Here is a 72,089-nt window from a genome sequence, read left to right on the forward strand (position 1 = left end):
CTTGAAGTTCTTGGAGGCTTTAGAGCTTGATTCCGGCAGAGCTTCTGGACTTCTGAGTGCTTCAAATGGTTTGGTCCCCTCTCTAAATCTCTTGATCTCTTTGATCTACTCAGCCCTCCTCAAATGCCTTAGGAAGGCTTCTATTTATAGGAGTTTAAGAGTAGGTAAGCGACACGTGGCGGAGTTTGATTGGTGACATGTGGCAGAGCTTGATTGGTGACATGTGGCAGAGCTTGATTAGTCCGCTTATGTCATCACTTACACGTGCGAGGCTGATTGTGTCATCGCTTACACGTGCGAAGCTGATTATGTCATCACTTACACGTGCGATGATGTGTGATTGGTTTTTTGCATGACACTTGGCAAATTTCTGTTGGTTTCTGAGTAATGATAGCAAAACCTAGCAGCAATATGCGATGCTTTGTAATTGGCCATATTTTGTGGACTTAGTAGTGTGTCGTGTCAGCTTGTGATAGGTCGGAAATTTTCCCTGTCTACACCAGGTATGAAGATTATAAGCTCTTCTATTAACAATTTTAGCAAAGAAAATAGAATGCTTGAAGCTAAAGAATTACCTGCAACAACATTTGATGGATAGGCACAGAATTGGCAACATGAAGTTCTTGAACTTTAGGAAACTGTTGAGTAGAGCAGGAACCAATTAAGGTCAGAAGTTGCTGATATTGGTCATGAGCGAAGGCTGGAGCTTGAGACACAGACATGGATGGAACAAAATCAATGACTCCAGTAGAGGTGTTGCCTTGAATTAGTTCAAGATTTGTTGAAACTTGATGAGCAGTGGCATTTTTACTGTTCTTGATCTTGAATCTTGGTGGGAAGCCGTGCAACTTATAGCATTTGTCCATAGTATGACCTAGCTTTCCACAGTGAGTGCATAAAGGCCTGTCTTTGCCTTTGAAGTTAATTCCTGAGTTCTTGGTTGCTATGGCAGTGGATTCAACTCTAACAACATTATGCACAGACCTCTGCATTTCTTCTTGGATGAACAAAGAGTGAGCCTTATTGACAGAAGGCAAGGGATCCATTGATAAGATCTGAGTTCTTACTTGAGAGAAGGCATCATTCACTCCCATAAGAAATTTCATGGTGGATTCCTTGGATTGAAGATTCTTCAACCTTTTATTGATTCCACACATGCACTGACCACAAGTACACTAGGGAAATGGACTCAAATTCTACAATTGGTCCCACAAAATCTTGAGCTGAGTAAAGTAATCAGTGAGCGATTGCTCTCCCTGATGAATCTCAGCAATTTTTTTCTGGATATTGAAGATCTTGGTTCCATTTCCTTGATTGAAGGTGTCTCGAAGATCGGTCCAAATCTCTAAAGCAGTATCTCTATAGATAATGCTTCCTTGGAACTTTGGTGATACGGAGTTGATAAGCCAGGTGCCCACTACATTATCGGCACGAATCCATGCTTGAGTAGCCTCTGGAGAATTCACCAATGGTGAAGAGATGGTTAAAGATCCATCAATAAATCCTAGCTTGTTCTTCCTAATCAGAGATTTTCTCACTGATCTCGCCCAAGCAGGATAATTTTCTCCTTCAATCAGTGGTTGAGAAGTGAGAAGTTCTCCTGGATTTTCTCCAGGATGCAAGAACAGAGGATTGCTAAGATTATACAAATCTTGTGAAGAAGATGAAGCTTCTGTAGTGGAAGTGTTGACCGTTGCTATTTTTGCCATTGAAAAGCTTGAGAAGCTTGTAGAACACAACAATGGTGAATAAGAAAAACTCGAAGGAGATAACAATGGTGGATGAGTAAAAACAGAGAGCAAAAGCAAATCTCAAAGGAGATGATAGTGGTGAATGAGAAAAACAGAGAGTTCCCAAAATTGATCTGAGGAACCCTAAGAAAATTAGAAGCGCTTAAGAAATCGCTCTGATACCATATAAAATTTTGATAAAAAATTATTTTCCATTGAATAATTCTGTAACTGTACAATTGTATATATATACTAACTTCACCGCTACAAGCACGTGTGCACACAATGTAACAAACATAACAAACTCACTCATGTGCTAACTAAACTAACTAATCAAGAAAAACTACAAGCCGTTCATGTATACTCATCAAGCAAACCAAGCAAACCACACTGTCGTTTAGAGGAATAATTACAAGTCTTCAATTTCTTCAACTCTGAGAAACAATCTGGACTTCTGCTTGAATTTGATCTTGAATTTCTTGTCTTAGTTGTTCCAGTGCCTGTTTGAGCAGTTCTAATGCACTGAGTACCAATCTGTGCTGCACTAATTGTGGCAGTTGAGTCTGCATCACCTGGTGCATTGGCTGCTGCATTGGGTGGCATGCTGTGTTGCACTGGTGTGGCAGCTGGTGATGGTGCACTGGCTGCTGCACTGGGTGGCATGTTGTGTTGCACTAATGTGGCAGCTGGTGATGCATCCTCTTGCTTTTCATACACAAAGCACACAAAAAGGGAGAGGAGAGAGTGAGCGAAGGAAGAGTAAGAGATTTCTTTAATAATTCTATGTCTCACTAAAAAGTTGGCCAAGAAAAAGTTGTGAAAATATCAAACAGTATAGGACAGTCATGAGGGGTAAAATGGGTAAAGAAAAAAAAATCCTCAAACAAGACATGAGTTAATAAAAATGGCTAACCGTTGATAGTCAAAGGTTTGACCATTTGAACTATTTCGAGTAGATAGCCTGATCTAGGATCAAAGAAAGACTGTTTGTACAAAGAGTAAAGTACTATAATGAGATGAGGGATCTCCTTGGCGACAAAGGAGAAAAATTTCCAGGTCTTCCATTTTATAGGATTGAAAAGGAGGTAGTGGTAAATTGGTAATACAGTTCATGATTAATGAAGTTTGTGAAATTATAAAGGAGCTGGTAATTTATAGAACAATAAGGGGTCTCTAATAAAACTCTAACCTAAATAATCCTAAGCTTTATCTAGATTTATTTCGGCACAGCAAAAAGACAGCTTTAACTTTTTTTGGATTTAATATGATGAAGTAATTAACTTCTAAACTATAATGTAATTGTCGCTAGTTCTACTACCCAGGACAAAAGAAAAGGTTTGATACTATCAAAAATAACTTTAGATAATAGTTTGTGTAAATAATATTAAATCAACCACTTCCCTTGTGGTGGTATTGCTATTGGTGCATGCATTTCTCACAAGATTGCTGATGGCTCATCCTTAAGCATGTTTATGAAAACTTGGGCAGCCATAGCTCGAGGTGAGAGTAAGATATATCCACAATTATAATCATCCACTCTCTTCACACCTGCAAGTACTTTATCTAGATTTGAACTAAAAACTGGTTTGACAAATGTGAAGCTTGTATTAAAGAGGTTTGTGTTTAGTTCTACTTCAATAGAGGCTCTTAAAGCAAAATATGCAGAAAGCTCTGGCTTAGAATATCGGATATACCCTAGCCGTATAGAGGCTTTGTCAGCTTTTATATGGAGTCGATATGTATCTGCTACTGATTAAGTTAAGTTTTAGTCTGAAAGGCTCCCCATAATTCTTCATGCAGTGAATTTGCGAACGAGGATGTATCCCCCGCTACCTGACTATCCTTTTGGAAACTTATTCCGAGTCACAACAGCTAGCCATGGTGTCTAAAGAAACCAGCCGGGAAGAGTGGAATAGCATTGTGGGCGAGTTAAGAGATGCAAAAAGAAAAATTGACAAGGATTACATAAATAAACTAATATGTTCTTAAGTGTTATTACAATGAGTGTGTGGTGTTTTTTTTTTTTTTTTTGGGTTTCCCACAGTGTTTCCTCAAGGCTTTCAATCAGAGACTAATCACTGTTCGTGTTGGGTGAGCCCACGAAGGGGTAAAACACTGGCCCAAGAAATTCTTTTCAAAGTGCAGGTGTGTAGTGTTGGCTAAGACTAAGTCAGGGACATAGGGCTGTCACAGGCAGAAAATTGAGTGAAAAATTGACCCTATGACACACGGACACCCCCCACCCCCCCACCCCCCACACACACACACACAGAAAAAGAAAAAAAGAAGAAGAAAGAGTAGATAAATTGGGACTAAAATTATGTTTGGGCCTTTGTTCCCCTCCCTGCCAAGAACATAGCAGCACAGTCCCCCAACCCAAAAGGAAAGATTAGTCATTCTAATTTCTAATTCCAAATTTAAAAAGAAAAAGAAAAAACAGAAAAGAAAAAGACTAACGACTGACGACTTGGAGACTGCAAACCATCAAGCATTAACCACTGGCCCACTCAGGAGCGGAGATACATTGCTCCTTGGGGGGTCATGGCCCCCCTAAATTTTTTTTTTCCTCCTACAACTATACTAGTGATAGGATATAGCCCTCCCAAAAATTAGAACAGGACCCCCCCCCCCCCAAACAACTATTTCTAAAATTTCTAGTTAATCCAATGGATTTTTAGTTAGCCTCCTCAATTGTTCAAAACTTTATTACTTGTCCACCTCAATTATTCTTAAGATTTATAGTTAGTCTAAAAGATAATGACTAATAGTTGATCTTCTCCATTGTCCAAAAAATTTATAATTAATCCAATGGATAATAACTCACTCTCTAGCATCATTGACAACCCATTTCCCAACATAATATCAATTTTTTTTTCATCTTTAGGTACCTACGAAGCTTTGTTGTAGCTGCTAGTGCCAACCCATTGCCCCATTTTCTTTCTTCCTAACACAAAAACTCCTATCTCAACCAAAATTATTAATCCATTTTTTTTTCCTGGTGCAACATCATCTTCTTGACTCTTTAAAGAAGTGAGTATGCAAGTGCATTTTCTTTTCTCTCTCTTTTATCAATCATCATTGTTATTTTACCATTAGTATTATTTTTGTTTCTTTCTTCTGCCACTATGTGTGTGTTGAAATGCATAAGGGTATTTAAGATTTTTTTTTGTTCACATTTTTGTATTGCTATCTTTATTCCATTAAAGATTGTTGGGCATAATTTTGATGTGAATTGTTCTTTATTGGATTTTTTTTTTGGGGTATTTGTTTATAATAAACTATATAATTTTTGTATGTTCATTAATATTTAAGAATATAAAATATATCTAAGTTAATAATTTTGTATTCAATATGAACTATGGTTAATATATCAATACTACAATTCAGCCCACCCAAGTAAAATTTTCTGGCTATGCCCCTGGGCCCACTGCCCACCCACCTCAACCCAATGTACCAAATTTCTAGTATTTATTCTCTCATTCAAAATCTAATACTAATATGATTTTTCTATGATTCTCTTTCTCCACCCCATACGTTTATAATTTGTGTGAGTATGTGATTGTGGTGTTTTTTTTTTTTTTTTTTGGTTATGAATTGAATATATGCATAATTGATCTGTGAGTCTATAATTGTGAATCTGTGACTGTGTTTGTGAGTCTGTCTCAGAGACAGAAAATTATTTTTACTGTGAGTTGTGTGAGTGAAGCTATATCATATATAGAGAGAGTAGGGGCGGTAAAGAGTATCAAATAGTGTTTATTTGTTTGACTGTTTGTTTGGTAGTGGGGAAACAATAGGGAACATGCACAGGCATACTAACAGAGGAAAGTGATTCAAGAAACAAAAATTGGTAAAGTAAGGACAAGTGCCTTAGTAGTGCATTATAACAGTATGTTTGGGCCGTGGGTAAGTAACAAATATAGAAGGACAAAATAAAAATGTCACACAATTTTTTTTTTGTTATACTCCAGCCCCGTAATTTAAAATTATGGGTCCGTCCCGTACTTTACTAACTATGCGAAATTCAAGGATAATTTGAATTTGAATTATATATGAAAAAAATTTGGTTACAAACTTATTTGGAATGATCTTGCTCCAACCTAGGATGTGGCAATTAAGAAAACATTCATTTATAGTTTTATTCATATGACATGTGACTTTTTAAGGACAAAGTTATTGCAGCTTGGGCCAAGGGATGGTTTGGTGTTTCGATTGTGGTTAAAGATACAAATGCGATAAAAGAAGAAAATGCCACAATCCAAATAGTTATATTGACAGGAAATGGGCTGTTTGAAAACATAATGAAAAATATAGCCATTTGGGCTATTTCTCTGTAAGATAAGTGAATGAAAAATTTATATTATCATTGATTTTTTACGTTTACAAGAAAAAGAGGCCAAATGGCTATATTCATTAACTTAACACATTATAATGGAATCCATATTTCTGATGAATATTAGATATAAAAGTCAATGATAATATAAATTTGAATTTTGTATCGATCGTCTCAATTCCAAGAGTTCCCATCATTGTCTTCAGCAATTAATGTCTTGATTTAGTTTTCAATGACATGTGAATTATAGTTTCCTATGTGTTAAATGGGTTAGGTTGGATTGCATATCAGTAGCTTATAAAGAAAGATTGGACACGGATAAAAGCTCTGGTTTTGCCCAAAAACACGTCAAAATGATGCAATAAGTGAATGCAATCTCTTTGCAAGGCTTGAAAATTTTTCAGTATAACCTTTTTTCTTTTTTGGGGGATATATTTTGCTGTGTAACCTAGTCCACACCAGTGTAGCAAAAATTTGAGCATAACAGAAATGCAATTTGTTAGAGCAGAATGAAGACCTAGGGATAAAATGCTAACCATTTAGAGGTGGTAAGGCTTTAGTGACATGAATAACCTCAAAAAAACACATGGTTATGGTGGGCAAGTTGTATGATCAAGTTATTCGTGGCATTGATATGAATCCTGAGATATGAGACATAAATTTAGGCGTGCCTAAATCCAATGTAAAGCTAGAGACAGATGGAGTTCACACAACTCAGTCCTGTGGACCTACAATTGATTATAGATATATAGCATTGAGAAAGACGGTTGCTGATATTGGCATGTTTGTTCTTCACAAATAGTATTTTCTCACATTCTTGTGATTAGACGAGTACAATCCTAACCCGAAACGAAGAATGAACAAAGCAAAAGTAATGTCGGTAAGGAATTTTATATCTTATTCAGTTATTTGTTACTTGCACCTGCTATACAATAATTTATTATTTCAGTGCTTTCGCTCTCTGAAGGGCCTGAATCTCTTTAATATCTTCTTTGAGAAGATTGACTACCTCCTTGAACTTTCTGAAATCAGAAACAACTTCCTTGAGTATGTCTTCTTCCAAACTAGGTTGCCAATTGAAGTTTTCCCGAATATAGGTAAATTCTTTCCAACAATCTGAGGCTTGTTCAACGTTAATCTCCAATATGAGGTGAAGAATAGCCTGTGAATTTTTCAGATAAGACACAAATGTAAATATCAGTTTATCTTCCTTTTTCTGTTTTGCTACCTTATGGAACCTCGTGAAGAAGGCCATCTAGTTCAGAGAACAATGAACTATACTGATTAAAAACATGGGTGGGATATGGGCTTGGTGACTAGAACATGAATAGCTCTGAAATTGAATCTGATTAATTTGAAGAAGTCATATTCTCTAAATTGTTTTCAGAAAGTGCCTCAACTCTAGGGTGAAAGACTAAAGTGAGTTGTCTAAAGAGGGGGATATACCTTAAAGAGTGGACGCCGTGCATCTGAAATCTCTACTTGGTCGAAGCATTTGCGATCAAAAGCCTTTTTGAATTCTCCCTAATTCAAAACAAAGGATAAGTTGTTTTTGACTCAAACCAAGTGCAAAATCTGTGTCCAAAGTGACGTGACAAAAAACAAAATCATAAAAAGAAGAGGTTGCTGTTTTTACTTAGTGGACAAAAATCACTGCAGTTTGGTAGATCAAATAACCAAATTAATCTATCAATAAGATATTGAAACAAGAAGAAATTGATATATCATTCTCAGATAAATAATGAGGTTCTGTGACTCATCAATATCAATATATATATAAAAGCAGAGACCTCATGTGGGAGAGCATCAGGTTCTGCCATGTGGCTCTCTCTTTGAAGAGTTTACTCCCTCCACATCTCTCTTCTCTTCATGTCTTTTAGCATACCCAAACAGCTGCCTTAGGGTATTTTTCCATTTGACCTTCCACCTTGCCTAAATTTTTAATGAGTGCCATATGGTTATTTCTCTCTCTCTCATTTAAAAGGGTGAATATCCTTATCTTAAAAGGAATTATAATGCTTTTCATTTACCCGACCTTGATATCAGATTTGGGCTTTTCATCTCCACCATCACATGTAACTCTTGCATTGCCTAACTTCTCCTATACCCAATCTTCTTATATGAGTACTAGAACTAGAATACAAATGCAAAAGCATTAATGTGAAGAAGGCAGGGTTAAAAGTATATTGAACCTTGTGGGTTGTGATCACGTCCTTTGGTACTCTCTCTCTTTCTCTCTCTCTCTCTCTCTCTCTCTCTCTAGATGTTGACAAGCATATGGCTATAACTAAAATTATATTGAAAGCTAAAACTCATTTTGAGTCTTGACAAGAAAATAGTTGTTTTCCTTCTTTCTTTCTATTTGTGTGTGATGATATGACATCGTTGAATTATGACAATAGAGGATTTGAAGCTTGCATTGAAGAAGAAAGTGGATGTCATGGATGGAATAATCCAAGATCGGTCATGGTGATATCATATGGTAATTGTTCTTTATTTGGGTTAATTATGGAGTACATGAATTGGCAGTCTATAGTGTTATTTCTATATTCCATGAAATTTTTGGTTGTGTTAAGATCAATTTACTCATTGTACAATAAAAAAAATAAAATAAAATAAAATAAAACACATCAAGGATTAGTATAAGATTGGAGAATTGATATTAGCTAGATAAATCTAACATGGCATGTGTCTACAGATATTATTTCAGTAAATGATTTCATATGTGCTTGGCTGCTTGATGATGCTAATTAAGGGTGAATATGGTGATGGTTGCTGGTGGTGACCCAACACGCACAACTGGACCCTATTTGGTCTTGTGTCAATTTAGATTTCTTTCAAAGATACAATATTAAGTCACCTGGCCTTAAACATGTACAATTTTATTTAAATGGAATTATAGTGGTAAGTTGGTAACCATATGGCTTTAAAAATTCATCTGATTTCTTTTTCTTTTTCTTTTTTTTTTCTTTTTTTATTACAAATTATTTGGAATTTGTGACAATTCACCCTTGGCACCATGTATTACCATATGGGCAATATATTATAATTCAATTTGGTATCTTCTCTTAAGATCCATAGTACCATATTTGATCATTTGGTATTCTTCCATTGTTAAACTATTTGTAATAATGATTCTGTCACAAAGGAAATGTGCAGCCATAAAAATAACATCATATATATTATTTTAAAACATGAGGTTCTGTTTTATGGTGCTTTATCAAAGTAATTTTGTATTTAACCTTCAATCTCATATTTGCACATAACTTTGAATGATTGGCATTCAGCCCCTAAAGCATGTAACTTTGAGGTATCCAATTCAGAAAGAACTCCAAAAGGATTACAACCAAAATTGAATTTTGTGTTGTTTTGTATTGTTTTGTTTTCTTATAAAAATGCACACCATGGTCATTGAAGTGTATTTCCAAATTAAGAGGCTTCATATCAATTTACCCAAAAAAAAAAAATTGTTATGGATATATGCGTGTGACTTAAAATTCTCGCTTTTTATGACAAACTAATTGTTTCATCTAATTTCTAATTTTTATAACAATTATGCTATAGTATATATTTTTTATCATCTTAATTTGTACTACTTTAATTCAACAAAAACCTTTATGTTATCACAACAATAATTCATATTATTACTCTAATATATGTTCAACACTTTCCATAACCTTTTTACATAGAAGCTTACAACATTATCCATGCATCGTGTGGACAATCCACTAGTACCACTAATTGCTTAACGTGAATGGACCTAGGATTCTTAAACTTGGAAGTCAAGTTATTTAATTCCTCACATCATACCTTTCATACTTCAGCCAACTTGGTTGCTGCTTATTTTGATTCTAAAATTATTACTATAGAATGCTTCATGACATCCTGATTTGTGGGTCTAATTTCTATTGCTGACAGCCCAAGACACTTGAGACCTGACTTAATGGCTGAATTTGGCTCATTCTCTGGGTGGTACTCTACTTATTGGCCACACTAAGTGGCGCTGAGGTCATGGGCTTCACAGAGGAGCAAACGCCAATGTTCAAGCACTAGGGGGAGATTGGGAATGAATTGAGAAAAATTTCACCATCATCACCAATGTTTGCTGCTCTGTTTCCTTTTGTATTTGATTGCATTGCCCCCTTCCATGGAGGTAATTCTCTAAATTTAATAAACCCCAGTTTTCAAAATGCAGAGCAGTCTTATCAAGGATTATCTAAATTCATGCTTTGAAAGGTGCAATGGGGTTGACAAGTTCCCCAAAAACATTACAATTAGCATTTGTAAAGGAAATTGAGAAGTGAAGAGTCTGTCACCTGGTAGATTAGCATTTCCACAAGTAACATTTCAATCTCGTAGGCTTCATGTGGTTTCTTTTGCTTCATGGCCCTCTCATATGCTAATTCTAGTACTGCCGCTGCCTCAGCTTCTTGTCCTGTCATTTCCAGCTTTGCCACAGTACTCTTTAACCAAAACACAAAAAGCTCATAAAAATTATATACCTTAAAAAAGATTCTTAAACTTTGAAGAGTGTTCAAATAATTAATGTAGTCTATTCAATTTTTTTAGCAAGTTAGCCAAATAAGAGATCTAGCAAACTATATCTTTCCCCCTTCATGAAAACATGAAACTAATTTCCCGAATTTTAATTAAAGATTCAGAAACTTTGGCTTCCACAGATTGTTTCAAGAAAATCTGTAAGTAAGCTTAGGGGAGTAAGTATGCTTAATGAACTTCAATTATCTGGAATAGGAGGGATGGGTGGAAATGATAAACTATGTTATGAACAAGTAACAGTAGTTTGACTGAAATGTTGGCAAATAGGAAGTAGAGACCCTCCCTAACCTTCAACTGAAAGAAATCTGGTTTTTCCTCTACAAGTGTGTTCTTCAAATTTTTTACAGCTTTACTTGGTATTGTTGCATCTAGTCGAGCTTTGTGAAAATCTATCAATCTCTGCAAGGCTGGTTTGCCACCGTGAATAACACCAATGGACAGTGACCTTGTAAAAACATGTCGATTTCTTTTCAGAGAACGACTTACATAACCCCACGCAATATAAATGCCGGCAAAGATGATGATGGGCGTTGCAGTTGCTGCCAATCCATATTTAGCCTGTATGCTGAGATTTTTGAACATGTTTTTAATGTAGATTTCAATGCTTCTAATCATATTGCACATGAGAAAATATGCATCTTAATTATTCATTCTAGGTGAAGGAAAATTTAATGAATGTTCCTCCCAAAATACGTGGAAGGAGAACTTTGTGAAGAGGATGAGAAATAAAGATGGATATCTTAAAGAAAACCATTGAGGACTATACTCGTAGCTTGTCAAAGCATATGAAATGGTTCTGATTACAAACTTGTTCCGTTGGTAAAGAAATTAATGCTTTTTCAGGCATCTTTCAGATTGTACGAAGCAAGAACTTTTTCCACTGTTAATATTATTTTGGAAAATAAATTGAAATGGTTCTGATGACAACCTTACTATGTGCGTCACGAAACATGCTTGTTAAGGAATATTTAAGGCTGTATGAGAGGATTGTTCCTCTCCTACACAAGAAGCAAGAACCTTATCCTTGTTTTCTTTGGAAATTCTATGCTTTGAAGCAGAGCATTATACTAAATGCAAGGTTGGTTTTATTTTATTTTATTTTTTTCACATGAAAAATAGACAATCTCATTGAATTACAAGTATTTTGACAAATGTCTAGTTACACATAAAACAAAAGATGAAAAAAAAAAAAAAAAGAATAAAATAAATAACATTAATGATGTGACTCTGATTTACTTGTAAATTTATGATACCTAATATGAACTGTAAAATGTATTTATTTCAAATGAAGGTGATTGTAAGGACACGATTTGCTTCCAAAGCCTAAATGGATGGTCAATGGCCCAACGATCCCAAAACAATGAATTTGTAGAGAGTGAGCTTGAAACTGAACTTTCAATGAGTTTGGTGGATAATGATCATAGTAGGTTAGTTGTTACTAGAAAGCATAAATCAAACAGTTCTGAACAAGAAAAGTTATCCTCGATCAAGTCCAAGGAAGGTTCTTATATATTTCTCTTAGACTTATTCAAAATTACAGTTCTTGAGTATACAGTGATTTTTCTTTAGATTTTCTTGATGATCTCCCTTGTATTGGGGTTTTCTCCCTTTATATTCTCTTTCCTTCTTTCATCTCAACCCTCTACATGTAGATCAGATTGCTGGACCTAATACTTGTCACATCAACACCTTCCTAAAGTCTTTGGGGGTTGCTGTAAGGTTGAAAGTTACTGTTCAGGTATTACCTCCACATTAATGCGGTCAGGGAATTAGATGCAGAGCATTTAATGTGGTGGCAGTAGTTTTCTTCTCAGATATTTCCCAACTCTATTTTGTCTTATCCTTCTCTGGTGTTTATCCTTTCAAGCACGATTGCCTGTTGCTTTGTTCTTGATGGATGGTCAGACCATTTGACCTTTACTCTACTTGGTCAAGGAGGTGTTTCTTCTCAGACAACGTCCCCAACTCCTTATAATCAGACTTTTTCTACAACCCATTAATCTGTATGCCCTCATTAGTATTTACCTGTCCTCGAACTATATGATGTCATTGGGCATGGCCCACAACCCAATACCTATATATGGGCCCTTCATCCCTACAATGATCATTTTCTTGTTAAAGGTCCATTTGGTTGGAGTGATTTTAGGGGAATAAAAAATTGGGAGAGAAAAGTGGAAGAAAAATAATTTTTTTTTTTTGAGTGTTTGGTTGGAAGGATTTTAAGAGGGAAAATTGATAGGGTTGGGTTTTTCTTCCCTTATTCACCAAATTGTTTTCTCTGCAAATTAGAGAGAAAACTGGATAGAAAATGGGTTGCAAAATGGTTTTTCCCCTTATGTTTTTCAAAAATTGTTTTTGTTTTCTTGTTAGTGATATTTTTTGCTCATTTTTTTCTTTTTTACAAATGAAGTACCTATCCATATTCAATTTTTTAATAAATATATAATGTGTTACATTTTTATTTTTTATTTATTTCTAATAGGATCATGAGAGTAAATTTATATAAATCATATTTTTCATCTTCTCATTAGTCTTTTCAACCAAACAAAAGAGATTTTCCCCTCTCTACTTATTCACCCCAAACCAAACACCATGATAAAATACAAAAATCTCTTCTATCTCCCCTCTTTTCTATCCCCCAATCAAGTGGACCCTAAGGTTCTTGTTAACAGTAATTTATGACATCTCCAAGACAGATCCTTCCTGGTCGTGTAGCACGTTGTTTATACTTATAGATAAAAGCAAGAAGCCTTGCCAGTAAAACTATACCTTACTTGACTCCAAAAAAGGCAATGTGTTGAGCGTGACTACTAATTCATGACCAATTATAATAAGTAGTGGTATCCTAAATGCTACACAATGCAGTATCCTCCTAGTTCCTGAAAGTACACACAGTTCCATGGAATCCACACTTCTCCTCCGCAATGCTCCCCTGCCTAGTGTGCCCCTACAACGCATCTCTTCCCCTGTGAATCAGAGTGCTGCAAGGGTAACCGTACCTAATTTCAGCCTTAATCATTTGACTCTTTTGCTTGCGAACAATTCCTTACCCCGCCCACTTAGGCATGACTTCAGTCCAATTGTTTGTGCCGTAAATAAGTTCTCGACACATTCAACAAATGATGAAGGTGACAATAAAATTGTAAGAGGATCCGTAGGGGCGTCTCTGGTAATGGCATGTGTTCTTGGTATCATTAGTTGCGGTTGTTGGATGAGTCCAATAGCTAATGCAATTCCTCCGTGGAGTTCAAACAGTTCATCTCGCCAAACGGTTGCAGCTGATTCCCAGAAGTACAAGACAAGGAAAAATCTTCCAGACGTTGAAGCCCTTAAGGTATCATTCTCTTCTTTCTTTAGCTATTTCTATTATGAAGTCAAGCTTCAGCTTGTGTTACTATATGCTCAATGTGCGCAAAGTCCTGCTGAGTATTGCTTATCCAATTTTGGCCTCAATTTCATCAATTGAAATATGAAGCCTAAATGATACAGGACCCTCTCCATTTCAAGTCAAATTTATTTTGCGTTAAAGCAAATTAACTATGATGATTTCAGATAAATTAAGTTATACTAGTAATTAAATTTAAGTAGGTGACTCTTTAAAAGCTAATAAACCATTTAAATATTTTTTTAAATCCTAAGTCTCCCTTGTTAATTAGTGAGGAAAAACTGGACAGATTAAATTAGCAGCAAGCTTAAAAGATAACCACTCACCTCATTGTTATACAAACAAGAGGTATGTAATTCCCATATCTTGTAATTCCTAAACTGGACAGTCTACCTTTTGATAGTTTGGCCTTTGTCTTCAATTTTGACTTAAAAATAAGGATTGCTCACATTTGAAGCACCCTCTAAGCGAGTAAAAATCCTATATCTTGTGATAAAAAATATTTATTGTAATTTGTATTCAACTTTATGTAATTCCGTACACAATTTTTTTGTACACCTAGCCTAAGTAGCACGGACACAAACACGGATACAACATTGACACGGACACGGATACGAGGATAAGGCAATTTTTGAAAAATAAGGATACGACACGGCGTGGACATGGCAATTATATAATTATTAAAATTTTATATTTAGGCATATTTTTTAATATTTTTAGACATAAAATACGTTAATGTCCTAGAATTTAAATTATGTAAGAGCTACAAATAAGTAAACTAACATTCAAAGTAGTACAATAATACACATAAAATGTTTAGAGTACAAACCAAAAGTTTAAATAGGCTACATTCAACATCAAACTAAAAACATATAAGGAAAACAAGCTTTAAAATTTTGGGATTAAAAAAAAAAAAAGAAAAAGAAAAAAGAAAAAAGAAAGAGTTATAACTGAAGTAACACTAACAGTACACAGCATATCTAAAAAAAAAAAAAAGAGTGAGAGAGAGGAGAGAAGAGGTCGGACTCTGACCTGTCCACGCTGAGAGAGAGAGAGAGAGAGATCAAAAGGGACAGAGGGCATGGCATTGACGGTGACTGTCTATGGAGCTCGCCGACTCGTTGATCAGCTCGATATAACACCGGCAAGGAATAGAGGGCAGCGGGCAAAGGCCAAAGGGAGGGTTAAGCTGTGGGTTTCAACTTTCCTAGTGATGACTTCTCAGACTCTAAGCTTTTTTGTTTTAGGGTATATCACAAAATCAATGGTAATGATTTATTCATCTATCAAAATCTATGAATTTTTTTTTTCACGGTTGTCGTGTCCACCGTGTTGAAGCCGTGTCAAAGAAGCAAAAAAAAAAAAAAAAAAAAAAAAAAAAAAAAAAAAAAAAAAAAAAAAAAAAAAAAAAAAAAAAAATTATATAGTGAGAGTGGAATTAAAAAAAAAGAAAAAAGAAAAAAGAAAGAGTTATAACTGAAGTAACACTAATAGTACACAGCATATCTAAAAAAAAAAAAAGAGTGAGAGAGAGGAGAGAAGAGGTCGGACTCTGACCTGTCCACGCTGAGAGAGAGAGAGAGAGATCAAAAGGGACAGAGGGCATGGCATTGACGGTGACTGTCTATGGAGCTCGCTGACTCGTTGATCAACTCAATATAACACCGGCAAGGAACAGAGGGCAGCGGGCAAAGGCCAAAGGGAGGGTTAAGCTGTGGGTTTCAACTTTCCTAGTGATGACTTCTCAGACTCTAAGCTTTTTTGTTTTAGGGTATATCACAAAATCAATGGTAATGATTTATCCATCTATCAAAATCTATGAATTTTTTTTTTCATGGCTGGCGTGTCCACCGTGTCGAAGCCGTGTCAGAGAAGCAAAAAAAAAAAGAAAAAAAAAAAGGATACTACTCAAACACCAGAGTCTGGCAAGTCGTTCCGGTATCCATGTCTGACACGTGTCGGACACCGGTACGTCGCCAAAAATGGCATGTTGGTGCAACCTAACACCTAGCACCTCAGGTGCCTAATGTTACACAAAATTTTCAACTATGTCTTGATACCAACTGAGCTAGAGCTGATTGCCAGATTGTCTAAATGCCTATGATTTTTCTTTTTTTTCACAACTATGTTGTAGAAAGAAGCCAAGATGCTAGCAAATTCCGGACGTGATGAAGAAGTATTGAAGCCACTGCGACAGGCACTTGATAAAGCTTGGAGTGAGGACTCTAAATACGGGGATCCTCACTACAATATTGAAATGGCATTGGTTGAAGTTCTCATATATCTGGTATGACACAAAATTTCCCCACTCTAGTGCACAAGAACATCGGACATTGCAACTTCAAGCATAGAGCCTACTATACTTTTGATTGGGTGCAACCTGTGATCTCGCATCTTTTAATCACTTAAAATCAGAACTTGGGTACTGCACCCTTGAAAGTTGACAAATTAAATTTTTTCATAACCAAATTCACCTTAAAACATTTAAATAATGAATTGAAAAATCTGTTTTAGACCCTATCTATTTTATAGATTGTGTAGAATTATTCAAGAAAAAACCACTCTGGGTCTTGGGAATCCAATGTCATAAACAATTCACTATAAGAAAGTAGTTACAACAGTCTATTTACAAAATTTTTGTATGACTATAACTAAGTTTGCAGCCAAACTTTGTTCTTGGTTTTAAGTTCTAACTATGCACCACGGACCATCATGTCAATGCCATAGTAAAAGCATCTGCATATTATTTATTTATCTGCCAAATTTTTAGTTCTAAGTTTATAGCCAAATTTTTGTATATTATTTATTTATCAGCCAAGGCATCTGCATTTCGAACTATAATTCCTTTTGACATGATTCCTTTATTTAACATCTTTGTGTTTACTTAATGAACACTATCTTTTAGTATAATCACATTCATTATCTTTCCAATAGTAAACTGCAAGGATAAGAAAAGAAACATGACTGGTTTAATTCTAGCTAATGGTCAATATAGGATGAATAAAAAATGTATGAAAGCAGAAAAGAAGTCCATTGCTTGAGGTAAACCTGATCAGTTGAGCAGAATGGGTACACCACCAAGCATTCTTTTTATCTTCATTTGCCTTCGCTGTTCATATTGTTTATGTCTGCTTATACAGGGAAGATATGAAGAAGCCAAAGAATGCCGGTGTCTCAAACTCGGCCTCAAAGAACTCAGAGATTCACGTATCAAATCAGATACTCGAGTTCCTCTTTACAAGGTTCGTAAATTTCATATCATCAAGAATATATACAATAAAAGAATAAGAAAAAAAGTTAAAAAAAAAAAAAAAAAAAAAAAAAAAGAATTTGCAAAATGTCTGGCTATGGCTTCTCTCACTTCGTAGTTTGACAAATGACTTCTCTCACTTCGTAGTTTGACAAATGATGACTTCAATATTTTTTTATTTAAAAAAAAAAAAAATTAGCATAGCAATTGACCAACTCAAAAGTTCAAAACCATAATTGTATAATAACTTGCATAATAAGAAGCACAGACATTTCATATAAGGTGCATATTTGGAGTGTCATATTTGTGTCATATTGGTATTATACAGGCCGTTTCATGTTATAATTTTTTAAAAATTGCTTGTGTCACCATGTCATACTTGTGTCCATGCTCCCTAGCTTGCATGAATATGGTTTCAGCTGTAAGATTTTTTTTTTTTTTTTTTAACTGACTCGGATATTTTTCTGAAGAAACAAAATTCGAAACATGATGGTTCTTTGATTTCTACTTGTACAGGGTATTATATATACTATGTTGGATGAAAAGGACAAAGCAATGAAGTCGTGGAAAGAATTCGCTAAGTATGTTGAAGATGAATCCGAAGTACCCCTTTTTCAACCCAAATAGCTCAGTGACCAGAATCGTAGCAAGTTGGTTGCAGCAAGAAAAGGATTTTAGATATTTCATTCCATTTCTTATAGAACTATGTATTGCAATAATTGAGAAAAATGCATAACTGATTCTTATTACTGATATTTTTTTTTTAATATATATATATATATATATATAAGACTTACTACTGAATTGATGATTGTATTTATACAAGATATTCCAAAACAGAGGGCTGTAACTAACTAACTAACAGAAAAAATAACTAACCACTCCACTAATAACTGACAGCACTAACACACATGCTTTACACGCGGGAAATAGCACCATTTATAATTTTTAAAGGAAAAACTACTTGTAGCTTATCAACCAAGAGTAAAATGACTTGTAGCTTGCAGTTGTAGGTTTATCTTCTCAATACTATGTACATAATATCTTTGAATAATTAATTTTTTTTTTAAAATTAAATAAGAAGGATTCATGGCATAATTTAACCTTTGTGTTTCCTTTTTACCATTCTTTTCTAATATTATATGATTTGAATGGGCAGTATTGCTCCATAATAGTTGTTCCTTGCATACACCAAATAAACTATGTGTTATGATCTTATTATCCTATATGGTTTAAGTGCAAGCTTAACAATGTGTATATAAGCTCTTGGACACCTCCTTGCAAGCTGATTTTTAAGGATGAGTTCTACTTATAACTTTGTATCATTTTTGTGGTTGGTTCTTGAAAGGGACGACCTATAGTTATTGAATAATTTCTCCCAGTTTTTTATATTATAAGCTCTAATAAGAAAGGCACGATGTTGGTCCTGAACATGCAGAGGACTAACAGCACACAAATAGAAAGGAAAAAGGAAATTGCTTCAACACCATTCTAAATTTAATGCGTGCTGAAAATAAAACTAGCTAATTTTATCTACATTCATGGATTCAACATCAACACCATGAAAAATTTTTAATAATCGAAACAAGCATCACAATACAAAATGAAGTGTGCTAGAAAATTCTGTGTATGTTTAGCTAATTTGATCATTATTATTCATTTCTTTTGATTTGGTGCTTAGGACTTTGTTATAAATTCTCATATATTTATGATAGAGGAATTTTTGTAGCGTTGATAAACTCGTCCATATTAGGCAAAGGCGACGACCCTGATGAAGTTGTCAGCCTCACCAACACGACCATAGCCTGAGCGACAATAGGATAAGGTCAATGGTCCCACCTTAAAGCTGACAACTGCAACTTTTGGTCAACAAACACCCAAAGGCGACAACTTGAATACGTAGACGGGGATAATTAGCCGACAGAACAGGCCAAGGAAGTTGAAGGGAATAATAGAACCGCTAACGAGTCTGACATAGCCTTACTTGGCCCCCACGCATAAGTATATAAAGAAATATCTTGTGCCCCACGATTACCCCTAATTAAGGGAAGTCCTATAAGAAAAGGACTTCGCAAAATACGCAATTAAAGAGGATATCTCCTACAAGGAAACATCTTCTTAACCAAGGCACAGATGTCAACCCTACCCGAGACTCTCACAAACCAAGGTACGCATAATTCACCTCATCTTTAGTACTCTAGAGTTGTGAAAAGTTCTCTAACTTAACTTTCGGAGGGTTTTTAGCTGGTACCATACCGGTACTCTCCTAGGGTTTTCTTTGTTATTGTTTCGCAGGTCTTGTTTTGAGCACGTAAATATTATGTGGTTTACTAACGATTTTCAGCATCATCAATTTATATTATTCATCATACTCTTGTCACATAAAAGTTTCTTTAATAAAAATTGGAGAACAAATAGTTCCATATATAAACATAATCATAATAAATTCTCGTTAATAACTACCATAGTTATCAAATTACATATTTAGAAGAAAAAAAATAGAGAAAAAATTATAATTTGTTGGACTTTCCTATGTGTTGCACGACTTACTAGCTAAACAAATTTTTTGACTTTTCGTTGACTTTATTTAAGATTATTACATAAGCTTTTGAAAACTCACATTTTTTTTTCATGTCATTATTTTAATATATATTTATTTAATTTTTAAAGTTACAAACAATGTTAAATGTATTAATTTAAATTGATTAGAAAATCTTTTTTTTTTTTTTTTTAAAAAAAAAAGAATTTTTAGAAGATGCATCATACGCCTCTACTCCAACGTCCCATAACTCCCTGAGTTCCTCGATTAAAGGTTGTAAGTACACATCTATGGCTACACCAGGTGAGGAAGGACCAGGAACAACTAGTGACAGTATCAAAGATGACCTTTTCATGCACATCCAAGGAGGGAGATTGTAGGGGACCAAAACAACCGGCCATGTACTGTGGCTGGTACTCAAAATGCCATACGGGTTGAACCCATCCGATGCTAATCCAAGTCTTACATTACGAGGCTCAGATGAAAAATCTATATAGTTAGTGTCAAACATTTTCCATGCTTCTGAGTCAGCGGGATGCCGCATTATCCCGTCATCAGTACGCCCAGTCGCATGCCACTTCATATATCCCGCTAAATCGGGTGACAGAAACAACCGTTGCAATCTTGGTTTCAAAGGGAACCACCGTAGCATCTTTGAAGCTTTCTTCTTCCCCTTACTAGATGATGCATTATTTGGTTCCCCAGAAGTTGTGTTCTGTTCTTTCCACCTAGACTCTCCACAAAATTTGCAAGCCTCTAGGTTAGCATCTTGCTTCCAAAACAACATACAGTCATTAATACAGGCATGAATCTTCTCATAACCCAAACCCAAATCTTTAATAATCTTCTTAGCCTCGTAACAATCTTTTGGCAATGTAGCATCCAAAGGAAGTAAGTCTTGCACAACTTGAAGCAAAAAAGTAAATGATTTGTTGGACCAACCACAAAGAGTCTTCAGCTGGTACAACACGACGACAGCTGAGAATATACTAAATTTTTTACATCCTTTGTATAAAAGTTTCTCCACATCTTCTATCATTTTGTAAAACTTTTTTGCATCATCGAAACAAGCATCACAATACAAAATTAAGTGTGCTAGAAAATTCTGTGTATGTTTAGCTAATTTGATCATTATTATTCATTTCTTTTGATTTGGTGCTTAGGACTTTGTTATAAATTCTCATATATTTATGATAGAGGAATTTTTGTAGCGTTGATAAACTCGTCCATATTAGGCAAAGGCGACGACCCTGATGAAGTTGTCAGCCTCACCAACACGACCATAGCCTGAGCGACAATAGGATAAGGTCAACGGTCCCACCTTAAAGCTGACAACTGCAACTTTTGGTCAACAAACACCCAAAGGTGACGACTTGAATACATAGACGGTGATAATTAGCCGACAGAACAAGCCAAGGAAGTTGAAGGGAATAATAGAACCGCTAACGAGTCTGACATGGCCTTACTTGGCCCCCACGCATAAGTATATAAAGAAATATCTTGTGCCCCACGATTACCCTTAATTAAGGGAAGTCCTATAAGAAAAGGACTTCGCAAAATATGCAATTAAAGAGGATATCTCCTACAAGGAAACATCTTCTTAACGAAGGCACAGATGTCAACCCTACCCGAGACTCTCACAAACCAAGGTACGCATAATTCACCCCATCTTTAGTACTCTAGAGTTGTGAAAAGTTCTCTAACTTAACTTTCGGAGGGTTTTTAGCTAGTACCATACCGGTACTCTCCTAGGGTTTTCTTTGTTGTTGTTTCGCAGGTCTTGTTTCGAGCACGTAAATATTGTGTGGTTTACTGACGATTTTCAGCATCATCAATTTATATTATTCATCATACTCTTGTCACATAAAAGTTTCTTTAATAAAAATTGGAGAACAAATAGTTCCATATATAAACATAATCATAATAAATTCTCGTTAATAACTACCATAGTTATCAAATTACATATTTAGAAGAAAAAAAAAAATAGATAAAAAATTATAATTTGTTGGACTTTCCTGTGTGTTGCACGACTTACTAGCTAAACAAATTTTTTGACTTTTCGTTGACTTTATTTAAGATTATTACATAAGCTTTTGAAAACTCACATTTTTTTTCATGTCATTATTTTAATATATATTTATTTAATTTTTAAAGTTACAAACAATGTTAAATGTATTAATTTAAATTGATTAGAAGATCTTATTTTTTTTTTTTTAAAAAAGACTATTAAGAACTCACTATATTTTTATAAGGGTAAATTGTAAATTATACCCCTAAGGTTTGGAGGTATTTGGATTTTACACCATAATATTTTTAATTTGGATTTTACCCTCTGAAGCTTGAGAATGTTTAGATTTTACACCTTAACATTTTAAAATTTGGATTTTATCTCTTAAATTTTAGGGGTGGATTTTACTCCCTAAAGTTTGGGGGCGTTTGAATTTTACATCTTAAAGTTTCAAAATTTTGAGGTGTAAAATTCAAAAAATCTCAAACTTTAGGAAGTAAAATCTAAATTCTAAAACGTTAGGGTATAAAATCCAAACACTCTCCAAACTTCAGGAGGTAAATTCCAAATTCTAAAACGTTGGAAGTGTAAAATCCAAATATCCGCAAACTTTAGGGGTATAATTTCTAATTTACCATTTTTATAAAGAGAAATGATATGGCCACAACATTTTTACAACAAATCTTAAGTGACAGGTTGTTACTAGTTGTTATTGTTGGGTTAAAAAAAAAATCTCATTCCTAAATTAGCACTTCTATTTTATTAAATAACCAAATACATTAAACCAATTTTGATTAAATTAGGTTTGATATTTTCAAACAAATTTCTAACTAAATTATGCATGTTCTTCTTTATAAATTCTCTGATTCGATTTTTCTTTTATAAATACTTATTAATTAAATATGTACAATATATTTTTTTTTTAATGAACTTTCCTATGTATGCACCTGTTGGTAACCAATTTAAATCATAAAGAGAATCTATAAACTTGTGGCACTGTCTGTAACAAGTGTGAGTGAAGTGTGGCTCAATGTATTGCTTTGGTGGTGCTTATGTGGCATACTTGGCACTTGGACACATTTGCATGTGATGTGTGTGATCAAATTTAGATGATTTTTTCCCATCCTTTTTTAGGTATTGAAATAAGATGAGATGCACTCAGATTATAACCTGGGAAATTCTTTTTTTTATACAGAAATAATAGCGACTAAAATCTCTTTTTTGAAGGATTATAAATTAATTTGAATTAACAGGAGCCAATTAAAATGACAATTTATGTTTTTTCTCTTACTATAGTCAAATACAATTTTGTATGAAATTCTTTTAGGAGGAAATTTCAAAATTGCTGTGTAGTTAGTGGTTTTGTTTTATCCTAAAGGTGAATTGCCTATAACTTAACAACAAACTCTTTCAAATAGGGTTAATTATCACCTTGAATATAGCATTAATTCCATACACGCTAATTTCAGATAATTGCTTCCAACTCATTTTTTTAACAATAACAAACATACTTGCAAACTCTCATAAACGTTAACAATATATGAATACCAACAAAATCTACCACGAAGGATCAGTATTACAATCACCTCCAAAAAACTATCTTAAATATCTATAAACTCTCAAATTTCACACTAACAAAATCTACTATCAACGATTTAGATTGCATTCAAACTCACAAACTTTTATGAACTTAACAAATATAAATTAACTCAACTCACCACTACACCCAAAGGTACTCTCATATTAGCACACAATGATAACTAAGACCTATGTAGACACTTTAGTTTATATCCCTTACAATTTAAGCTCTCGTTTCCCCAATAACGATATCACTAGAGGGCCTATACTGGTGAAGGGCGCCCTCGCCAAGAAAACTGTTTGATTAGAATGAGCTTTTAATGCATAAAAACCTACCTGAAACACTGTGCACCAGAACTGGAACTACTTTTTCTTTGTTAGCCTCAGGTTTATCTTTGTATTTTTATTTTGAGGTTCAAATTTTCTAAACTTTTTACCTTAATCTCACCTTTTACCTTTGTCTCTGTTTTTAAAGTTTTTTATAAATTTCTGAAACTATTTGGCAATGAAGGTTATTTAATCATTGGTCAGTTCATCATATTCATTACCCTCTTCATTAACAGTTTTAAGAGCCATAGATTTTCTCTTGCTATTTTGAAGCAAGGTGTGTTCATATGTTTGTAAGGATCCCCTAATTCATCTACCCTAATGGTGTATAGGTGTTTACTTTCTTCTAGGGGTGGCAGAATAAGCCTAAACTCATTTACCCGCCTAAACCCATTTGCCCACCCAAACCTATCCATTCTGATTGAACCCAAACCCACCAAATTATTAGTTGGGTTAAATGGGTATCAACCCAATTAGATCCAGTGATTATTGGGTTTTAACTAAAAACCCATTGAAACTCATTTAACCTAAAAACAATATTTTCAAATTCAACCCAACCCTTCCCATAATTTTTTTTTTTTTTTTTTTTTTTTTTAAACCAACCCTCAGCTCAGACGTTTCAGTTTTCATTTTCCTTAATTTTCTCGCCCTCCAAACACTTCTCTCTCTCTTGCTCTCTCTCTTTCTCTCTCTAGCTCTCACAAAGAACAATGAGGCACAACAAACACAGCACAGAGACCACCGAGTGTCGCTTCTTAGGAACCATATCTGCCTCTTTCATTCGAAACCTCCTTCCCAGCCAAAATTCTGATTTTCTCTCTTATCTCTTTCAATTCTTAGACTCTGAATTTTTGGTTTTTCCGACGCAGATCTCCGAGAGCTTTGCCCCGACCTTGGAGCGGTACTCCTTGACAAGTGACACATGCTCCTCGTTCTTGCACCCTTCTTCTTTTTGCTCGATCAAAGACACGATGCTCCAAGCGGTTCTGAGCAAGTTGATCACATTCTTGTAGGCCACCAATAGGAGGTTTTGCTGCTCCACGGTGAGCTTTGACACCAGCGTTGATCCAATGACCAGATTCTCCATGTACTGTACCAGTTCCTCGTAGCACTCGACTTGCTCCGCCAGCTTTGCCAGGGAATATTCTTGTTTGGTTACTAATGTATATTTTGATTGGTTGCTAAGAAAATACTGGAAATGAAAATGATGCTATTTTTATTTATTTATTTATATTGAACCAAAAAATAGGTCATTTAATGGTATTTTCACTTTAATGGCATTTTGGTAATTTTGATAATTGGGTAATTGGGTGAGTTGGGGTTTACCCATAATAATTGGGTTGTGTTGGATTTGGGTTAGAAGCAATTAGTTAAATGAGTTTAATGGATAAATGGGTTTTATATACCCAACCCAATTATGCTCCTCCCAAACCCACCCAAACCCAAACCCAAACCCACCCATTTGGAACCCTTACTTTCTTCAGTGGCTGTAACCTTAGGACAGATACACTCAGGTAGGGATCTCATGATCTTCTAAAAATCCTAGGTTCTTCTATGATTTCTCCTAGGTCAAATATGGAATTTACTATATCATTGAATTCTAGATAAAATTCATCAAAAGATTCATCTTTAGCCATTCTTATTTCTTCAAACTTAGAAGTCAACATCTAAAACTTGGAGGTTTTAACAACTTTTTTGCCTTCATGGAAGCAGCCTTAGATATCTCTACATTTGGAGATTCTCCCAAATTCCTTAAGTGAAACAGCCATGAAAATGACATTCAAGGTTTTACTATTAAAATTGGCCACAACCAACTGTTTTGTAGACCATTCGAACTTGGAATTTAGGGCTTGGTCCATCCTTGTTCTACAGAAAGCCACACATTTTCATTTAAAGACTTCAAAAAGGATTTAATACCCACTTTCTGGCATATGTAGTAATTTTTGTCCATGTATGGAAGGATACTATGAGAGTGACCAAGATCCATCGACATCGGGGGTATGGATCAACTTAGAAATTAATGTCTATGCTAGAGTTAATTATCTAGCTTGGATACTAATTGAGACATTACATTTACACCTCATTGATTAAATTAAATCAATTTAAAAAGAATTTAGTAAATTAACCAATTATGTTGATGAAAATATTTTTGGTTAATAAAGCCACAACAACAAATCATAATCTAAATTAAATTGCAGGAAAAGTAAAGCACACAAAGATTTGTTGACAACACGAAAAACTATAGTCGAAACATAAGGAAAAAAACACACTGAGGGATACCACCAACCCAAAAGAAAATTTGAGTATTAGAGTCAAAGTTTACAACTGAAATAGACCCATATTTTTAGTCACTATCTACGGTAAAACTTACAATATGACCGCATATTGCTTCAAGCACTTTTGAACTCTTTTAATATGAATTTTTCTGCACGAATTGTGTCCCTGACTCCAATAATTGCCTTGAAGATTTCTTCACAAGAACTATCTATAGATGAATTGTGGCTTCAACAATTGATCACCAATCCTTAATGGAACATTCTTCAAATGAATTTTCTTGATCTTTGGTTTGTGGTGATACAGAGAGAACTAGGGTTTTGAAATTTCAAAGCAATTTATAACCTTTCTCACTTTTGTTTTAGTCGACTATAATTGGCTCTCATATACTATTCCATGTAGGACTCAAATTCCCACTTGATAGTTGACTTAATGGGCCTATGAGAAAATCAGGATTATCGATTTTCAATTGGTTGAGACTTGATCGAGAATTAATCCAAAGGCATATCTCAATTGATCAAGAGTTTGTCGTGATGCAATTAAGATTCCAAAGATTGCAAAGACTTGAATTGATTCTTGGACTTTGATAAATTGCTTTGAAGTGAATTTATAACATAAATGAGGCTATATAATGTAAGAGACTCTCTAGGAAGAAGAGATGGGAAAAATCTGTAGAGAACACATTGTAGCAACAAAAGCTGAAATTGTATCCAAGTCTAAAAGAACTAAATTCAAGAATCATTCTCCTCGGACTTCGCCGAGGAAGGATTTTCTTGCTTTAAACTTGTCTTTCTTTGCTGTCTTAATATCTCTGATCCATTGTGCGCGTTGCCTGATTTATTGAAACCTAGCTTTTAAGCCTACTCTCTACAAATTCATTGTGGGGCTCTTTGGGCCTTAACCCATTCATCATTTGGGCTTATGAGCCAAAAAAAAAATTAAAAAAATTGTCCTTACATTTAGAATCACAGTTAATTAGACAATTTAAGCATGCTACTAATTATATATATATATATATATATATATGCAAGACAACAGCCTGGTCTTCCTCGTACGTGTAACACATTCTTTCTAGTACACAGTCTTGAAAATGATGCCTTGCCCGTTAATTACAGAGACTTCAGTTCAAAGCAGTAAATGATACCTTACTTAACTCCTAAAAGGCAATTTGTGTGGGTCATAGCTATTTCCAATTCATGACCAAGATTAAGTATTGGTTTCCTTAATAGTTAATGCTACAATGCTTTAGCCTCCTAATTTATGAAAGTTACATTTAGAATCACAGTTAATTAGACAATTTAAGCATGCTACTAATTATATATACATATACACACACACATATATATATATATATGCAAGACAGCAGCCTGGTCTTCCTCGTACGTGTAACACATTCTTTCTAGTACAGAGTCTTGAAAATGATGCCTTGCCCGTTAATTACAGAGACTTCAGTTAAAAGCAGTAAATGATACCTTACTTAACTCCTAAAAGGCAATTTGTGTGGGTCATAGCTATTTCCAATTCATGACCAAGATTAAGTATTGGTTTCCTTAATAGTTGATGCTACAATGCTTTAGCCTCCTAATTTATGAAAGCACACACCATTCTTCCATGGAATCCACACTTTTCCTCCGTTCTAGCCCCCTGGCCAGTTTGCCCATACGCATCTCTTCCCCTCTGAGTGCTACAAGGTTAACCAACCCTAATTTCAGCTCTAACCATTCCTCTCTTTCACTACCTAACAGTTCTTACCAACGTCCACTTAGGCATGCCTTCAGTCCCATTGTTTGTGCAGTAAATAGGTTCCCAACACCATCAACGAATGATGAAAGTGACAGCAAAATTGTTAGAGGAACCGTAGGGGCGTCTCTGGTATTGGCATGTGTTGTTGGTATCATCAGTTGCGGTTGTATGATGAGTCCAAAAGCCAATGCAATTTCTCCGTCGAAGCCACAAGCTTTATCTACCCCGACACTTATGTTAAAGCCAGCGGATACAGTAGTAGAGTCCAAAAAAAAGCCTCCAAACGTTGAATCCCTTAAGGTATCATTTTCTTCTCTCTTTAGCTGCTTCTATTATGAAGCCGGGCTTCAGCTTGTGCTTCTACATGCTTAATAATGTACACGAAGAAATTCTTTAGGGCATTGTTACATCCAATTCTGGCCTCAATTTAAAAATGAAGCTAGAATCCTCTTCATTTCAAGTCAAATTTATTTTGTGTTAAAGCTATTAAACCATTTAAATTGTTTTTAACTCCTAAGTTACCAAAAAAAAAAAAAAAAACTGAAGACCTAGCCTTGGAGTGCATCTATGTCAACAAAAGAATGATCAAAAGTCAAAACTTAGTCAAAGTCTTTTCTTAACAGAGACAATTGTCTTCATGTAGATATCTCTACCTTTTGATAGTTCGGCCTTTCTCTTCAATTTTGACTATTAAAAATAAGTATTGCTTATATTTGAAGCACCCTTAGCGAGTGAAAATCCTATACTTGTGATGAAAAATATATATATTGTAATTTGAATCCAACATTATGTAATTCCATTCACAGTTTTTAATTTGTACACCTAGCACCTAGCGTGCCTAATCTTACATAAAATTTTCAACTATGTCTTGATACCAACTGAGCTAGAGCTGATTTCAGATTGTCTTATTGTTTATGATTTTTCTTTTTCTTCACAACTATGTTGCAGAGACAGGCCAAGATGCTAGCAAAATGCGGACGTGATGAGGAAGTATTGAAGCCACTGCGAAAGGCACTGAAGGACATTGAGACCAGAGATTCAGAATATGGGGAACCTAATTACCAAGTGGAGATGGCATTGGTTGAAGTTCTCATATATCTGGTATGACACAAAACAAAATTCACCTTAAAACATTTAAATAATGAAGTGAAAAATCCATTTTAAACCACTACATGTTTTATAGAGTAAAATTATTTAATGTAAAACCACTCTGGAGACCCAATTCCATAAACAATTCACAATAAGAATGTAGTTACAATTAACTAATTACAAAACCATTGTACAACTGAAGTCTTTTTTCTACCTTTTGATAAAACCCCACTTGCCTTCCTACCACAATTACCCCAAAACATTTGAAATATTATTAAATGATTTTACTTCACAAACTACTCATTTGCGTGAACCAAAACCTCTGGCGCTCTGAGAAACCTACTTGAGAATTTGCAATTGTGAAACTCATTGGATAAAATTATTTGTGGCTAAATTCTCTTCTCAAGGATTTTACGATCGGAGAGGATTGGAAGACAAGCAAGGTTGTTAAAATTGGAATCTTACATAGAATCGTAGAAAGTAGGTGGGATCATAGATCGTAAAATCAGATCGTGGATCGCAAGATCCTATATTATTTGAGAAAAATACAAAAAATACACATTGGTATGTTAAATAATCACATAAATTATACATTCCTTCATAAAAAACTAAAAATTATTCGCATCTATTTGATGTAATTACCATACATCATTACATCTATTTGTAAACATCATTTAAAGAGGCCAAAAATCTCAAAACATGATACTCTATCTCTCTACATTAAAATAGCAAAACTTGGTCTATTCGGATGTTATTTTTTATTTAAGTCCAACTGAACCTTCTGTCAAGTTAAAGAAGATTACAAGAAACTGAGATCATTTGGGATCGTCAAAATCGTACGATCATACCTTTCTTGAACGATTGCAAAGATTCTTGAAAGATCTGGATCGTTTTGGATAGGTGAGATTGTAAAATCTCGGGATCGTAGGATCCAAATCGGGATTTTGACAACCATAAACAAGAATGGGTTCACAGGGTTTTTCTTTAGGTTTTGGTACTCGGCTTCCTTCTTTGGAGATTAGGGTTTGAGATATTACATAATTATTCTAGGCAATGATTTAGACCCCCCAAAACTTTGAATTTTATGTCTAATTCACTTCTAGGCTAAACTAACAATTAAAGCCAAGTGAAAGTATTTTTAGGCAAATGAACTAAGCATGACAAACAAGCATTGCATGGATAAGTTAAATAAGCAATTACATAAGCAGTAAAGTAAAGCAGTAAATAAAGAGAAGCAAACTCTCCACGAAACAATCTACTACATACACACACACAACAATAAGCCCTCCAAACCTAATGCTACTCTAATACTTGAGTCCTCCAAGCTCCTGCTCTGCAACCAACTGTATCAAGTCGTTTCTCTAACTTAGGCATTGGATCTGCAACCAAGCACCAATTGTACCTTCGAGCTACCATGGCTAAAATTGACAAGCTCCAATGGTTCCTTAGGGTCCAAACAACACTAACAGCACTAAAGTGATGATGGGTGTGTAGGATCTAATCTCCTCTCAAGGATTTGGTTATGTAGTGAGAGAACAATGTAGAGAATTAATAGTGTTTAGCTCTCACAACAATGGGTACAATTGTCTCAACTCTCTAGTGGGTGCTTAGGGTAAAATTAGTGGGAAATGGGGTATATATAAGAGCTGGTACAACAGTGGATCTAAATGACTGATTTTTCTACTATACTGGCAGTTTTGTGAGTGCAAATTGGTGGTGTCTCACGAGTTTTTATGCGCAACTGATTTTTTTAAGTTGTGAGATACCACTTTGTAGGCGCCAATGTCCTTACAGTGTCCTTTAAGTTTGTACTTCTAACAGCACTTCATTGAACTTCTAAACCTAACCCAATTACAAAAAATAGCCCACAAATAAAAAAAAAAAATTAAGCTTGAATTACAATCAAATTTTATACGGAATAAAGCCAACACAATTACAAATAAATTACAACTTAACAAGGTTAATAGTGTGTATACATATGTGTAGGGTTTGGACTAGAATTTGTCATGAAACCGATTGTTGAAAATAAAATATTAGAATTTCTCACAATAGGATTCAAGTTGACCAAGAGTCTATAGAGACTCTTCAACTTTAGTCTTCATTACCCAACGTACTAAAACCCAATAATTATAAATAAATTTGTCATGAAATTAGCCATATCTAAAGGAAGATATTTATCCCTTTGGCTTCCCTTTGTAATGGAAGTCAGATTCCTAACAATAGAAAAACAGTAATTGCTTTGCTTTGTACAATAATAACTATAAATTGTTGATATTGGTTCTACTTCTAACCATCCACCACGGCTATCATGTCAATGCCATAGTGAAATTCTGCAATAAAATAATGTGGAACAGTGATAGTGTACCCTATGACTTTACATGCACAATCTGCATCAGTCAAATTCTCTGTTCACATCGTTCATGTCTGCTTTATATAGGGAAGATATGAAGAAGCCATAAAATGCAAATGTCTCAATCTCTCAAAATCGTCGTCTATCAAATCAGATGCTCGAGTTCCTCTTTACAAGGTTCGTAAATTTCATTTTATCAAGAATATTATAAAATAATTAGAAAAAACAGTTACTACTAAAAAAGAGAATTTTTAAATTGTCTGGCTATGGCTGCTCCCACAGTCCCGGTCACTTCGTAGTTTGAAAAATGAAGACTTCAATATTTAATAATTAAAAAAGAAAAAAATAGCATGGCAATTGACCAAGTAATCAAAACCATGGTTCTCTTATTTGCGACATGATGGTTCTTTTATTTCTGCTCTTACAGGGTATTATATATACTATGTTGGATGAAAAGGAAAATGCAATGACATGGTGGAAAAAATTCGCAAGGATTGTTAAAGTTGAATCAGAATTACCCCTTTTTCCTCCCAATTAGCTCACCTTATTTTTTCATATATGCAAAGTGAGCAGAACCGTAGCAAGTTGGGAGCAGCAAGAAAAGCGTTTTGGATATTTCATTGCGTTTCTTTTTGAAAAAAAAAAATGCACTAATTTCTCTGTATAATTATATAATTTCTTTTTATTTTTAAAGAAAAAGTACAAATGACCATCAGAGGCAGAGCTATAGGGACCATGGCCTCCCTTGACCTTTCGAAAATTTCATTTATAACTTTAACAAAATGATAAATTAAATTATACCTAAATTATATGTAAATTAACTTATGATCAGCCCCTCTAAAATTTGAGAGGAAAAAAAAAATTATTAGTTTAATACTTTAATACCTTATTATATATATATATATATATATTTTTTTTTTTTTTTCTTTCCTCAAGTCTTAAAATTTGTTAAAATAAACCCAAAATATATATTAATTTGTCGTCCGCTCTTCTACGCTCCCGCCTCTAGTTAAGGATCAGCTAGCAGTGTGGTATCCGTGTCTCTCTCTTTCTATCTCTCTGGTTTGCTTTTGTTTTTGCCGAAATCTCTCTGTAAGATTAGTGGCTTGTACCACTTTGCATCTTGCACCTCCTTATTGTTCTACTGTTTTATATTATGTTTAAAATATAGCACTAGTTTACTATCTGTTTCTTGATTAGATAGAGGTTTAAGTAATTAAATTGTGTTATTATATATATATATATATTTATTATTTGATTGCACATAAAGACTAATTCGCACTTTTTTTAATGAAAAAATTGGTTATGAAATTAATTTATAAAATTTAATATTCTATTTATTTTTAAAATTTGATACAATTTTAATGGGGGAAACCATCCACAATTGGCACATATTTTAATAGAAAAAAAAAATGTTCAAGATTTGAAACCTACCGCTCAATCCTAATCCCTCTATCCAAAATTCTAAATTTCAAATGTTGGACCCATTTCAAGGCTCAATGATGTGAACCTAAAAAAAGAGACATTACCTTTTTCGGACAATATTGTTTAACTGTGTATACAAAAAACGAACTGCTTAAAAATTTAGTTCATGATTAATTATTTTATCTTTCTAAAAAAAAGATTAATTATTTTATAAATGGTTTTAACACCATCTAGCACATACAATTTTATTGAGTTCAAGTTAATTTATTTAATAATTTTTTTTATTTGATTGTGTTATATCTAGCTTGGCCCCTTTGAAAAAAAAAAAAAAACTTTTAACTCTGCCTCTTATGACTATAATGCATAGAGGAAGCATAATTTAATATTAACATTACGAATAATGGTTAAAAATTAGAAGGTAAGATTATGATATGTTGTGCATTTGTATTAGAATCTCGTTCCTTCTTTTGTATGAGTATGTTTGTTTCTCACAAAAATAAAAATATAAAAATAATGGAGTCTTGGTCCTTACTATTCTGGGGAGAGGTTTGTTCATATGTTTGTAAAAATCCCATTAATTCTTCAACCTAATGGTGTCTAGATCCTTACTTTCTTTAATGGATATAATATTAGGACTAAAACACTCGGGTAGGGATCTCATGATCTTCTAACGATACTTGGTTCCCCTGTGATTTCTCCTATGTTAAATGTGAAATTGACTATATTATTAATATTTTCATAATTAATATATATATATATATATATAAAAGTAGAGAACTCGTATGGAAGTGCATGAGATTCTACCAAGTGGCACATTCTATGCAAAGAGAATTGAAATATTCTCAAGTGCCACACCAGAGATAAAAACAAATTAAATATTGACTTTTCGTTTTATTTGGTTCAATGTTTTAAGACTTTTCATCCCTTACACATACACACAAAATTTTTTGCACTTTAATTCACCATTTTCACTTCTTACACTTCTACCATTTATATATATATATATATATAATATACTTACATATAGCCCTTCGTGCCATCCCATGTTAATATATATAGACCAAAAACGATGTCATTTACTTTCAATCTTTTGACGATGTATCATTTGCTTCATGTTTCAAGACTTTTCATCCCTCACACATACATACAAAACTCTTTGAATTTTAATTCACCATTTTCACTTCTTGCACTTCTACTCCTTTATATATATATATATATATATACACACACTTACACATAGCCCTTCGTGCTATCTCATGTTAAATACACATAGACCAAAAATAATTTTATTTACCTTCAATTTTTTGATGACATCTACCTAGCTCTAACATTTTTGTTTCATCTAATCTTAACCGGTATGAGTTGGCTACAGTCAAGGAAGGGGAGCTTGAATTTTGTATTGAGTGACAACGGCAATTACGATTTTGATGTTATGGTCGGACGTTGTCGATTTGTGGGTTTTGTAAATGACGTGATTGAATGTGGTGTTAGGGATGTGTATTTTGTTTTAGAATTAAGGAGAAAGAGAAAGACACATTCTATATATATCAACTTTTATTCTATAATATTTCTCCAAAGTTGTATTTTTTTTTTTAATTTTATATTTCTCATTCCTTTAATTGAATAATTATAATGGATATGTGTGTGCAATTTATAATTGTTACTTTTTATAATAAACTTATTACCAATAAAATTCTATAACAATTATGCTATAATATATATACAACATATTCTAAAACTATCTTACATAAGATATTATAATATTTCAAGGCTTTTCATCTCTCACACATACACACAAAATCCTTTGCATTTTAATTCACCATTTTCACTTCTTACACTTCTATAACAATTATGCTATGATACATATACAACATATTCCGAAACCATCTTACATAAGATATTATAATGTTTCAAGACTTTTCATCTCTCACACATACACACAAAACTTTTTACATTTTAATTCACCATTTTCATTTCTTACACTTCTACTCCTTTATATATATATATATATATATACCTACACATAGCCTTTCGTGCCATCTCATGTTAAATACACATAGACCAAAAGCGATGTCATTTACCTTTAATCTTTTGATGATGTATCATTTGGTTCATGTTTCAAGATTTTTCATCCCTCACACTTACACACAAAACTCTTTACATTTTAATTCACCATTTTGACTTCTTGCACTTCTACCCATTTACACACACACACACACACACACACACACACATAGCCCTTCGTGTCATCTCATGTCAAATACACATAAACCAAAAACAATGTCATTTACCTTCAATCTTTCGACGACATCTACCTAGCTCTAACATTGTTGTTTCATCTAATCCTAACCAGTATGAGTTGGCTACAGTTAAGAAATGGGAGTTTGAATTTTATATTGAATGACAACGGCAATTATGATTTTGATGTTAAGGTCAGACGTTGTGGATTCATGGGTTTTGTAAATAACGTAATTGAATGTGGGTGTTAGGGATGTGTATTTTGTTTTAGAATTAAAGAGAAAGAGAAAGACACATTCTATATATATCAACTTTTATTCTATAATATTTTTCCAAAGTTGTAATTTTTGTTTTAATATTTCTCATTCTTTCATTTGAATAATTATAATGGATATGTGTGTGCAATTTATCATTGTTACTTTTTATGATAAACTTATTATGAATAAAATTCTATAACAATTATGCTATAATACATATACAACATATTCCAAAACCATCTTATATAAGATTTTATAATATTATTTCTATATTGCACAGGAAACTTACTAGTACTTATTAAAGGATTCATCTTCAGCCATTCTCATTTTTTGAAACTTAAAGTTAGCATCTGAAGCTTGGAGCCTTTAACAACTTTTGTGCATTAAAGAGTGGTCTCTAATATTGACCAAGCAACCTTAGCTATCTCCACGTTGGAGCACCTCATAATTAAATTCCTCATGTCAAACAGCTACGAAAATGCCATTCAAGGCTTTACCATTCAAATTCGCCACAACCAGCTATTCTGTAAACCATTCTGCAGTAGGAGTAGAGGTCTACTCTTCTAATATGCGCAATTATTTCTATCAAAATACGAAGGGATACTAAACGAGTGATAGTGATCCACTGACATCAAGGGTCGAGGATGAACTTAAGAATAAATGCCCAACCTAGTGTTAATCTAGCTTGAATATCAACTGAGAAGTTACAGTTACACCTCGTTAATTAAATTAAATCAATCTAAGCCAAATTAGTTAATCAACCAATTATGATGATGAATGGATTTCCGGTCTATCAAGCCACAATAACAAATTGCAATATAAATTGATGTTTAGGAAAAGTAAAGCACACAAAGTTTTGTTGACTATTTGGAAAACATATGAGCAGTTAATATAATATATAGACACATTTAACTCAAAAGACTTAAAAACCTAATGAGTATGAGTTCAACTATATTATATTGACTATTTATTCTTCATATCACTATTCAATGTGAAATTTTACTCACATGTTTATACCCAACACTCAAATTCTTTTTATAAAAAAAAAAAAAAAATCTCACCTGATAGCCGACTAAATGGGCCTATAAGAGAATTATGATTTTTTGTTCTCAGTTGATTAAGACATGGTTGAGAGTCAATTGAAAATCACATCACAATTGATCAAGAGTTGATCGAGATGTAGGTTTTTTTTTTTTTTTTTTTTGGGTTTTAGGTTTGGAAGAGAAGGGTCTTGGGTGGTTGATTTTAAGGGCCAAGTTGGTGAAATCATTGGGTTCAGAGAGGGGCAACCACCCAACCATGCCCAATCTGAACCCTCTTTTTGAAACTCCAGAGACTCCAAAGACTACAAAACTTGAGCTGATTCTTGGACTTTGACATGCATTTAAATTTTCATTGTTATAACTCAAATAAGCATTACGTTGTCATGAATTTACCAACAATAACCTTAGACTTTTTCAGGCATCTTTAAGATAGTATGATAGGCTTGAAGAACGGAGTTTTTTTTTTGTTTCCCTAGTAAATTTTATTGTCTTCAAGCAAGGCATTACACAAAGAGATTAAATCTATAATGATGTGGTGAAAAATCTAATTTTTTAAAAATAAATCTAACCACACCCAATCAATTAATATCCATCTGAAAATTCAATTCAATTGAGAGTTTATTCAGATGTTATTAGATGTAATAGGATGTATTGAGTTTTAAACAAAAAACTAATATGACAAACTCTTATTAGATTGTATAAAATATGAATTTTGCACTTCATCCTTACCAAATTTGTACTCTTATACTAAATGCCAACCCTGCCATTAGTGAATGTTCCTCAAAAAACACGTTGAAAGAGAACTTGTAAAGAGAAAGATTGGTGATGAAAATTGTGTGAGAAAGTGAGCGTTGGATATTCACAGAGGGGGAGAAAGAGAACTTGCACCGCAATTTTAGCTTGGAAAAGGAGATAAAAAATGATTCTGATAACAATCTTGCTAGGTGGGTAAAGAAACAGATGCATCTTCAGGCATCTTTTAAGGCTCTATGAGAAACTTGTCCCTCTCATACACAAAAAGCAAGAACTAAAGCAAGACTAGATCCATCTTGCAGGTATTAGTAACACGTTCGTTCTAGTACATAGACTTGAAAGTGATACCTTGCCCGTTAATTACTGAGACTTCAGTTCAAAGCATGTAATGATACCTTACTTAAACTCCTAAAAGGCAAATTGTCTGGGTCATGGCTATTTCCAATTCGTATAAAATATATTCAACACTGTGTGTTAACTGTTAATAACCATGACCCTTCCAATGCTAGCCTCCTAGTTCCTGAAAGCACACACAGTTCTATGGAATCCACACTTTTCCTGCGCTATAATCCCCTGCCTAGCATGCCCCTACACATCTCTTCCCCTCTGAGTGCTACAAGGTTAACCAACCCTAATTTTAGCTCTAACCATTCTTCTCTTTTACTACCTAACAGTTCCTACCAGCGACCACTTAGGCATGCCTTCGGTCCCGTTGTTTGTGCCATTAATAGATTTCCAGAACCTTCAACAAATGAAGAAGCTGGTGGTGACAACAAAATTGTAAGAGGGGCCGTAGGGGTGTCTCTTGTATTGGCATGTGTTCTTGGTGTCATCAGTAGAGGTTGTACGATGAGTCCAAAAGCCAATGCGATTGCGAGTACTCTTACAAATCAGCGAAGATCTTCATCTTTCCAGAAACTACCTATTATCTACCCAGCGGGTGGAAAGGTCGCACTGCAATCCCTTTTCGATACTACTGTATACGTGTCTTCACGTCTAGCCGAGCCCAGTAAGTTCAGGCCGTGGAGCACTATTAAAAGGCCTTCAGCAAAAGACGTTAAATCCATTCAGGTCTCGTTCTCTTCTCTATATCTATTCCGGTATATCACGTCTGATAACACCAAAAAGTACCAATTAATTAAGCTATCTACAAGACTCTGGAGAATTATTACATACTCTAGGAGTATGTGATAATTTCCCCAAGACTCTAGGCATGTAGCCGAGCTTGTGCTCGTGCTTCTATATGCTTAATGTACACAGAAGTTCTGTATAGTGTTGCTTTTTTGGGCCTCAATTTCATCAAATTAAAAATGAAGCGTAAATGACCTTAACCAACCCATATTCTTTCAACTCAAAGAACCTATAAGCCATTTTGGATGGTTATATATATATATATACACACATATGTTGAATCAATATAAATGGTTGAATTTTATAAGAACTATTTTACGTTCATATTTTAATCCGTTTATATAACATTTATGTTACGTTTGAAAGTTTTGATTCATATAATCGTTTGTAACTATAAGAAATATTTTGATTTTTTATGCAAACCCAAAAAAAAAAAAAGAAAGGAGTTTCCCAACTCATTTTCAAAATCACAACCTAGTAAATTGAGTCATTTTCAAAAAGATAATTTCTATCAAAACAGCCTAATCATTAAATTTTGTTTTGCTTCTCAGTTGCTCTAATTAGTTATGGTATATAAGATAAATTAAATTAGTAGCCACCCTTAAAAATAACTACCCGTATCATTGTATTAACAAAAAATAAAAATAAAAAACTACCCATATCATTGTTATACAAATAAGAAGAAATGTGACCACCGGGTAAATTGAGTCAGATAATACCTGTCCATACTTTAAGGGTATATTTGATAGACTGCAATAGACGTTGCAATGTAATAGTTATTCTTATGGTTTAGTTATTCTTTAGTTTTGTTATATTTTTATTACACGGAATAATCATTCTTTATGAATAGCTATTATTCAAAATGAGAAATAATTTTTCATCTTTAAAATGTTGTATTAGCTATTTCTTAGTAAATGCGATAATTTTAAAGCTTAATATATTTCCAAATAAAAAAATTTCCATATACATCTAACAATTATAAAAATAAAAAATCATAAAAAATAACACATATTTCTTTTAAATTTAAAAATAACAAATTTCAAAGAGATATAATTGTATGAGTAAGAAATTTCCTAAAATAAATGTTAAATTTCATTCTAATGTTATAACTTACCACCAAACAAAGGAATAGGTTTAGTTGTTACATTACAACACATTTTATTCATAATAATAAGTATTACAATTCCTATTGTAATTTTCATTCAGTATATCAAATGTATCCTAAGTGTATAGAAGAACATGGGAGCCTCAATTTAACCCCTAAGAGAAAGTTTGATGAATTTCTGTAGTAATATTTCTAATTAGTTTCCAAAAGAAGAAGAATAAAGAGGAAACAAGGGACGTGATTAATTAGGGTAAAAGTTAATATAGTAAAAAATAAATAAACATTTAAACTTTTTATTACCTTTTTTTTTACCATCTTTACATCTCACAAAAAATGGTAAAAACTTATCTTTATAAAGACTAATGTCCTAATTTAAGAAAAGATTCTTATATCTATACTTTTTGAAGTTCGGTCTTTGTCTTCAATTTTGACTGTTAAAGAGTTGATTACATTTGAAATATCGTGAGTATAAATCCTATTTTTGTAAAAGGTAGTATACAATACACAAATTTTCCAATTTTTATGAGATTAGAATGTGATTTGGAGGAGTAATTGGTAGACAGTTTTACTGTCTTTCTTTTTCTTTTTCTTTTTCTGTTTTCGTTTTTTGTTTTTTGTTTTTTTCTTTTAAGAGTGTATAAATCCTATTCTTGTGATAATTTTTTTTTTTTTTTTTTAAATCTTGTAATTTGTATCCAACATTGTATTCCTAACACAAAATATTTGTACACCTAGCACATCGCCTAATGCATATGGTTTTCAACCATGTCATGATACCAACCGAGCTAGGGTTGTTAGCCAGATTATCTTATGGTGAATGATTTATCTTTTTCTTCATGACAATGTTGTAGACAGAGGCAATGCAGCTAATAAAATCTGGAAAGGGTGATCAAATAGTGAAGGAGTTCCGAGAGGCATATAAGGCTGTTCAGGGTGATCCGGAGCCTGAATTCAATGTGGAGATGGCATTGGTTGAAGTTCTCATGTGTTTGGTATGACATAAAAGTTCTCCACACTTCTAAAACATAAGAACATCAAACTTCAATTTCAAAATTTTACAAAATAGTGAATTTAATCACTTAATTATAATTTTTATAAAAAAATTACAATTAACAATAGAAAAACAGTATTTGCTCTGCCTTGTATAATAACTACTAGACACTGTAGATATAGATTCTAGCTATGCTGAATGATTTCCTGTGCACAATCTGCGTGGGAAAAAAAAGTGTGGCACTTTCATATTTTAGTCTTCTTTCTTTTCGTTGAAGTTAACTTTGAAATTCATAGGTAGGAAGAAATCAGTACGAACTTTTTTTTATAGCAGCCTAAGAATCCTCATTTAGAACTGTAATTTCATTTTGACATTGTTAATTTGTTTGTTTAGACCCCTTAAAGCAGATTATTTAATCTAATCTATTAGCCAAGTAATTATTTAGGTTAATTATTCTGATCTAAGTTAAATAATAATAAATCATATCATGCGAAGCAGCGGAAAGTAAATTATACCATGATATAATAACCTAGGAAAAGTAATAAAACTAACAGTTTCAAGGTAAAAACCAAGAGATGATTTGACTTTAGCTATCCTCAAGGTAAAGCAAATTTACTATAAGATAAACGAAATTTTTACAATCAGATTTAGCCCTAAATCTATTACTAAACTTACTGACACGACCACATGCAAGCTCCAAATCCATAAACTCCTTCTCTTCTTAGACTTATTGCAACACAAGTACTCACACTTGTGACTTTGAGTTCCCATTCAAAGGTTTTGAATCACCTTCAATTGTTGATCGTTATAGTAGCAACTAGGTTCTATCAATGCTTGATTGTAGGTCTTGCTCCGGTAGATGCTTGTGTAGTTAGAAGGTACAACACCTCTCAGATCTCACAAGGAATAACACACATAAGTCTTTCAAAGGTTTTCAAAACGTAACTAGAGTTTCCCTTTTATATGTTGACAAGTTGGATTGAAACCCTAAATGTTTTCATGGTCTTGGGCCTTGTTTTAAAATTCTGCAGAATCTAATTTTTGTGATTCTCGATCGGTCAAATCTAATTTTCGATTGATCGAGCTTGGCAGATTCTTAACTCTCTTTTCTACAGTTAGCTCGAACTTGAAGCTTGAAACACACATCTTTGATCAATGCCTAACACATAGACTAGACATGTTTTGTTCTCAGTTTGCTAACACATACAAAATAGAATTCTAAACATTTAATCTTAAATCTTTAAAACTTAACTGACATGATTGCTAAATCTAATATCTTTATGTTTATTTTATGAACACTATCTGTGACATATAATCGCATTCATTATCTTTCCCAAGACAAAAGTGCAAGAAAGCAGAAGCTAGGCGGGTTTAATCGTAGCTAATGGTTAAAAAAATGGATGAATAAAAATTGAAAGGACCAAAAAAAAAAGTTTCATTGCTTTAGGTAGACCTGATCATTTGGGCAAATTGGCCATCGCCATGCATTCTTCTTATCTTTATTGGTTGTTCATAACGTTAATGCCTATATATACAGGGCAAATATGAAGAAGCCTTAAAATGCAACTGTCTCAAGAGTCCGAAAGTCCCAGCAGATGGTCGAGTTCCTCTTTACAAGGTTCGTAAATTTTTGTTTGTTTGTTTAGAATTCTGTATATTCAGATTATTTAACCAAACTAATTAACTAAGTAGATACTTAGATTTATTATTCAGATTTAGGTTAAACACAAACAATTATGTCACTAAGTGCAGAAAAGTAAAGAAAACAACTATATGATGATCACCAATGAAACTGCCTAGTTTTAAGGTAAAAAAGTTAGGGAGAATTTAACCTAGCTATTTTTAAGGTAAACAAATTCACTATGATAGAATGGAATTTTACCTCTTGAAAAACTTACTCACATGACCATGTACAACTCCAAATCTATGGACTCTTCTATCTGAATTTGTCGCACATAAACACCCACGTTTGTAACTCTGAAATCTCATTCAAAACTTTAAATCATCAGTTATGTATAATCTTGTAGTAGCAACTTCAAATCTATTAGTTCTAAAGATGTATAAATAGAATTCTGATAGTGACTTTGAAAGGAGAAGTCATAGTACCTTTTAGATCTCATAAGAGCACCTCCAAAGTCATAGCAAAACGTGACTTAGAGTTTCTTTTAAATACTAGGAGAATTAGATCTGAAACCCTAATCACTTAATGGGCTTAATGAGTTGTTGGGCTTTAATTACATTTTGCAGAATCCATCTTTCAATCGGTCAAACTTGTTTTCTAAATTGGTCGAGCTTGGCATGTTTCGAATTTTGGAACCTGTAGCTTCATTTTTCTTATATCCTGACTTGTAACATCTTGAACATTATCTAATAAACCCTATAGACTCTAAGAACCATATTTAGGCAAGTTTATACTCACAGTTTGTTAATTGTTCTAAACTTTTAGAACCTAACAATCTCCCCATTTAACAATTTGTGACAAAACTTACATACAAAATGAAATGCTCAAATATAAGAATAACCCAATTACAATAAAATACCCAGATACATCACAAATTCCAATTTAATACTTCTAACCCAAAAGTTGCAAAAAGAGGCAGAAGGTCTTGATTGAAATGTACCTGTCTCTTGAAACACTTAAAGCACATCAACACGTGTGGAAATAAAGACACATAAACAATATGAATTAAAAAAAAAAAATGCAGTAACAAAAAATAACAAACATGCAAACTAACTCTCCCCCTAAGTTAGATATAATATATATATATATATATATGTACATATATTTAATTTTTTTTTTTTTTTTTAAATCTTGTAATTTGTATCCAACATTGTATTCCTAACACAAAATATTTGTACACCTAGCACATCGCCTAATGCATATGGTTTTCAACCATGTCATGATACCAACCGAGCTAGGGTTGTTAGCCAGATTATCTTATGGTGAATGATTTATCTTTTTCTTCATGACAATGTTGTAGACAGAGGCAATGCAGCTAATAAAATCTGGAAAGGGTGATCAAATAGTGAAGGAGTTCCGAGAGGCATATAAGGCTGTTCAGGGTGATCCGGAGCCTGAATTCAATGTGGAGATGGCATTGGTTGAAGTTCTCATGTGTTTGGTATGACATAAAAGTTCTCCACACTTCTAAAACATAAGAACATCAAACTTCAATTTCAAAATTTTACAAAATAGTGAATTTAATCACTTAATTATAATTTTTATAAAAAAATTACAATTAACAATAGAAAAACAGTATTTGCTCTGCCTTGTATAATAACTACTAGACACTGTAGATATAGATTCTAGCTATGCTGAATGATTTCCTGTGCACAATCTGCGTGGGAAAAAAAAGTGTGGCACTTTCATATTTTAGTCTTCTTTCTTTTCGTTGAAGTTAACTTTGAAATTCATAGGTAGGAAGAAATCAGTACGAACTTTTTTTTATAGCAGCCTAAGAATCCTCATTTAGAACTGTAATTTCATTTTGACATTGTTAATTTGTTTGTTTAGACCCCTTAAAGCAGATTATTTAATCTAATCTATTAGCCAAGTAATTATTTAGGTTAATTATTCTGATCTAAGTTAAATAATAATAAATCATATCATGCGAAGCAGCGGAAAGTAAATTATACCATGATATAATAACCTAGGAAAAGTAATAAAACTAACAGTTTCAAGGTAAAAACCAAGAGATGATTTGACTTTAGCTATCCTCAAGGTAAAGCAAATTTACTATAAGATAAACGAAATTTTTACAATCAGATTTAGCCCTAAATCTATTACTAAACTTACTGACACGACCACATGCAAGCTCCAAATCCATAAACTCCTTCTCTTCTTAGACTTATTGCAACACAAGTACTCACACTTGTGACTTTGAGTTCCCATTCAAAGGTTTTGAATCACCTTCAATTGTTGATCGTTATAGTAGCAACTAGGTTCTATCAATGCTTGATTGTAGGTCTTGCTCCGGTAGATGCTTGTGTAGTTAGAAGGTACAACACCTCTCAGATCTCACAAGGAATAACACACATAAGTCTTTCAAAGGTTTTCAAAACGTAACTAGAGTTTCCCTTTTATATGTTGACAAGTTGGATTGAAACCCTAAATGTTTTCATGGTCTTGGGCCTTGTTTTAAAATTCTGCAGAATCTAATTTTTGTGATTCTCGATCGGTCAAATCTAATTTTCGATTGATCGAGCTTGGCAGATTCTTAACTCTCTTTTCTACAGTTAGCTCGAACTTGAAGCTTGAAACACACATCTTTGATCAATGCCTAACACATAGACTAGACATGTTTTGTTCTCAGTTTGCTAACACATACAAAATAGAATTCTAAACATTTAATCTTAAATCTTTAAAACTTAACTGACATGATTGCTAAATCTAATATCTTTATGTTTATTTTATGAACACTATCTGTGACATATAATCGCATTCATTATCTTTCCCAAGACAAAAGTGCAAGAAAGCAGAAGCTAGGCGGGTTTAATCGTAGCTAATGGTTAAAAAAATGGATGAATAAAAATTGAAAGGACCAAAAAAAAAAGTTTCATTGCTTTAGGTAGACCTGATCATTTGGGCAAATTGGCCATCGCCATGCATTCTTCTTATCTTTATTGGTTGTTCATAACGTTAATGCCTATATATACAGGGCAAATATGAAGAAGCCTTAAAATGCAACTGTCTCAAGAGTCCGAAAGTCCCAGCAGATGGTCGAGTTCCTCTTTACAAGGTTCGTAAATTTTTGTTTGTTTGTTTAGAATTCTGTATATTCAGATTATTTAACCAAACTAATTAACTAAGTTGATACTTAGATTTATTATTCAGATTTAGGTTAAACACAAACAATTATGTCACTAAGTGCGGAAAAGTAAAGAAAACAACTATATGATGATCACCAATGAAACTGCCTAGTTTTAAGGTAAAAAAGTTAGGGAGAATTTAACCTAGTTATTTTCAAGGTAAACAAATTCACTATGATAGAATGAAATTTTACCTTTTGAAAAACTTACTCACATGACCATGTACAACTCCAAATCTACGGACTCTTCTATCTGAATTTGTTGCACATAAACACCCACGTTTGTAACTCTGAAATCTCATTCAAAACTTTAAATCATCAGTTATGTATGATCTTGTAGTAGCAACTTCAAATCTATTAGTTCTAAAGATGTATAGATGTGTTGGAAATTTAGACCCCTTAAACACACAGATTGCGTAGCCTAGATTAATTAGCCAAGTTGTTACTTAGTCAAATTAAGCAATTCTAGGTTAAAACAATCTAAACAATCATATCAAGATATAAAGCAGCGGAAAATAAATAACACAAGATATGATCACCCAGGAAACCACACGGTAAAAACCTGGGGAGAATTTGACCCACCGATCCTCAAGGCTAACCTGAATTCACTATGAAAGAATTGAAGTTCGTACAAAAGGACTACAAGCTCCCCGCTCGACTTCCTAATGCTACCCACCAGTAGAACTTCCTGACACGACCACGCGCAGGCTCCGAATCCACGGACTACTTCTTTCTTGAATTCTTCAATCAGCTACAAGCTCCCCGCTTGCTTTTCTTTTAACCTCCAATGATAGCAACCTTGTTGATCATCAAGATGTTGAAATAATCTCTACCTTAAAAACTCTAAGTTTATGTGAAGGAAAGCTCCTCAAGGATCTTACAAGAGATTCACATAAACCGCAAATATGAGCAACAAAGACTTAGAGAGGTTTGGGTACAAAACCCTAAAAATAAAAGGAGGCACAAGAGGCACTCTAATCTCTCTCTCAGAAGTCCCAAAAACGTTCTAGGGTTTTCCTTATATATAGAAGTGTTTTACTTGAACCCCAAGACGTTTAAATAGAGTTTGGGCTGAACTGGAACTCTGCAGAAAAATAAATCTGTACGTGGTTCGATCGATCGAGTCTAATTTTCGATCGATCGAGCCTTACAGATTTAGTCCAATAAATCTGCACTCACTCGATTCCAGTTTTACAAATAAACATACTTTGAGCAAGCCTAAACAAGACTAAACAACCTGTTTTGATCATGGTTTGCCAACACTACACATTAGAGTTCTAAATACATAAAATCCTAAATCTTTAGAACCTAACAAGATGGAATTCTGATAGTGACTTTGAAAGGAGAAGTCATAGTACCTTTTAGATCTCATAAGAGCACCTCCAAAGTCATAGCAAAACGTGACTTAGAGTTTCTTTTAAATACTAGGAGAATTAGATCTGAAACCCTAATCACTTAATGAGCTTAATGAGTTGTTGGGCTTTAATTACATTTTGTAGAATCCATCTTTCAATCGGTCAAACTTGTTTTCTAAATTGGTCGAGCTTGGCATGTTTCGAATTTTGGAACCTGTAGCTTCATTTTTCTTATATCTTGACTTGTAACATCTTGAGCATTGTCTAATAAACCCTATAGACTCTAAGAGCTATATTTAGGCAAGTTTATACTCACAGTTTGTTAATTGTTCTAAACGTTAATTGTTCTAAACTTTTAGAACCTAACAATCTCCTCATTTAACAATTTGTGACAAAACTTACATACAAAATGAAATGCTCAAATATAAGAATAACCCAATTACAATAAAATACCCAGATACATCACAAATTCCAATTTAATACTTCTAACCCAAAAGTTGCAAAAAGAGGCAGAAGGTCTTGATTGAAATGTACCTGTCTCTTGAAACACTTAAAAGAGCACCTCAACACATGTGTGGAAATAAAGACACATAAACAATATGAATAATAAAAAAAAAAAATATGCAGTAACAACAAATAACAAACATGCAAACTAACTCTCCTCCTAAGTTAGATATAATATATATATATATATATATAAATATGTACATATATTTCTCCCTCTTTCAGACCTTTTCTAAATAAAAAACAATGCAATGCCTTTTTCTAAATTAACTCTCCCCCTCTTTCAAACATTTTCTAAACTAACTCTCCCCCCAAAATAAAAACAGTTAAAACCTTTTCTAAATTTCATCTAGTTCTTCCTCTTTTTGTAATGTATTGACTAAGGCAACCCAATCAGAAGGTAGACAGTAAACATATACAATATATGTCAAGAGAAAATAGAGAATCATAGAAACACAAAAGAATTCAGCTCTATAGAAAATAGAGGCAACTCCTCCTATGAAGAGCAACAACTTCCCCTATAAACAGCATAGGTTTTAAAAACAACTTTCTCCCCCTATAAAAATAGGAAAAACAAAACAAGTTTGTGGGAAAAAAGTGTTTGGGGAAAAGTTCAAGAGGCGGGGAAAACTAAAAAGACACAAACCTAACCAAAAAAAAAAAAGTGAGGATACAAATGAATTCAAATATTCTCTCTTTCAATGTATGCAAACTTGACACTACATGACCCATAAAATAGATGCACGTAAACACTTCTAGGCACAATCAATTAAGACTATACAAAATAGATCTCACTTATATCAAAATTTAGCATGAAAAGTGTTTTCATGTGTCAAGGTATTTTGAACTCAAATCAACCTCAATAGATCAAACATCAATTGAGAGAGGCAGAGAGTTTTGAACACAACAACTCATGGTTTTGATCGGTTGAGCGAGATATTTGATGGGTCCATCAACATTAGAATTTTAATGCAAAAAAACAACTTAAAAAGAAGTTTTTAATACTCAATATATATGAACATGATCCAGAAAAGTTTAAAAAACATGATACCTCTTAAATGCAAATATTAAAACCAATAAAGAAGTTAAAAACACAAATTTTAAACTTGTAATCACATTTTTCTTCAAATTACAACCAAAAAAAAAAAAAAAAAAAAAAAAAAAANCCTCATTTTAAGAGGAATCGTAAGGAAAAGACTTACGCTACTAGGTTAGAAAAAGGTAAAAGTTCTGATGTAGACATTAAAGTTTCTAAACCTATGTCTAAATCTCTTGTTAGAGAGTAAAAGAAATCTGTTTTTATGCCTACTTGTCACATTTGTGGTGTTGTTGGTCACATTAGACCAAATTGTTATTTGTTGAGGTAAAAACCAAAGCTTGTGACCAGAAACCCCCTTAGGAAAACTGATGTCCTAAATTTGTTCATGTTTGTCACTTTTATGGTGTCTGTGATCAAATTTGTAATAATTGTCGTAAATTGAAATTTTAGCATTTTGTGTTTCATTTTGTGATATGTGATAATATTTCTCCTGCCATAAGTCCAAATAAATTGTTTCATATGCTTTTGAAAAATTTAAGCTTATTGGCTTATGAAAGGAAATTGTAGGATTTCAGTCTCTCTGATCAAAAGAAGTTTGTAAGCCCTCAAATGCACTCTGCTTCCCTTGGTTCTTCGTCTACAAAGCCAAAGACTCATGTTGTATGGGTGAGAAGAGATTCGCTAAGGTGAGTGTTGTTTATGTTAGGTTCTAAGGTCTTAGGATTTTATGTATTTAGAACTCTAATTTGTAATGTTGGCAAACCATGATCAAAACATTGTATTTAGTTTTATTTAGACTTGCTCAAAGTTGGTTTAATATTGTAAAGTTGGAATCGAGTGGCTGCAGAAGTACTTGGGACTCTCGGCCTGGCTCGATCGATCAAAGAATAGACTCGATCGATCGAAAATCGCACAGGTTGAATTTTCTGCAGAATTTCCAACTCAGCCCTACTTCATTAAACGTTTAGGTTTATGTTTTTACCCTAGGTATATAAATAAAACCCTAGCCACGTTTTTGAGGTTGTCCATATTGTATTATTGCTCATACATTGCTGTTTTGTGTGAATCTCGTGTGAGATCTTTGAGGAGCTTTCCTTTACACAAAACTTAGGGTTTTCATGGTGGAGATTATTTCAACATCTTGAAGATCATTACTGTTGTAACCATTGGAGATAAAAGAAAAGTAAGCGGGGAGCTTGTAGCTGATTGAGGAATTCAAGAAAGAAGTAGTCCGTGGATTCGGAGCCTGCGCGTGGTCGTGTCAGGAAGTTTTACTGGTGGGTAGCATTAGGAAGTCGAGCGGGGAGCTTGTAGTCCTTTTGTATGAACTTCATTCTTTCCATAGTGATTCAGGTTACCTTGAGGATCGGTGGTCAAATCCTCCCCAGGTTTTTACCGTGTGGTTTCCTGGGTGATCATATCTTGTGTTATTTATTTTCCGCTGCTTTATATCTTGATATGATTTTTGGATTGTTTAACCTAGAATTGCTTAATTTGACTAAGTAACAACTTGGCTAATTAATCTAGGCTACGCAATCTGTGTGTTTAAGGGGTCTAAATTCCTGTCAGTTTACCTATCCCTGATTTAATTCTTTCAATTATTTCTGGACATGTTTTTTTTCAAGGCTTACAAAAGAAGTTTGTAAGCCCTCAAATGCACTCTGCTTCCCTTGGTTCTTCGTCTACAAAGCCAAAGACTCGTGTTGTATGGGTGAGAAGAGATTCGTTGAGGTGAGTGTTGTTTACCTATCCCCGATTTAATGCTTTCAATTATTTGTGGATATGTTTTCTTTCAATTTTTGGTTGTTTTATTTTCTTAGGTTATTTTGTTTATTCAAAAAAAAAAATCCAAAAACATTGAAAATTTTAAAAAAGACAACTATTTTATTTTTGTCTAGTTTTATTTTTTCTTGGGAATTACATGAATTATAATATCTCTCTTAATTTAGAACATACTTGATATTGTGGAGAAACTTAAAAAGTATGTATCGCATAACTGAGCATATAAGCTATTTTTGATTTGGTATGAGTATGTACTAGATAGTACATGTACTCATGGGTTAATTAAGAAATTGATTTTGTATGAGAATTATTTTTGCATTTGATTCATTTAGCATAATGTGTGCTTTTTGATATTTGGTCATAAACTGGTAAAACCTCTAATAGTTGAATAAGAGATCTAAAATTCAATCCTTACTTACACTAAAAACTAATTGGTATTTTGGTTTGATGATAGAACTATCATCAAAAGCGAACACCATAGGTTGAAATTCTCTCAAAAAAAAAAAAAGTATAATTATGGTTGCCAATGAAATTTTTATTTTATGACTATGTACCTTGTTTAGTTTTGATGATCTATTTTCTGCACTTTACTAGTTTGTGCTATGTAGTGTTTGATTGTGTGAGTTGTTTACAGTTTAAAAAAAAAAAATGATCTTGATTTTGATTTCCCATTCTTTTGATTGTAAGGACTAGAAAATCTTAGGAGAAAGGCATAAATAATATGTTTGATTTCCCACTCATCAATCATGAACACCTGTGTGCAAATTATAAAAGTCGTGCTCTATAAGGTGTAGCACTTGCACAGCAAGATAAAACAAGGTGTTGAATTACGATTCCTCTTAAAATGAGGAATATAAACTTTTTCATCTTTAGGCTTAAAAGGAACAAAAACAGATCCGTTATCAATAGTAGACTTGGTAATAGTCAAATTTTCAATGTTAATTTTAGACTCAGCTAATTCTTGTTCCAAACTTTTCATCTTTTCATCTTGAAAGGAAAATTGATTTCTCAAAAATTCATTCTTTTTATTAGATTCATCTAATCTTATAATCAATTTATCTTTTTCAAGATTAGCTAATTTTAACTCTTCATTGAATTTGTTAGCAATTTTCATAGATTTAAATAATTCCCTACAAAGAGTTTCACTGTCATCAACAAAATCAATAGAAACATTAGTGTCTTTTTTACTCAAAACATCATAGCTAGACACTTAAAATTATCCAAGATAGCAGGGATCAAGGATTTTACTCAGGACGTTAATGCAATCAGAGTGAACCCGCTCTAATACCACTTGTTTGTTTGTTTAGACCCATGTATACTCAGATTGTTTAACCTAATTAATTAACTAAGTTGATACTTAGGTTTATTATTCAAATCTAAGTTAAAAATAAACAATCATATTACTAAGTGTGGAAAAGTAAAGAAGCCAGCCAGGAAAACCAATGAAACTATCCATTTTCAAGATAAAAAATTTGGGAATGATTTAACCTAGTTATCCTCAAGATAAACAAATTCACTATAATAGAATGAAAGTTTACAATAGATTTTTTCTCTAAAATCTAAAGCTACCTCTTGTAGAACTTACTCACACAACCACATGCAACTCTGAATCCACGGACTCTTCTATTTGAATTTGTCGCACACAAACACCCATGTTTGTGAAGATTCCACTCAAAACTTTAAATCATTAGCAGTGTACGATAGTAACTTTGAAAGGAGAAGGCATAGTATCTTTTAGATCTAACAAGAGCACTTCTAAAGTCATAGCAAAACGTGCATTATGGTTTCCTTTAAATGCTAGGAGAATTAGATCTGAAACTCTAATTATTTGGTCTTAATGAGTTGTTGGGCTTTAATTAAATTTTGCAGAATCTGTCTTTTGATCGGTCGAATCTGTTTTCTCGAATGGTCGAGTCTGCCATGTTTTGAATTCCTAAACCTGCAGTTTCATTTTTTTTTTTTTTTGGTATTTTGACTTGTGGCACCTTGAACATTGTTTAATAAACTCTATAGACTCTAAGATTTATATCTAAATAAGTTTGTACTCACAGTTTGTCAATTGTTCTAAACTTTTAGAACTTAACAATTTTATATTATCAAGAATACTAAATAAGAAATATTTAGTAAAAAATAAAAAGAGAAGGTAACTACAAAGAGAATTTGCAAATTTTAATTTTTATCAAACTTGTCTAGCTATGGCTTCTTGCACTTCGTCGTTTGACAAGCGAAGACATCAATATGTTAATACATTTGATTTGAGCATGGTAGTTGACAAAGTAATGAAAACTAAAACTTGACTTGCAACGTGATGGTTCTTATATATGTTTCTACTTTTGTGCAGGCTATTATATACACCATGTTGGATAACAAGGTTCCGGCAAAGTATTGGTGGAGAGAATACGTAAGGACTGTTGATGGAGGAATCCCGAATCCAGATTTTCCCAATTAACTCACCTCATTTTCCATATGGGGAAAGTGATGAGCTGAAAGATAGCAAGTTTGGATGCAGCAACAAAGTATTTTGGATATATTATTCCGTTATAGAACTATATTTGCATAACAATATAATTTCTATTTTTTATTTTTTTTTCTAATATAAGAATGGTTGATGCGTAGAAGTGTTGGAAAAAAGCTATGGAAAAACAAGTTTTGATTTAACACTGTAACCTAAAAAATTAGCAATAACAAAAAAAATAAATAGGGAGCTAAGAAAGATCTCACAAAACAATAGAACCACGTAATAATGTTATCTTTAAAGGTTGATTCATATCACCCGTAGTAAAACCTCTCAAAATTAGACTATAACAATTTTTTCAAATTTGATGCACATTCAAGCAAGAAGAACAAAGAACAAGCAAATAGGGGGCAAGTGGGCTCTAATGGAGCCAAAGGGCCAATGGTTACTGTGCTAATAAATGCCCCATCAAGCTGCTTGGATAATACCCAAAGGGCTAATCAAAATGGGCTGGAAACATAAGATAAAGGATAAGGCCCAAGCAAGAACCACTGGGTTTTAAGTGTGGGAATTATGGTCAAGCTCAAATCAAACCACTAGACCGACTAACTCAATGTATCACTTGAGGAGGACAAAAACTTATAAATATTAAGGGCCTATTTAGAATCTGCTTATTTTGCTGAAATTAAAAAATTTTTGTTGAAAGTACTGTAGATAAAGGTAAATGTTAGTTGAAATAATACAGTGAAACCCATGAATAGTACCTAAAAGTACAGTGTGACCCATGAATAGTAGTAAAAATAAGTTAAATAGTAAACTAAGGTGGCAAAAAATAAGCTAGCTAAACAAACACTAAAAATGACTTACTTTTAACCAATGTGGGACACAAAGCAAAAGCTAAGGAGGACAAGTGTTTGAAACACACTCACCCACACTAACAAGAAGAAACATAGTTCAACTTCTTCTTCTTTTTTCTTTTTTTTTTAGTAATGTAAAGTCTCACACATGACATAGGTTGGGTCTTATGATTAATTGTGAGGTCATCTCACATTGGAGGAGGTGATATTATGTATAACCATTGTATGCAACATGTTACACAATAATAAATCTACTGAAAGGGATGTTGTATACTACATTGTTACACAAATTAAACATCAGCTAATGATTATTACACATTCATTGTTGCACACTCACTGAACACACACTACCACATAGAATGACATTGTGTTTTCAAAACATGATTTTAGTTAAAATTATTAAATAGTGTTTTGAAACCCCAAGATTTGTAAATTTGTTTTCAAATCATGATTTCAAAAAGAGCGTGTAAGGAGTACTACGACTATAAAAAAGTTGGCTTTTCCAAGGGTTAAAACTCTTTTTTTTTTTTTTAAAAAAGAAAATTTTTAGAAAGAAATTATTTCAAGGGTCTGGAAGACCTTTGATGACCTTTGAAACAAAACCCATCGAAAAGAAATTTCGACGGCCTTATGACCCTCAAAGCAAGTGCTTTATCTTTATCAAAGATGGTCAATCCTTGAAAAATATAAAAATAACCCTTGATAAACATGTAAAAAGGAATAACCTTTTTTGATGGTCTCCCAACTCTCAAAATAAGGATTTTCTATTTTTTTTTTTTTTTAAATGGACATATACTTTAAGATCTAGTACAACATGACATTAGATCCAAGCTAAGTCCACTTTAAAGAATCACATATTACCAAATCTATATTATACTAAAATACAATATTATATAACTGGTTCCAAATTTCTTTCAATATGTGCTACAACCACACGTACAGAAAAGGCCAAATATTACAAATTCCACAATAATTCCAATTCTTAACATGATAGCTTGGAAAAGAGGGTGTGGGTGTTGTTTTTTTTTTTTTTTTTTGGGGGGGGGGGGGGGGGGGGGAGAAGGAGAATGTCACAAATAATGATCATTTTCTTACTAAAGTATGTCCCTAAAGAAACCGATATTGCCACTTTGTTTAGGCTAGCTACAGGTTATTTGAAAAAAATAGTTGTAACTTAAAGTTGTACTCAATGGTTTTCAGACTTGGACGTTCAATGAACCGTTAAAGGGAGATGTTTAAGTTTAAAGGTTGGACCAAGGTTGAACCATAATAATGTCATAATTAATTTACATTTTTTAAAAAGATAAATAAATATATTAAATTAGTAAAAGGAGAAAAAATGACTAAAATAGCTAAAATAAATATTGAAATTTATCTTTCAAATGTATTTTTTATATCATAAGTTTTATAAGACAAATACGAAATATTAATTTATAAGAAAAAATAAATTAGATATCAAATTTCTTAATCAAGGGAGTTGATAACATAATGGAAATTGTTTTTATTTAGTGAAAAGAGGGAATATATATATATATATTTACATCCTTAACATTTTTGTGCAAGCCTATATTTAAATTAATCTTAAGTTTTCCCCCAACGGCCCAAGTCCATTTAAATGGTCAACTACTTATGAAATTTAAAATTTTAAAAACAAAATTGTAAAATCTGGAAGATTGGCAAACTTGCCCATTAAAAAATTAGTTAAATACTAATACAAAGCCCAAGTAAATGGTTGACAGCCAAGAATTTGGTACAAGTAAAAGAAGTAAGTGTTAACACTTTACACTTTGACAGCCAACCGTTTATTGTCTAGTAGGAGATCGTGATAGAAAAAACTAAAAGCTCATCTTCATCATCTTATTTGCAAAGAATAGCAGGCTTCAGAAGAGCAAAAATGCAAAAACAACAAGAATGCAAAAAGGAAGAGAGAGAGAGAGAGAGAGAGAGAGAGAGAGAAGAAGAAGAAGAAGAAGAAGAAGAAGAAGAAGAAATGGAGATGCAAGCTCAAGATTTGACTGCATCCCATCGTGGTTGAGAAGCTTCAACAATGGCGGTAGGTATCAAAAAAAATTTTTTTGACTTGGTTGAACCTTTAAGAACCGTCCACGGTTTTCAAAACCGAGAGGTTCAACTGCGATTCATAGGGTTCGTTTCTTTTTTTACATATGCCATTTTTGGGAGCTAAAAGAACCGTTTTGATGAATAGTTCTTGGTTAACCTAGTTGAACTATACGGTTCGGTCCGAGTTTCAAAACCATACTCATTTCAACTAAAATGACTGAATTATGATAATCATCAATGAAGTCCCAGAGCTCTGTCAATCTTAATCTCCAAAATCAATGCCACACAATTCACACACACATTCTTAAAACATGTGAGAAATTTAATGAGTAAATATGTGGAGTAATATAAAACAAAAACAAAATACTAACAAAATTTTCAAAGTAAATATGAGTTAACGGGTGAGCCTTAAAATCAACATATCATTCTCATTTCTCAAATGATCACAAAACATTGGTAAGTAATGATCCGTTTGTTTTGATATAACATATTTTCAAATGTAAAATATTTTACATTGAAAATATTTCTTGTGAAACATTTTACTTATAAAATATTTTACCGTGTTTGGTTGCGTACATAAAAATGCTGTGAAAATTAGGAAGAAACACACACACACACACACACACACACAAAAAATCATGAGAAGAGGAAGCTTTCATCTCACGTGATCAGCAAGATTAAAGTAGCAACAAGCAATGGAGCAACCCAATCAGCGGAGATCAAAGCTGCAATGAGTGGTGGTGGTGAGTTTTAAGTGCAAGATTGGGGTAATAATGAACCAACATTTGCTGTCTGGGAGAGAGAGAGAGGATTTTGCAAGAATTGGGGGGGTGTTCGTTAGATTTTGGTAAAATGTTTTACCTTTGTTTTTTTTTTTTTTTTGTATAAGATTTTACATCTTTTGGCTTGAGTTTTACAGTTGACTAAAACTGTTTTATCTTTGACTAATATTTTTGTTAGGACATATGTGATTCACTTGTTAGAAACATGTGTCACTATTTTATGTAATTGGTTAATCCTTTGACAAAATGCACTTTACTTGTATTTAGGTAGATCTAAAATGTGTTTAATATTTCAATAAACTTTGTTCAAGATCAAGTGTTGAAACCATGCAAGTCTGTCCAAGATTCAAGTCTAAAAAGTGCCTGTCATTAAAGCTTGACAACTAGCCATCTATCGAGCTTGAAGAGCCGTTCCAGTCCCGTGGCTCGACAGCAGCTCAACAAATAGGGTATTTGTCGAAGTTTATGAAAAACAGAATTTTAGTTCTGTTTTGACTTTAATCAGTGATTATGTGTTTGGATTTTTTTTTTTTTCTCATAACCCCAGACATATAAAAGGATTATTTTAAGGGCAATCAAAGTGGACACAAGTTGCACAAGTGTTGAGCAAAGTTTGTTCAAGCAAATTATGACCAGAGACAAAATTTGTCCTAGTTTATCATTCGTGTGAAGAAGTTGCTGTGTTTGTACACTGTAGGGTTTTGTGACCAAGCATCTTCTGGATTTTCATCGTATGATGAACTGAAGAACTTTGCAGCCAACAACTTTCTCTAGTTGGTGATTGAAGTCGTGTATTGGAATCCGTGCAAAAAGGGTGGTGTTCATATATTGAAGAGTTCAAAGGTTCTGAAGTGATAGAAGGTTTTTGCTATAAATTCATTTACGGGAATTGTAGAGTCTAGAGACAAAGGTTTTATACTAGATTTGAAACTTCTCTTTACTATAGTGGATTGCTTTTCGAGAAGGTTTCCTCCTAGGTTTTTTACTATGAAATTAGTTTGTTTCATTGGTTTTCCTAGGTCATCATATCTTGTTTTATTTATTTTTCTGCTGCATGATTTTGACATGATATTGATGTTTGTTTGTTTTAATAAGGTTTATTCATAATTAATCTAATTAACAACTTGGGTTTAAAACTTATTAATTCTGTCAACTAGGGTCTATATTTCTCAACAATTTTACAACAAAACAAACACTAAAAAATGATAAAAATATTTTATTTCGAAACAAACGGATCATTAGTTACATATCAATTTTTGAGTCCTAAGTAGTAAAATTTGTAATATCTTTATCATCATTCAATTTTTTGGGACTTTCTTAAATAGTGGGAAAAAACATATATATATATATATATATATATATAAAAGTTGTTGCAATCCATTTGGGGGCCTTATCCAAAAAAAAAAAAAAAAAAAAAAAAAAAAAAAAAAAAAAAAAAAAAAAAAAATTCATGAGAAGAGGAAGCTTTCATCTCACGTGATCAGCAAGATTAAAGTAGCGACAAGCAATGGAGCAACCCAATCAGTGGAGATCAAAGCTGCAATGAGTGGTGGTGGTGAGTTTTAAGTGCAAGATTGGGGTAATAATGAACCAACATTTGCTGTCTGGGAGAGAGAGAGAGAGGATTTTGCAAGAATTGGGGGGGTGTTCGTTAGATTTTGGTAAAATGTTTTACCTTTGTTTTTTTTTTGGTATAAGATTTTACATCTTTTGGCTTGAGTTTTACAGTTGACTAAAACTGTTTTATCTTTGACTAATATTTTTGTTAGGACATATGTAATTCAGTTGTTAGGAACATGTGTCACTATTTTATGTAATTGGTTAATCCTTCGACAAAATGCACTTTACTTGTATTTGGGTAGATCTAGGATGTGTTTAATACTTCAAGAAACTTTGTTCAAGATCAAGTGTTGAAGCCATGCAAGTCTGTCCAAGATTCAAGTCTAAAAAGTGTCTGTCATTAAAGCTTGACAACTAGCCATCTATCGAGCTTGAAGAGCCGTTCCAGTCTCGTGGCTCGACAGCAGCTCAACAGATGGGGTATTTGTCGAAGTTTATGAAAAACAGAATTTTAGTTCTGTTTTGACTCTAATCAGTGATTATGTGTTTGGACTTTTTTTTTTCTCATAACCCCAGACATATAAAAGGATTATTTTAAGGGCAATCAAAGTGGACACAAGTTGCACAAGTGTTGAGCAAAGTTTGTTCAAGCAAATTATGACCAGAGACAAAATTTGTCCTAGTTTATCATTCGCGTGAAGAAGTTGCTGTGTTTGTACCCTGTAGGGTTTTGTGACCAAGCTTCTTCTGGATTTTCATCGTGTGATGAACTGAAGAACTTTGCAGCTAACAACTTTCTCTAGTTGGTGATTGAAGTCGTGTATTGGGATCCGTGCAAAAAGGGTAGTGTTCATATATTGAAGAGTTCAAATGTTCTGAAGTGATAGAAGGTTTTTGCTATAAATTCATTTACGGGAATTGTAGAGTCTAGGGACAAAGGTTTTGTACTAGATCTGAAACTTCTCTTTACTATAGTAGATTGCTTTTCGAGAAGGTTTCCTCCTAGGTTTTTTACTATGAAATTAGTTTGTTTCATTGGTTTTCCTAGGTCATCATATCTTGTCTTATTTATTTTTCTGCTGCATGATTTTGACATGATATTGATGTTTGTTTGTTTTAATAAGGTTTATTCATAATTAATCTAATTAATAACTTGAGTTTAAAATTTGTTAATTCTGTCAACTGGGATCTATATTTCTCAACAATTTTACAACGAAACAAACACTAAAAAATGATAAAAATATTTTATTTCGAAACAAACGGATCATTAGTTACATATCAATTTTTGAGTCCTAAGTAGTAAAATTTGTAATATCTTTATCATCATTCAATTTTTTGGGACTTTCTTAAATAGTGGGAAAAAACATATATATATGTATATATATATATATATAAAAGTTGTTGCAATCCATTTGGGGGCCTTATCCAAGAGGGAGCCCCTAAGCCATGGCCTAAGTGGACTTGAAAATGATGCCTTGCCAATACTTTAGTTCAAAGCAGTTAATGATACCTTACTTAAACCCTAAAAGACAATTTGTGTCGGTCATGGCTATTTCCTATTTATGACCAAGAATAAGTAATGGTTTCCTTAATGCAACAATGCCTTAGCCTGTTAATTTCTGAAAGCACACACCGTTCCATCTTCCATGGAATCCACACTTTTCCTCCGCAATGGCCCCCTGCCCAGCGTACCTCTACGCATCTCCTCCCCTCTGAGTGCTACAAGGTTAACCAAGCCTAATTTCAGCTCTAACCACTCCTCTCTTTCACTACCTAACAGTTCCTGCCGACGTCCCCTTAGGCATGCCTTCAGTCCCATTGTTTGTGCAGTAAATAAGTTCCCAACACCAGATGAAAGTGACAACAAAATTGTAAGAGGAACCGTAAGGGTGTCTCTTGTATTGGCATGTGTTCTTGGTATCATCAGTTGTAGGATGAGTCCAATTGCCAATGCAGCTACTTTGATGACTCAGAGAAAATCTCCAAATGTGCCATCATCTGATTTCTACCCAGCGGGTGGGAGACCCGCAATGAAATCATTTTTGGATACTAGTGCATACATGGCTTCACGTCTAACAGAGTCCAAAAAGACAAAGCTGTTTGCGGCTAATAAAAGGCCTTCAGCACAAGATGTTCAAGCCCTTAAGGTATCATTCATTCTCCTCTCTTTGTCCTTTAGCCCAGCTTCAGCTTGTGCTTCTATATGTATATGTTTATGGTGTATATTTTAAACATGACATGTGGATAATATGTTTGTTCGATGATATCAATGCCTATGTGCTTAATGTACATAAAGAAGTCTCGTGTGTGTGTATATATATATATTTCAATTTTCAATTTTCAATAATTCAATAGTTATCATGACGAAGAAGTAGGAATTTAGATCTAAGATAAAATTAAGTTCCTTTAAGTTAAATTTGAGTAGGCTACTCTAGAATCTAGTAAGAAATTTAAACTTGGTTTTCCTCCTAATAAGTTACCCGTGTTAGCGTGACAGTAAATTTGAAATATTAAATTAGTATAGCCCCCCTTATAAAATAACAACCCGCCTCATTGTTATACATATAGAAAGAAGGGTGATGATTATGGAATACAGACACTTTAACCTATACACACATTTCATTAACTTCTTTTTTTAGAATAATTTTAAGGCCTAGCATTGGAGTGCATCTATGTCAACAAAAGGATATTTAAATCATCCAATGCCTCAAATTTTAATTTAAATGTAAGACATGATATTGAAAAAATCTATGTAAACGACATAAAATTAAATAAACGCCACTTGTTTTATATTTAGCTTAAAATGAAAGGAAAATAGAGAATTTAAATGGGAACGGATCTTATTATGATCAAAACCTTGTCAAAGTCTTATCTTAACTAAGACTAGTGTCTTCATTTAATAGTAGATTCTTATACCTTTACTTTTCTAAGTTCAGCCTTTGTCTTCAATTTTGAGTTTTGACTGTTCATGAAAGGATTAGATACATTTGAAGCACCCTGAGTGAGTAAAAAATCCTATTATTGTCGTTAAAAAAATTTCTTGTAATTTGTATCTAACGTTGTGTAATTCCGTACACAAAATTTTTGTAGTCCTAACACCTAGCCGAATGTTTCATATATAAGATTTTCACCTGTCTTATTAATACCAACCGAGCTACAAATAATTGCCAGATATGGTGTATGATTTTCTTTTTATTCACGACTATGTTGTAGGATGAGGCAATGGAGCTAATGAAATCTAAAAAGGCTGATGAAATGGTGAAGGAACTGGGAGAAGCATATAAGTTCTTTAAGAATGATCCGGAGCCTGCATTCTATGTGGAGATGGCATTGGTTGAAGTTCTCATCTATCTGGTATATATGACATAAAATTTCCCCGCTCTTAGTACACAAGATCATTATATATTAGACACTACAACTCCAAGCATTAGACCCTACTGAACTTTTGTTTGGGAGCGAACCTGTGATCTCTTTGACCTTTTGATCACATAGTATCAGAACTTGGATATACTACATGCACCAGTCAAAGTTGACATATTAAAATTTCTCAGAACTAAAATAACCTTAAAACATCTTAAATAGATAATGAATGATTACAAAAATGGATTAATTAGGGTCTCAAGCATAGCAAGATTTTACCATCATTTAGGAACTAGATTGTTGTTTCAGGTTTTAACTAAATTCTGATTAAAAAAAGGTATGGCACTTTCATATTTTAGCCTTTTTTTTANCACATAGTATCAGAACTTGGATATACTACATGCAGCAGTCAAAGTTGACATATTAAAATTTCTCAGAACTAAAATAACCTTAAAACATCTTAAATAGATAATGAATGATTACAAAAATGGATTAATTAGGGTCTCAAGCATAGCAAGATTTTACCATCATTTAGGAACTAGATTGTTGTTTCAGGTTTTAACTAAATTCTGATTAAAAAAAGGTATGGCACTTTCATATTTTAGGCCTTTTTTTTATTCTTGTTTTTTTGTGGAAATTAACTTCGACATCTTAGGTAGGAAGAAATCGGCACGAGCGTTTTTTATATCATCCACAGCATCCGCATTTAGAACTGTAATTTCCTTTCACATCGATTGCTAAATTTAACATCTTTATGTTTTACTTAGTGAACACTTTCTTTGAGGATAATCACATTCGTTATATCTCCCAAAACAAAGTAGTAAATCGCGAAGATAAGAAAAGATACATGACTGGTTTAATCCTAGCTAATGGTCAGTAAAGTATGAACAGAAATTGTAGTAAAAATGGATGTCCATTGCTTGAGTTAAACCTGATCAGTTGGGCAGAAGGACACCAACAAGCATTCTTCTTATGTTTATTCGCTATTCGTGATCTTTAATGTCTGCTTATACAGGGAAAATATGAAGAAGCCTTAAAACGCAAGTGTCTCAAAAAGCCGGCTATCAAAGCAGATGCTCGAGTTCCTCTTTACAAGGTTCGTAAATTTCAAATTATCAAGAAAATTATCTAAGATTTAAAAACACTTAGATACTATTAGAAAAAGAATCTGCAAAATGTAACTTTTATAAAGTTTGTCTGGCTTTGGGTTCTCCCACTTTATTTTTAAAAGTGAGGACTTCAATATGAATGTTTTACAAAGACCAATATTTATGCATTTGTGAAAGGAAGTTGACCAAGTAATCAAAGCCAAAACCTTAACAAGCAACGTGATGGTTCTTATGTTTCTACTTGTACAGGCTATTATATATACTATGATGAATGAAAAGGAAGCTGCAAGGGAATGCTGGACTGTATTCATAAAGGCTATTGAAGAAGGATTACCCGGTTAACTCGCCCAATTTTGTTTGCATATGCACAAAGTGAGCGGAATATTGAGAGCAAGTTGGTTGCAACCAGAAAAGCATTTGGGATATTTCATTCCGTTTTTAATAGAACTATATTTATATAAAAATATCATTTGATTTTTCTTACCAAAAAAAAATCTTTTGAATGGTTCATGACTATAATGCAAATATAGAGGAAGCATTAGTTTTAAATTTTGCGTTTCTTTCTCGCCTTATTTTCATATAAAATATGATATGAAATGCACAACCTTTGCTCCTTAATATCATGGTTTTGAAATCGGGACCGGACCGTACGACCCGACCGGGTTAACCGGGAACCGCTCCTTGAGACAGTTCTTTAACTTCCAAAACCCATTCTACACAAAAAACCCAATGGACCTTGTAAACCTTGGTCAAACTGCCTGGGTTTGAGAACCGTGAACGGGTCTCACGGTTCAGGCCTAAGCTCTTTAAATAAAAAAAAAAAAAAAAGACGAAGAAGAAGAACAAAAGAAGATGAAAGATGACGCTGAGAACAAGGATTAAAAGAAAGGACCCAGTCGTTTTGCTACGGAGTAGACTCTTTGCTGGCTGTTGATGGCTACCATTGAGATTGAAAAAGAAGTTCTAGACCACCTCAACTCCTATGTGTTGTTGACTTATTTCTTCGTTAATTTATTTAGTTACTGGACAAAATTTAGCTATAAAATCAATTGTAGTTTTAAACTACAAACTCACTCAATAAAATAAATATTATTGCACATTTTGAAAATCTAACTATTGAATTACATGTTTTTTACGCTCTTAATACATATGTCAATTTTTGTGTCAATTGGATATTATTTACTATATAATCTATAATCTTATATTTTATGTATAATTTTAAATTACAAAAACTTGCAATTTAAAAATTTATTGATGACATAGCTATTGATCTTTAATTTTCTTGAAATTTTGCAAACATTGAGGATATAAGAAGAAAATGCAATCCAATGGTGGACTTGTCAAAATTCACCTTCAATAAAAAGATATTGAGTGAGTTTGTAGCCTAAGGTTACAATTGATTTTGTAGCTAAACTTTGTCCTTAGTTATTAGTCTAATTCTTAAATCTACAAAGTACAAACCCACCAATTCGTACATTAATTTATTAAATTTATTTATTGGTTTACACTATAAGATTGTCTGATAAATGTAAGATTTACACTATAAGATTAAACAAATACATATAATATTATATACATCTACAACAAAAAAGATATATAACATTATATATGCTAATGTCTCTCACCATTCAAGTTATCGCTCTTTTTAAAAAAAAAAATTTAATTTCATGGGAAAATGTCTATCAAATTTTTTATTGGGTTTTTCATAAATTAATTTAAATGTGAAATTTCTATTAGATCTCTATATTTATTTGGATTTTTTATGTAATTTTTCAATTTTTACTAATTTAATATATTTATTTATATTTTAAATTATTATTAAATTAATTATAACGTCATCACGATTCGACCTCAGTTCAATCTCAAAAACCTTGAACCTCACCCTTTTACGATTCATTGAACGGTCCGGGTTTCAAAACCTTGCTTAATATTACTTCCTTGTTACATAGAAGAAATCATCTATGATAACTTTTTTTTCCTTGTAAGAATTCCATGCTATATAAGTTCGGTAATGGTACACCATATGGAGTGGCTGGGAGTTGGAAATTTTTGTTGGGATGGGGGATTATGATGATATTGATAAACCGGTCAAGATAATAAAAGAATTCATCACTTTTTCTAATTTCCTTAACACATGTAAAAAAAATATCCAAAGTAATTACAATAATTCTCTATTTTTCATTAATAAAAAAATATATGGACATAAAAAAAAATAAAAAATAAAAATATGATCCTTCTTCACATATAGATAACAACAATTATGATAAAAAGAATAGTTGATAAGAGTTGTGTGTGTAATTAGTCTTTAAGTGGTTTTCTTATAACTTCTTTACCATATATATTGTATAAGTGTTGCAATTAGAGCACATAGGATGGTGCACATAGTCGAGCCATTTGTCTAGCTTAGGATGCTGTTTTTCTAATTTAGAATCATGTTTTGTAATCTTTGACATAAGTTATGGACAAATGCTCTAATGATTATTTATATACCAATTGGTTTGGTAATGGTGTACTAGTGTTTTGAGTATACTTTGTACATTTGAATATATGGAATTATGATACATTTTAGGTTCATAGTTTGTTTTGAAGCAAAAGATGATAAAAAGAAAAATTCTCCATGCAAATCATGAATGGAAACAACAAAAGTTTTTTTTTTTTTTTTTTTTTTGTTGAGATATGACTGAAATTCATTTAGCGATTAAGAAATAGTACAAAACCAGCCAACACAACAATTTAGAAGCAAGGAAAAAGAAAAGGACCAGCACCGACACAACTAGTCTCAATTACAAAGAGACCTCAGAGCTTACAAAATTTACTACCAAAAATCTCGCTTGTTAAATTCGTAAGAACCTCTTATCGATCACTTATACAAAATTGCAAAAGAAATTCAACACAAGACCATTCAAGGTTCACATTTTCAACAAAGAAAGCAATCTACAAATCAAATACATATAATACTTCCTACTAAGGGATAAAAATGCTTGCTCAACTTTTGGGAAGTTTCTCCATCTTCTCCTGCAACATCTCTTTTATACTTAACACTTATGCTTTGCCACCATATGCACCCTAGTTGTAAGTTTATAACAATATGAGTATGATCTTGTTTTCTTTGCTTCACTCACCACAAAACCAAGGCCTATAACACAAAACAAGAAATCACAGTATATATCAATTGCTATGAATTTATAGTCACAGTACATGACAGTAATATCTTTCCAAAAGCAATGAAGCAAGTAGGACTAATTGAGTTTTGTAGCAGCTTTAAGGAAATAAAATCTTTGTTCAATTTCTCATATTTTAGGAGGCACAATTGCTTTTTCTCACTAATAGAAAGACCATTAGAAGTCAGTTGTCAATGACATCAAATTCTCTCCTAAATCAAATATAGTTGCTCAATTTGACTTTTTACTTTTTAGCTCCAAAATCTATTGCTTCAATTAAATCAGCATCACAACCATTGTTTACTTTTTAAAAAAAAACACATAACCTTTGAACAGATTGGCCCAGACATGTACACAAAGTAAGATTCGTAGATTGGCTAAGGCATGAGTTGAATTGATAAACACAATAGGGAACACCAATTGGACAAAAACAAGAAATCAAGGAAAGAAAAAAAGAATTGCATATGGCGTTAAATTCAAAAGAGAATTTACATTAGGCATTCAAATCAGTCATGCCTTCCAAAGATAGTTATCGAACTTTTATATAAAATTTGATCAACATATAACTCAAAAAATAAAATATTTTTTCAATGTTTTGAAATTTGGAATTTATTCTTAATAATTTTGTCAATTGCAGGGCAATTTTCACTCAATCACAGCACATTCGACCATATCCAACAACCCCAATTTTCAAACCCAAGAAAAATTTTCAAGCTTTACAGTAGATAATAAAACCTAGTTATCAAAAGGATCAAAACTGAAACAAAAAAAGACCTAGAGGGTTTCAGCAAAAAAAAAAAAAAAAAAGACATTAGAGAGAGAAATCGAAATGAGAGAGGCCCATTCCCAACTACAGTTACTAGAGATCTATATCAAGGAAGGGGAAAAATTCAATTAAAGAAAAGGATATCAAAATTTTACCTGATCTAATATACAGAGGTGGGTGGCTGAAATGCACAACCGATTGTTGGAGCATCATCGTTGGGTGATGGCAGATCGGAGGTGGTGTGGGTGTAGGGAGATTGTAATGCTATGATAGTTGAAATGATAATGAAACAAATATGGAACTACCATGAACTAGTCTATATAATTGAAGAATTTCTACTTTACTTCCATTTTCAGTTCTTTGAAATCTTAGGAGTGTGATATCTTTGTAGAGAGTGAAATTTTCTACCAATCACAAATTGCCACATCAGACCACTAAGTTCATGTAGTACATTTAAAGCGGCTAATTACAAGAAGCCATGTATTATTTAGTGGGTGTCACTATCATTATTCAGAGACCAATGACAATATTTCAAGTGTCAAAGAATAAAAATTACAAAGAATACTTGAGAACCAATCAAATGTTAGCACATGTTAATTTAAGTGACATAAGCAGTTTAATTAAAAACTGTCATGTGTTATTTTAAATTAAAGCACTATGGCTAATCAAATAATGCCATGTGTCCCTTAGAGAACAAGACATAAATTCCATCCATTTAAATTATGACACATGTCATTAATGATATCCAATCATGTGTTATCACACCTCCCCAAAACTCCTATAAATAGAGACCTTTCTCAATCTTATGGGAGATTCAGAAACATTCAGAAGTCTTGAAACTCTGCCGGAATCAAGCTCCAAAGCCTCCAAGAATATCAAGAGCTTCAACCTTCGAATACAAAGAACATTCGAAGCAAAAGCATTCAAGTCATCCTTCTAAATCTCAAAGCTCATTGGAATCAAGCTCAAAAGCCTCCATAAACACTAAGAGACTACAAATTAGTGAAACTCTATGGATCCAAGTCTCCAAAAGCCCCAAAGAACTTTCACTACAAATCTTCGAAAATGAAGACCATTCATCCAAATCATCTTTCCAAGTCTCAGAGTTCTACTGGAATCAAGCTTCAAAACCTCCAGAAACTTCAAAGACTTTAATCCATTGAAGCTTCATCAGATTCAAGCTCTAAGGCCTCGAAGAACTTCCACCACAAATCTTTGAAGATCAATAAAATTTGAAAAACCCATGAAGAACGTGAAGAACAAGAAATCCCTAACAAGAGCACAACCAGAGATTAATCGCAATTTCATTCCAAAGATCTTACAAGCCACTTTCCAATCCAAGTGGAAGACATCTTGTGTTCGAGTCAAGACTACATCAACGTAAAACTTGAATTGAAGACTTTTCTAAGGAGATCGAATTAGGGAATTATTCTATTGTATTAGAATCTAAACATAGATAATTATACCTACAAATTCATCAATACAAATTTACACTTGTGAAACATTGCCAATTGTTTGATTTTCAAACTTAAGATTTTTGTGTTTACAAATTTGGCATGCCCAGTGGGACCTCTCTGCCTCTCATCTCTTTCTCCTTCAAAAAAAGAAATTTTCATCACCTTGCTATCAACTTCAATGGCCTTTAGCAAGAACATTCGTGCTTCATCAACTACGAGTTCAACTAGACTCGATGCTTCTATCACTAACAACTATTCTGGTACAATTGCCTGCGGCAAATCTAAAGCTCTTAATCAACTTCAATTTCAATCGATTAAAGAAACCAAGGTCCAGACAGTCATCTCCTTGGATTTTCTTGGAAGCGAGAAGATTTTCAACAAAGAGCTATCAAACTTGGAGCACCTCAAGTCTGGGGGCAAACCCCTTTCTTCCTTCACAAGATGTTGTTCACGTGATTCCTCATATGTCATAGGAAATCCAAGAGATGAGTTTCCCTTTGTTCACATGGACTTACTTTCTCCTCAATTAGCCTTTGAAGTCGTGTCAATCATGATGACTCACGCCTCTATTGTAGAGGAAAAGATGGTCGAAATAGAGCAAAATATCATCCTTCTAAAAAAAAAAGCACTCAAAGATAGGGACCTTCAAATTGTAACCTTAATGAACAAGCTAGAAGTAAAAGACTTTGACAAATCAAGCTAAGGTCCTAAGTCCTCACAGGACTTCATCCCCACAAAGGAAGACAAAGGGAATGGAACTGAAGACACCCTTCAATAAGAAAAATCTACTTCAGTTGTTTCGTTATCTATTCAACAACTCCAAGATATGATAACAAACACCATTTGGGCACAATATAGAGGTTCTTCTACAATTTCTTTTATGTACTCAAAGCCCTACACAAAGCGTGTTGACAACATGAGAATGCCCAATGCGTATCAACCTCCTAAATTCATGCAGTTTGATGGCAAAGTCAATCCCAAGGAACACATTGCTCATTTTATGGAAACTTGTGAAAATACTGGAACTCAAGAAGACCTCCTCGCAAAGCAATTTGTTCGTTCTCTTAAAGAAAGTGTCTTTGATTGGTACACAAACTTGGAGCTTGAGTCAATTGATAGTTGAGAGCAACTTGAAAGAGAGTTTCTTAATTGATTCTATAGCACACATCACATGGTGAGTATGTTGGAACTTACTAGTACCAAGCAGTGGACAGATAAGCACGTTGTTAGTTATATTAACTGATAGTACTCCTTAAGTTTGAATTGCACGGATAGGATTTCTAAAATATCTGCTGTGGCGATGTGCATTCAAGGTATGCATTGGGGACTTCTCTACATCCTTCAAGAGATAAAACCTCAAACATTGGAAGAGCTAGCAACTCGTGCACATGACATGGAGTTAAGTATCTCTAATCATGAAAACATGAATTCTCTTGCACTTAAGGAGAGGAAAGACAAAAAAGAAGTGAAGAAGAATGACACATTTAAAGATTCTGTGGCTATTAACACTGCCTTAGTCAAGATTTCAAGAGGAGGTGCAAAAGAAAAGGACAATAGATTTGATAGGTGGCAAAAGAATGACGTACGTCGGTTAACTTTTAAGGAAAGAAGGCAGAAAGTTTATCCGTTTCCAGATGAGGATGTGCCAAAAATATTAGAACAACTACTTCAAACAAAGGTAATCGAATTGCCAAAATGCAAGCGACTAGAAGAGATGGAGAAAGTTGATAACCCTAACTATTGCAAATATCACCGCATCATCAGCCACCCAGTCCAAAAGTTCTTTGTGCTTAAAGAAATCATCATAAAGCTTGCCAAAGAAAAGAAGATTGATCTAGACTATGATGAAGTAGCTCAAGCAAACTATACAACTGTTGCATGTGGGTCACTGAATGATGTACTGCCCAACTCTAAAGTAAGGAGTGCTTCCCTGAAATTTAGTTTCCCAGAAATCAAGAGGACCAAAAAACAAGCCTTATATGCAATCAAAGAAGGAACCACAAAGGCCAATATGCAATATGATCATTTGTTGCCTCAAAATTTCAAGAATTATGTCATTATACTAGACTTATTCCCACAAAGGCTCCCTCAAAACAATTCAATGGAAACCATTCATATGGTATCTTGTTATGGAATCCATAATGAGGAAGAAAATTCAAAGCCAAGTCCCAAGCATATCACTCCACTCAATTACATGCCTAAAAAGCCAGTGCAAAGGTCGGCCAAAAGACATGACATAATGAAAGCTAAAAATGGCTTGAATCAAGAAGGGGAAAATTTTCCACCACGAATTTCAATGTTTAATCGCATTAAGGCTTCAAGCTTCTCACCATCACGAATTTCAGCATTCAAAAGGTTAACTGTTGCTCACCCAACACAAAACCAAAATGCTCTTCTACATAGGTTAGCCTTTGATCGGTTAGGGACGACGAAAGCATCTATCATTGGTTGTTCTCAAGATTAAATAAAGGCTAAGGACCAAGGAGAGGAAAGTATTGTCAGTAAGATTTAGAGTTGCATCCCCTCATGCATGAAGCGTAAGTCTATTCTTGACGTTACCACAGATGGTTCACTCAAAGTTAAAATGCGAACAATCATATACAATACTCAGTCACATGTTCAAGATCATCGAGAAAATGAGGAGGCTCCACCAACATTGGAAGATATGGGGCAAACTACATTTGATGAAGTACAAGAAGTCTACAAGATAATTGACGGTGATGATGTGAGGATCAATCCTATTGACGTGAGGCTCCTTAAGCACTCCTACACATGAAATTCAAGATTGCTCCTTGGTAAGAGCTTAAACTCCCCACCTTGGCACTTCAAAGGTGCATGATACCTTCCCCTTACCTTTGAACGTGTTCACCACCCAAAAAAAAAAAGCTCATTAGGATAAAAATCTTGAAAAAGGCGACTTAAGCAAAAGTTAGAATACCAACCAAAAAAAAAAAAAAAGACTCATTAGGTTGAAAACCTTGAAAATGGCGACCTAAGCAAAAGTTAGAGCAAAAAAAAAAAAAAACACCATGCTTGAAGGATTCCACCATAGACTGTCAATTTGCTTTCAAAAGCTCTTTGGTTGGAAGGGCGAAGCTTAAAATTACACCACCTCTCCTTTAAGTTGTGTCAACTTGCATCACTTCTCTTCTAAGTTGCATCGCCTCACATTCCTGAAGTCTGCACAACTTTGCCTTTCTTTTGGGTTGCATCACATTGCATCTTTAAAGTCTACGCCGCATCGCACTTGGACTGCATAGCCTTTCTTCTAGGTTGTATCGCATCACCTCACATCTTTAAAGCTTGGACTGCATCACCACTTGTCTAAATTGTATTGCCTCGCACCTCTGAAGTCTTGATGGCATCGTTCATCTTCAAAGTCTTAGTGATGTCTTCTCACATCTTTAAATTCTTCATCATGTCATCTCTCAGCTTCAAAGTCATGTTGGCATCTCCTTGCGCCTTCGAAGTTTGCGACATGTCACTACGTATCTCTGAAGGAGCCTTGATGACGCAGCGAACATTCAAGAAGATAGTTTTCATCCTTGAGCATGGGAAGATCACCACCCTGCTACCCAAGGGGGCATCAAAATAAATTGTACACTTGAGCATGGGAAGATCACCACCTTGCTACCCAAGCAGACCTTCAAGATAATAGTTTTCATCCTAGACAAAGAAGCAAGACCTTATCGAGTGGACTTTCAAGAAGATAGTTTTCATCCTGGACAAAGAAGCAAGACCTTATCGAGAGAACTTTCAAGAAGATAGTTTTCATCCTTGAGCATGGGAAGATCACCACTCTGCTACCCAAGCGGACCTTCAAGATGATAGTTTTCATTCTGGACAAAGAAGCAAGACCTTATCGAGAGACAAGTTGCAAGGAGAATTGCTAAAGAGCAATAACAAGAGCGGATCAGAAAATAGAGTTAAGCACGAGCAATAACAAGAGTCATGATAAGAATAATCCCGCGATAGCATAAGCGACACTCGCTCAAAAGGAAAAAAAATAGTTTCGTTGTTTCCTCTTAAGGCCGTTAATAGGAACCCAGGTTTCCAATTAAAGCGTGGACTCACAAATTCTGCCGTTGCTGTAGGTACTGCGTACAGCTAAAAAAAAATAATAATTAATTTCATGAGACCTGAAGACAAGATAAAGGGGGGCATGAAATTAATATCCACGCAGTGGCTCTAAAATATACTACCTCACAATTATTGAAAACTATGGTTGTACTAGTATTCTTATTGAAAGAAAGAACAAAAGACTGAAGGTTTAAAGCTTCGTAAGAAAAAGTGAATGAACAGAACAATACCTGTGTTATGTTGCGGCTAAGTGAATAGAGTGTGGGCACTATTTCTCCTTTTATAGGTGACTAAGAGCATCTCTAATAGCTTGGGTAGAAGCAAAATAATCTTTATAATAGAGAATAAAACCAAAAAATAGTCCTCCAACAGCTTCTATAAAACTCAAAAAGTTTTTTACTAATGAACAGTCATTTTCCAAACCTGATGTACTATTGTTCATTAGATAAAAAATAAAACAGAATAAAAAATTAGGAAAGAAAGGAGTGGGGATGGGGGTATGAGGATATGTGTGTTAAAATATGAATAAATAATGAATGAAAAAAATAATATTTAAATGAGATAAAGAAATGATAGAGAATATGTTGGAAGATGTATTTGAAAAAGTAAGTAGGTAAAAGGTAAATGTTATTGTTCACTGTTCAAACAATACAAAAATATAAAAAAAAAAAAAAACTGCTGAAGATGCTCTAAACGGCCTAGAAATTGCTAAGAGCACTACCATCTGGTGTGTCAAATGCCAAATATTTGGCATTTGACACACCAAACACTACTATTAAAGCTTCGTGAGGTGTTCCAAATGTGTCAAAATTTTGCAACATGCTACAGTACCATCTCAAATATGAGA

At 33.4% G+C, this 72,089-nt stretch overlaps 6 protein-coding genes across 6 annotated transcripts; 5 read left to right on the plus strand and 1 right to left on the minus strand.

Moving 5' to 3' along the window:
• Window positions 1–6,759: 6,759 nt before the first annotated feature.
• Window positions 6,760–11,375, minus strand: LOC112034226 (uncharacterized). The gene is made up of 4 exons (XM_024067033.2): window positions 10,909–11,375; window positions 10,380–10,526; window positions 7,510–7,587; window positions 6,760–7,225 (listed from the first exon to the last, which is right to left on the minus strand). The coding sequence occupies exons 1-4, from the start codon at window positions 11,242–11,244 to the stop codon at window positions 7,004–7,006; spliced, it is 783 nt and encodes a 260-aa protein (XP_023922801.2). The 5' UTR covers window positions 11,245–11,375; the 3' UTR covers window positions 6,760–7,003.
• A 2,105-nt stretch (window positions 11,376–13,480) lies between these two features.
• On the plus strand, window positions 13,481–18,036 carry LOC112034232 (uncharacterized). Its single transcript, XM_065761383.1, has 4 exons — window positions 13,481–13,954; window positions 16,140–16,292; window positions 17,146–17,247; window positions 17,772–18,036. The coding sequence occupies exons 1-4, from the start codon at window positions 13,520–13,522 to the stop codon at window positions 17,880–17,882; spliced, it is 801 nt and encodes a 266-aa protein (XP_065617455.1). The 5' UTR covers window positions 13,481–13,519; the 3' UTR covers window positions 17,883–18,036.
• A 9,479-nt stretch (window positions 18,037–27,515) lies between these two features.
• On the plus strand, window positions 27,516–31,987 carry LOC112034237 (uncharacterized). The gene is made up of 4 exons (XM_024067044.2): window positions 27,516–28,024; window positions 28,673–28,825; window positions 31,251–31,340; window positions 31,591–31,987. The coding sequence occupies exons 1-4, from the start codon at window positions 27,542–27,544 to the stop codon at window positions 31,699–31,701; spliced, it is 837 nt and encodes a 278-aa protein (XP_023922812.2). The 5' UTR covers window positions 27,516–27,541; the 3' UTR covers window positions 31,702–31,987.
• A 5,346-nt stretch (window positions 31,988–37,333) lies between these two features.
• Window positions 37,334–42,458, plus strand: LOC112003278 (uncharacterized). The gene is made up of 4 exons (XM_065761377.1): window positions 37,334–37,950; window positions 39,967–40,107; window positions 41,644–41,724; window positions 42,354–42,458. The coding sequence occupies exons 1-4, from the start codon at window positions 37,420–37,422 to the stop codon at window positions 42,456–42,458; spliced, it is 858 nt and encodes a 285-aa protein (XP_065617449.1). The 5' UTR covers window positions 37,334–37,419.
• Window positions 42,459–43,091: 633 nt separating this feature from the next.
• On the plus strand, window positions 43,092–52,175 carry LOC112034227 (uncharacterized). Its single transcript, XM_024067034.2, has 3 exons — window positions 43,092–43,228; window positions 44,765–44,845; window positions 51,936–52,175. The coding sequence occupies exons 1-3, from the start codon at window positions 43,097–43,099 to the stop codon at window positions 52,041–52,043; spliced, it is 321 nt and encodes a 106-aa protein (XP_023922802.2). The 5' UTR covers window positions 43,092–43,096; the 3' UTR covers window positions 52,044–52,175.
• A 6,780-nt stretch (window positions 52,176–58,955) lies between these two features.
• LOC112003279 (uncharacterized) lies at window positions 58,956–62,305 on the plus strand. The gene is made up of 4 exons (XM_024035466.2): window positions 58,956–59,456; window positions 60,523–60,663; window positions 61,685–61,765; window positions 62,028–62,305. The coding sequence occupies exons 1-4, from the start codon at window positions 58,956–58,958 to the stop codon at window positions 62,118–62,120; spliced, it is 816 nt and encodes a 271-aa protein (XP_023891234.2). The 3' UTR covers window positions 62,121–62,305.
• Window positions 62,306–72,089: the final 9,784 nt, after the last annotated feature.

This window comes from Quercus suber, unplaced genomic scaffold, assembly GCF_002906115.3.
Source record: "Quercus suber isolate HL8 unplaced genomic scaffold, Cork oak 2.0 scaffold_409, whole genome shotgun sequence".
Lineage (NCBI taxonomy): Eukaryota > Viridiplantae > Streptophyta > Magnoliopsida > Fagales > Fagaceae > Quercus > Quercus suber.

Excerpts from the sequence above, each read along its gene's own strand:
- LOC112034227 (XM_024067034.2), top strand. The coding sequence starts at position 43,097 with ATGCAGCTAATAAAATCTGGAAAGGGTGATCAAATAGTGAAGGAGTTC. Across the intron at positions 43,229-44,764 it reads TTGAAGTTCTCATGTGTTTG|GGCAAATATGAAGAAGCCTT; the intron begins GTATGACATAAA and ends CTATATATACAG. Across the intron at positions 44,846-51,935 it reads GTCGAGTTCCTCTTTACAAG|GCTATTATATACACCATGTT; the intron begins GTTCGTAAATTT and ends ACTTTTGTGCAG.
- LOC112034232 (XM_065761383.1), top strand. The coding sequence starts at position 13,520 with ATGGAATCCACACTTCTCCTCCGCAATGCTCCCCTGCCTAGTGTGCCC. Across the intron at positions 13,955-16,139 it reads CAGACGTTGAAGCCCTTAAG|AAAGAAGCCAAGATGCTAGC; the intron begins GTATCATTCTCT and ends ACTATGTTGTAG. Across the intron at positions 17,248-17,771 it reads CTCGAGTTCCTCTTTACAAG|GGTATTATATATACTATGTT; the intron begins GTTCGTAAATTT and ends CTACTTGTACAG.
- LOC112003279 (XM_024035466.2), top strand. The coding sequence starts at position 58,956 with ATGGAATCCACACTTTTCCTCCGCAATGGCCCCCTGCCCAGCGTACCT. Across the intron at positions 59,457-60,522 it reads AAGATGTTCAAGCCCTTAAG|GATGAGGCAATGGAGCTAAT; the intron begins GTATCATTCATT and ends ACTATGTTGTAG. Across the intron at positions 61,766-62,027 it reads CTCGAGTTCCTCTTTACAAG|GCTATTATATATACTATGAT; the intron begins GTTCGTAAATTT and ends CTACTTGTACAG.
- LOC112034237 (XM_024067044.2), top strand. The coding sequence starts at position 27,542 with ATGCTACAATGCTTTAGCCTCCTAATTTATGAAAGCACACACCATTCT. Across the intron at positions 28,025-28,672 it reads CAAACGTTGAATCCCTTAAG|AGACAGGCCAAGATGCTAGC; the intron begins GTATCATTTTCT and ends ACTATGTTGCAG. Across the intron at positions 31,341-31,590 it reads CTCGAGTTCCTCTTTACAAG|GGTATTATATATACTATGTT; the intron begins GTTCGTAAATTT and ends CTGCTCTTACAG.
- LOC112034226 (XM_024067033.2), bottom strand. The coding sequence starts at position 11,244 with ATGTGCAATATGATTAGAAGCATTGAAATCTACATTAAAAACATGTTC. Across the intron at positions 10,527-10,908 it reads CAGATTTCTTTCAGTTGAAG|AGTACTGTGGCAAAGCTGGA; the intron begins GTTAGGGAGGGT and ends TTTTGGTTAAAG. Across the intron at positions 7,226-7,509 it reads CACGGCGTCCACTCTTTAAG|GCTATTCTTCACCTCATATT; the intron begins GTATATCCCCCT and ends AAAAATTCACAG.
- LOC112003278 (XM_065761377.1), top strand. The coding sequence starts at position 37,420 with ATGGAATCCACACTTTTCCTGCGCTATAATCCCCTGCCTAGCATGCCC. Across the intron at positions 37,951-39,966 it reads AAGACGTTAAATCCATTCAG|ACAGAGGCAATGCAGCTAAT; the intron begins GTCTCGTTCTCT and ends ACAATGTTGTAG. Across the intron at positions 41,725-42,353 it reads GTCGAGTTCCTCTTTACAAG|AATCCATCTTTCAATCGGTC; the intron begins GTTCGTAAATTT and ends TACATTTTGCAG.